This window comes from Hippocampus guttulatus, chromosome 6 (assembly GCF_054856545.1).
Source record: "Hippocampus guttulatus isolate MCC_2025c chromosome 6, RoL_Hgut_1.0, whole genome shotgun sequence".
Taxonomy (NCBI): Eukaryota; Metazoa; Chordata; class Actinopteri; order Syngnathiformes; family Syngnathidae; genus Hippocampus; species Hippocampus guttulatus.
This window is the reverse complement of record NC_141266.1, coordinates 22,280,889-22,345,593: the sequence shown is the minus strand read 5'-3', so window position 1 is coordinate 22,345,593 and position 64,705 is coordinate 22,280,889. Positions and strand designations below refer to the sequence as shown.

Sequence of the window (64,705 nt, the reverse complement as noted above, 5' to 3'; positions counted from 1 at the left end):
CGTCGTCGTCGCTCCCCAACCCCGGCACCTACGAGGAGTGTCACCGCAAATGTAAAGGTAAGCACAAGTCGCGCAGCCTGGATTTGCTCACGTTTTGTGGGAATCCTCATTTTATGCGGTAGCTCGTGATATGGTGGCGTGACACCTTGTGGTGTTTTTTTTTTTTTTTTCTCCCCTGCCCAGAGGTGTTCCCTCTCCAGATGGAAGGTGTGCGCTTAGTAGTGAACAAAGGTTTGAGTAACCACTTCCAGGTCAGCCACACCATCACCCTCAGCACTCTGGGCGACTCGGGCTATCGATTTGGCTCCACGTACGTCGGCAGCAAACAGACGGGACCGACCGAGGTAGGCGAGCAACCGGCGTCGTAGGTCCCGGTATGGAAATTGTTATGTGAGAAAATAGCGTAATTTTTATTTTTTTTAAAAAGTTGTTTCACAGGAAGTCCTTTGGCAAGTCATCATTTTAAGACTCTTGCGACTGTAATTTGACAAGGAGAAGTCATTGTTTCAGTCAATGAAAGTTTCATGGCGTCAGAGTTCTAATTTTAGAAGAAAAAGAAGTGATTGAATGTGTGCAAAGGAGCGTAAGAAACACGTTTTTTTTTTCTCTGCCTTTCAGTCCTTCCCAGTCATGGTGGGCGACATGGACAACACGGGGAGCCTCAACGCCCAAATCATCCACCAGCTCACCTCCGCCGTCCGCTCCAAAATTGCCCTCCAGGTAACTTGTTTGCACACGAGCTGGATAGCGCTCGACGACTGGGCTTCATTTTGCGTATTTTTTTTTTTTTTAAGACCCAGCAGCACAAGTTTGTCAACTGGCAGTGTGACCTGGAGTACCGCGGGGCCGACTTCACCTCCGCCCTGACGCTAGGAAACCCTGATGTCCTCTTAGGCTCTGGTATGCTGGTATGATGCTTTGCCCCCACCCCCGCTGTCTGCTGCTACTAATTTGTATCGTCATTTTTTTCCCCCCTTCAGGCATCGTCGTGGCCCACTATCTCCAGTCCATCACGCCTGCCCTCGCTCTGGGCGGTGAGCTCGTTTACCACCGGAGACCCGGCGAGGAAGGAACGGTCACCTCCCTCCTGGGCAGGTACACAGGTAAAATGATCATTTTTTAAAAAAACTTTATTTAGCCAGGCTAAACGGATTATGAACAAATTTTGCATGAACAACAAAACTACAGTGCTCCCTCACTTATCACGGTTAATGGGGACCGGGACCCGGCAGCGATAAGTGAAACCCTGCAAAGCAGTTTTCGCTTTGTTCCAGCGGCAGGGGTTGTGAAAGCTCGCTATAAATAAAGCTGCATTGTATTCCCTTTTTTGTACCTCCATCTAGTGGATGCATAACGCAACCGCAGCCACTATTGTAGCTTCTATTCTATGCACCATAATGCGGTGTGCCCTAGATATGAAAACCGTTTTAAAATAGGTCGTTCATTGACGGGGTGCCTTATAATCCGATGTGCCTTATCGTGCGGAAGATACGGTATATTCCAAAGACTCTTCCCTGTGGCTCAACTCAACTTGATTTCGAAAATGATTTCAAGTTGTCATTCGACGTCGTTATATTTCCTCACCTAAAAAAAACAAAAAACAAAGCCCAAAAATCGGTGCACATAATGAAGTTGTTTTTGTCAGTGCGATTGATTTTTGTGTCCAGGTGACAACTACGTGGCCACGTTGACTTTGGGAGGAGCAGGATGTCACGCCACGTACTATCATAAAGCCAACGATCAGGTACGTTTTCACAACCGCCACGCTCAGTCAAAGCACAGAGCTCAAAACGCTCGTCTCTTTGTGATCAAAATCCCAAACGCAAAGACATTCAGTCCTCCTTTTTATGTATTCACAACTAATTCATAACAGTAATGTTTGTTTCTTTTTGCCACCATAGTTGCAAGTGGGCGTGGAATTTGAAGCCAGCACGCGGATGAGAGAGACCACGACGTCTTTGGGTTACCAGCTGGACGTGCCCAAAGCCAACCTGCTCTTCAAAGGTAAGCCCGCTGCAGCACCGTTGTGACGCGCTCCCAGAATTGACGGGGGGCTCTCTGCGCTCTCTCGCCCTACAGGCTCCGTGGACAGCAACTGGGTTGTGGGCGCCATGCTGGAGAAGAAGCTGCCGCCTCTGCCGCTCACCATAGCGCTGGGAGCCTTCCTCAACCACCGCAAGAACAAGTTCCAGTGCGGCTTCAGCGTCGTCATCGGCTAGAGGGTGGCCGGAGACGGGACCGGATCCGGTGGTCCGCCTCCCGTCCCCCCACCGGGACCCAGCTCGCGGGCCTCGGCTCGGTCGCAGACAAACAAACACACACGCGGGAACCCGGACTGAGTTTTTCCCAACATTACATTCAGAGACGCTCTTTTACTTCTGTGATTCCTGGGGTGGGGGGGGCACACCACGGACAGACGAGACCACCGAGGACCCGGGACTGGCCGAGCCGCGCCTGCGCGGTGTAGCGCAACTTGTCTTTACTTTTGGAGGAACGCCCACGTGAGGGCAGGGTTGTTGCCTGGAAATCAAACCAAGTCTGTACGTAGACGTAATATATGGTGATCGTGTGTGATGGACGCAAATAAATGTCATGACTTTTTCTAACGATGCCAGAGGCCAGTTCTTCTGAGAGAAGAAAAAAAAGTTATTTTACAAGAATGGAATTTTGATGGGAAAATAGTTGGTCACAGCTATCTCAGCCGTGTTTGGATGGTAGGCGGGGTTACACCCTCACCCTCAACGAAAAAAACGATCATGTATAAGAAGGCGTTTTTAGCCGAAAAAAACGACCATGTATAGTGAGGCGTTTTTAGCCGAAAAAAACGACCATGTATAGTGAGGCGTTTTTAGCCGAAAAAAACGACCATGTATAGTAAGGCGTTTTTAGCCGAAAAAAATGACAGTATAGTAAGGCGTTTTTAGCCGAAAAAAAATGACATAGTATAGTAAGGCGTTTTTAGCCCGAAAAATACAACAACAAAAACAACATAGTATAGTAAGGCATTTTTAGCTGAAAAAACGACATGGTATAGTAAGGCGTTTTTAGCCCGAAAAAAAACGACATTGTATAGTAAGGCGTTTTTAAGCCGAAAAAAATGACATAGTAAGGCGTTTTTAGCCCGAAAAAAAACGACATGGCATAGTAAGGTGTTTTTAGCCCGAAAAAAAAACGACATAGTATAGTAAGCCGCTTTTAAGCCGAAAAAAAACGACATAGTATAGTAAGGCGTTTTTAGACGGAAAAAAAAGACATAGTTTATAAGGCGTTTTTAGCCCGAAAAAAACGACATAGTATAGTAAGGCGTTTTTAGCCTGAAAAAAACGACATAGTAGATATAGTATGGCGTTTTTAGCCGAAAAAAACGACATAGTATGGCATTTTTAGCCCGAAAAAAACGACCATGTATAGTAAGGCGTTTTTAAGCCCAAAAAAACGACATAGTATAGTAAGGCGTTTTTAGGCCGAAAAAACGACATAGTATAGTAAGGCGTTTTTAAGCCGAAAAAAACGACATAGTATATAGTAAGGCGTTTTTTTAGCCCGAAAAATACGACAACAAAAACAACAGTATAGTATGCCGTTTTTAGCTGAAAAAACGACATAGTATAGTAAGGCGTTTTTAGCCGAAAAAAAATGACATAGTATAGTAAGCCGCTTTTAAGCCGAAAAAAACGACATAGTACAGTAAGGCGTTTTTAGGCCGAAAAAAACGACCATGTATATAGTAAGGCGTTTTAAGCCGAAAAAAACGACCATGTATAGTAAGGCGTTTTTAGCCGAAAAAAAACGACATAGTATATAGTAAGGCGTTTTTAGGCCGAAAAAAACGACATAGTATAGTAAGGCGTTTTTAGGCCGAAAAAAACGACAGAATAGTAAGCCGCTTTTAAGCCGAAAAAAAACGACATAGTACAGTAAGGCGTTTTTAGGCCAAAAAAAACGACCATGTATATAGTAAGGCGTTTTAAGCCGAAAAAAACGACCATGTATACTAAGGCGTTTTTAGCCGAAAGAAACGACCATGTATAGTAAGGCGTTTTTAGCCGGAAAAAAAACGACATAGTATATAGTAAGGCGTTTTTAGGCCGAAAAAAACGACATAGTATAGTAAGGCGTTTTTAGGCCGAAAAAAACGACATAGAATAGTAAGCCGCTTTTAAGCCGAAAAAAACGACATAGTACAGTAAGGCGTTTTTAGGCCGAAAAAAACGACCATGTATATAGTAAGGCGTTTTAAGCCGAAAAAAATGACATAGTATAGTAAGGCGTTTTTAGCCCGAAAAATACAACAACAAAAACAACATAGTATAGTAAGGCATTTTTAGCTGAAAAAACGACCATGTATAGTAAGGCGTTTTTAGCCGAAAAAAACGACCATGTATAGTAAGGCGTTTTTAAGCCCAAAAAACGACATAGTATAGTAAGGCGTTTTTAGGCCGAAAAAACGACATAGTATAGTAAGGCGTTTTTAGACGGAAAAAAAAGACATAGTTTATAAGGCGTTTTTAGCCCGAAAAAAACGACATAGTATAGTAAGGCGTTTTTAGCCTGAAAAAAACGACATAGTAGATATAGTATGGCGTTTTTAGCCGAAAAAAACGACATAGTATGGCATTTTTAGCCCGAAAAAAACGACCATGTATAGTAAGGCGTTTTTAAGCCCAAAAAAACGACATAGTATAGTAAGGCGTTTTTAGGCCGAAAAAACGACATAGTATAGTAAGGCGTTTTTAAGCCGAAAAAAACGACATAGTATATAGTAAGGCGTTTTTTTAGCCCGAAAAATACGACAACAAAAACAACAGTATAGTATGCCGTTTTTAGCTGAAAAAACGACATAGTATAGTAAGGCGTTTTTAGCCGAAAAAAAATGACATAGTATAGTAAGCCGCTTTTAAGCCGAAAAAAACGACATAGTACAGTAAGGCGTTTTTAGGCCGAAAAAAACGACCATGTATATAGTAAGGCGTTTTAAGCCGAAAAAAACGACCATGTATAGTAAGGCGTTTTTAGCCGAAAAAAAACGACATAGTATATAGTAAGGCGTTTTTAGGCCGAAAAAAACGACATAGTATAGTAAGGCGTTTTTAGGCCGAAAAAAACGACAGAATAGTAAGCCGCTTTTAAGCCGAAAAAAAACGACATAGTACAGTAAGGCGTTTTTAGGCCAAAAAAAACGACCATGTATATAGTAAGGCGTTTTAAGCCGAAAAAAACGACCATGTATACTAAGGCGTTTTTAGCCGAAAGAAACGACCATGTATAGTAAGGCGTTTTTAGCCGGAAAAAAAACGACATAGTATATAGTAAGGCGTTTTTAGGCCGAAAAAAACGACATAGTATAGTAAGGCGTTTTTAGGCCGAAAAAAACGACATAGAATAGTAAGCCGCTTTTAAGCCGAAAAAAACGACATAGTACAGTAAGGCGTTTTTAGGCCGAAAAAAACGACCATGTATATAGTAAGGCGTTTTAAGCCGAAAAAAATGACATAGTATAGTAAGGCGTTTTTAGCCCGAAAAATACAACAACAAAAACAACATAGTATAGTAAGGCATTTTTAGCTGAAAAAACGACCATGTATAGTAAGGCGTTTTTAGCCGAAAAAAACGACCATGTATAGTAAGGCGTTTTTAAGCCCAAAAAACGACATAGTATAGTAAGGCGTTTTTAGGCCGAAAAAACGACATAGTATAGTAAGGCGTTTTTAAGCCGAAAAAAACGACATAGTATATAGTAAGGCGTTTTTTTAGCCCGAAAAATACGACAACAAAAACAACAGTATAGTATGCCGTTTTTAGCTGAAAAAACGACATAGTATAGTAAGGCTTTTTTAGCCGGAAAAAACGACATAGTATAGTAAGGCGTTTTTAGCCAAAAGAAAACGACATAGTATAGTAAGCTGCTTTTAAGCCGAAAAAAACGACATAGTACAGTAAGGCGCTTTTAGGCCGAAAAAAACGACCATGTATATAGTAAGGCGTTTTAAGCCGAAAAAAACGACCATGTATAGTAAGGCGTTTTTAGCCGAAAAAAAACGACATAGTATATAGTAAGGCGTTTTTAGCCCGAAAAAAACGACATAGAATATATAGTAAGGCTTTTTTAGCCCGAAAAAAATGACTGTACTATGCCATTTTTTTCGGCTAAAAACGACATAGTATACTATGTCGTTTTTTTCGGGCTAAAAACGCCTTACTATACATGGTCGTTTTTTCGTCTACAAACGCCTTACTATACATGGTCGTTTTTTTCGTCTACAAACGCCTTACTATACATGGTCGTTTTTTTCGTCTAAAAATGCCTTACTATACGTGGTCGGTTTTTTCGTCTAAAAACGCCTTACTACACATGGTTGTTTTTTCGGCGGAAAACGCCTTACGATACAAGGTTGTTTTTTTCGGCTAAAAACGGCTTACTATACATGGTCGTTTTTTCGTCTAAAAACGCCTTACTATACATCGTCGTTTTTTTCGGCTAAAAACGCCTTACTATACATGGTCGTTTTTTCGACTAAAAACGCCTTCCTATACATGGTCATTATTGTCGGCTAAAAACGCCTTACTATACATGGTCGTGGGCGGCCCGGTAGCCCAGTGGTTAGCACGTCGGCTTCACAGTGCAGAGGTACCGGGTTCAATTCCAGCTCCGGCCTCCCTGTGTGGAGTTTGCATGTTCTCCCTGGGCCTGCGTGGGTTTTCTCTGGGTGCTCCGGTTTCCTCCCACATTCCAAAAACATGCATGGCAGGCTGATTGGACGCTCTAAATTGTCCCTAGGTGTGAGTGTGGGCGTGAATGGTTGTTCGTCTCTGTGTGCCCTGCGATTGGCTGGCAACTGATTCAGGGTGTCCCCCGCCTACTGCCCGAAGACGGCTGGGATAGGCTCCAGCACCCCCCGCGACCCTAGTGAGGATCAAGCGGTTCGGAAAATGGATGGATGGATGGATATACATGGTCGTTTTTTTCATCTAAAAACGCCTTACTATACATGGTCGTTTTTTTCAGCTAAAAACGCCTTACTATACATGGTCATTGTCGGCTAAAAACGCCTTACTATACATGGTCATTTTTTTTCAGCTAAAAACGCCTTACTATACATGGTCGTTTTTTTCGTGTAAAAACACCTTACTATACATGGTCATTATTGTCGGCTAAAAACGCCTTACTATACATGGTCGTTTTTTTCAGCTAAAAACGCCTTACTATACATGGTCGTTTTTTTCAGCTAAAAACGCCTTACTATACATGGTCGGGTTTTTTTCGGGCTAAAAACGCCTTACTATACTATGTCGTTTTTTCCGACTAAAAGCGCCTTACTATACTATGTCGTTTTTTCAGCTGACAAGAGGCTCGCGCCCGTGGTCGATGGTGTTGACAAGGTCTTAAGAGGTGACCAATTGGAACGTCAAACCTTCGACTGAATTGGCTTCCAACTGTACAAGTACAGTCCCACCGGACAAATACAACTCTCTGGGTACCCTTATCAGGTGCTGTCTCACCATGTTGGTCTTTGTCGTTGTGTTTATGATCCTCTGGACGAGTTGGAACTGGGAAAGTCAATTACTCAGTCTGTCTGTGGCTGCGCAGACACGACGGAGTAGTGACGTGTCGTTCGCGAACGAACCGACTCCTAGAGCCGGCTCTTTGAAGTGAACGACGGGAGACGGCTCCTAATAGGGAGCCGAGAGCTGGGCCAGACCAATTTTGCTTACTGGGATGCTATTGCAATCAATCAATCAATAAACACTTCCGTCTTGAGTGATCATTTTGGAAATGCAAACCCTGGCCAGGATTCCCGAAAATCATGTGTTGCATCTGGTATTTATCCATTTCCACATTATTGCGATATCACTCCACTATATGGTAGTGTAGGGGGCATCATTTGTTCTCATGAATAAATTGGTCTTTGGCGGAAATTTGTTATTTCAGAAGTCTGTATCATCTTGGTATCCACTTTGCGTTGATCAGTCCCCAAGCAGGAGCTCTCAGTTTCAAAAAGTTCGCCTTGGTGTTCCACCATCAATAGAAAACAATGAGCTTGACAATAACAAACAATTTCAACAGTACATCCCTCAAAATGTCTGCATTTATATCAAATCACCACTAGATGGCAATGCCGCCTTCTTAAAGAGCGTCTTGCGAACCGTTGGCCATTCATTTGAGCTGTTCAACCTGAACCTCAGGTGAAAATAGGTCTTTGAAACCCAACCACTAGTTTGAAACGCTAAACCGAGTTTGAAACCCTCTTTTAAAACCCCAGCCCTAGTTTCAAACGCTACGTCAAAACCCTAACCCTGCTACTCCTCTTTAACCCTCACCCGAGTTGAAAACCCAAACCTGAATGTGATTTGTAGTTTGAATCCCTTGGTTGAAGCCCTTATTGAAAACCCTAAGGCAAGTTTGAATCCCTAATTTGAAACCCGAAGTCAAGTTTGAACCTTCACCCTTTTTTGAAACTCTAGTTTGAAAACCCAAATCCTACTTTAAAACCCTAACCCTACTCCGAAACCATAGTTAGAAACCCTAACCCTAGTTTGATACCCTAATTTGAAAACTTAACCCTAGTTTGAAACTCTAGTTTGAAACCCAAACCCTACTTTCAAACCCTAACCCTACTTTGAAACCCTAACCCTAGTTTGAAGCCTTACTTCAAAACCCTAACCCGAGTTTGAAAGCCTACTTTGAAACCCTAACCCTAGTTTGAAACCCTAACCATAGTTTGAAACTCTAACCATAGTTTGAAACCCTATTTTGAAACTGTAGTTTGAAAGCCTAGTTTGAAACTCTAAACCTTGTTTGAAACCCTCAACCTAGTTTGACACCCCACTTTGAAACCCTCATTTGAGTTTGAAAGCCTAGTTTGAAAGACAAGTTTGAAACCCTACCCCTAGTTTCAAACCCTTCTTTGAAACCCCAACCCTAGTTTCAAACCCTAAAACATGTTTGACATCCTCATAGAAGATCCAGAACAAGACTATCTGGCATCATGTGCCGGGCCACCAATGAGCTCTTATCTGCATCCCGTCTCCAAGCGAGAGAGACCCGTCTCGCTTGAAGACGTCTTGGCACATCCGTCCCCTGTCTGTCTGGGCTGCAAAACGCCACCCAGCCCCGGGGGCTGTTTTCTTGTCAAAACATGCAAGTCATGTCAGATTAAATCATTCCAAGACTCTGAGTGGATACACCGACTGGCCACAATATTAGGGACACCGGTTTGATAGACTTCATTCTCCAACATTCAGTGCAGTTTAGTGATGCTTCAAAAGTAGCCAACATGATAGAAATGGGGAAAAAAAACCTTCACATCCTGAAACTGAAAATTTGAAACCCTTATGTCAAATCAACAACAAACATTTATATCCAAAATGTGGATTAAATATTCAGGTCAAATCATCGAAACTGACTTTCGATGATTATGTCTTGTAGATACATTCGTCACCATTTCATATTTTGAACAACAGTGCGTTTCACACAAGATGGGGGGGGGGGGGAGATCAAATAATGCATTCGCGCATGACGAAAAACAAAACAAAAGACAAAACACTGAAGAGCGGAGACGTTTTCAGTCAGTGGACTCTGAGCCTCCACGTTGGAAGCTGACCAAGTCACTGCAGGACAAATGTCGGGTAGCGTGCTTGCATCCGCTTGCAGCAAACACACAGGAATGCACCCCCCGCCCCCACTCACTCACTCAAAACACACACACGCACACACAAACACACACCCGACTCTCGATGATTTTTAATACTATTGTTTGTTCTTATAGTTTGCTGTGTAAAATAAAAAAAAGAAGACTGTTGCGTGACTTTAAAATTTCAAGGCAACAAAATTCGATAACATTTCAAGTTGGACAGTTGAACTAAATATTTGAAGTTTTGCTTCCGGCATTTGGCAAAAAAGAAATATGAGTTTACATCAGGGCTGTCTCTTCTTTTTGAATCCCAACTTCAAGATACCCTCACCTTCAAACACATTTCTGACATTTAATTAGGGTTGGAGTTCTGAGTTTAGGATTAAAGTTAGGGTTCCAAACTTGAGTTTAAAATTGGGATAGCGAATTCGGGAATCAGGTCAAGGTTAGGGTTTGAATTAGGGATTACAAATCGGGCGTTGAAATGAGTGTTCAGATTTGGGAAGTTAGGGTTGTAAATTAGGATTCTGAGGAGTGTCTTGGTCACCGCTCGCAGACGGACTCATTGGTGCGTTTGTGAATTCCAACTTGTCGCGACACGCCGGAGAAAACCAACAATGTTGTACCTGTGGCCGGAAGGGCAGACACAGCTCGCTGTTGTGTCATTGGGACATGTTGGGACAAGGACGGAGCGCAGAGTCAAAATATGACTGCAGGGCCTGCTGGGAACAAAGCATCCTCACAACTCACAGAGACGAGAAAATAACACGAGACGTCGTAGAATACAGCAGATACTCAAATGCATCTGGTTTCATTTGCACATGCATTTAGTCATCAGATTTTACCCATGATATCATTTTTTAAAATTTACATTTATATCACACATTGTGATAAGTGTTACCTTTATTTTTTTTAGCAGTTAAAAAAATATATATATATACTGTATGTATATATACAGTATATACTGTATACATATATGACTTGCCACTTGTCTACAATGAATGCATGAATGCATTGTTTGTATGATCAACAATATCACGATACAGCAACGGATACACGGCAATTTGTTATCGTCTCAGAGTTTCCATATCTTTCTCCGGGTATTGATGTTTTGCACATGATATCAACGATATCATGAACAGTATCACCAAGTATAATTTCTTTCAAAACAACCCAAAAAAATATGCATCAAGTGTCGGTGTATTGGAAGTCTTGAAGAGATGTTTGTTAAAAAGAAGACAACAAACCAGTTTGTTTGATAAAAATGGTGTTTATTTTCCATATTAAGAAAATCGAGAACAGCAACAAAGTTAAAAACAATAAATATTTGTCAATCAATTGAGCTAGGGAATAAATAGAATTTGGATTTTAGCGACATTTCAAGGAGAATCTCTTGAGCTCGAGTTAGTTACTGTTGACTAAGGCCTTGAGGTGTTCCTGGAGGTCCGCAGCAAAATGGTCCAGCTTCTCCTTCAGGTCTTCAGCGTAGGGGGCCACCACGCGGTGCACCTCTCTGCTTCCCTCGTAAAGGTCTTGCTGCACCCTCTGGGCCACGGGGCTGATGTTGTGCTGCAAGGCCGTCAGGTGCTGGTCAACCTGCTGCAGCATTTCCTTGGTGAAGGGATCCAGATTGCGCTCCACATTGCTGATGCTACGCATCAGGCCGCTTATCAGCCCCTTGCTGTGCTGCTGCAGGGTGGCTCTCAGCTTGTGCGCATCGACACCGTCGGCGTAAGCGGTCAGCTCCTGCTTCAACTGATTCACCTTCTCCTTGATCTGGGACTTCACGCTGTCGGATAACAGATCAAACTTCTCGCTGACCGCGCTCAGGTCCTGGCTCAGCACGTTTTTCAGGACGTCGGCCTCGGCGCTGATCTTGGCCATCAGGCCCTGGGCGGCCAAGGGAAGCTTCTCGTTCAGGTTACTGGCGTATCTGCTGGCCACGTCGGCGGTTTCCGCCAAGTGAGCGCTACAAAGGCGGGCCAGATGATCAAATCACAGACTTGAGTCAGCCTCACCAGAGCAATGCGATCACGATACAGCAACGGTGCCAAAATCAATATGCTAGCCCGCATTCGAGGGATTTAATAAAGTGTCACAATATGGAACCCGTGATATCAAGATACGACCATTGTGCCAATGACGTAAATGTCCAATTACATCAACAGTAACACGGCACAAGCAAGGGCGCCAAAGGTCACAGTATGTAACCCGTAATATTGACAGTATCATGATACAGGAATATGGCCTATGGCGCATGTCTAATGATATCAACTGTATCAGGGTGCGGTACGGATGCCACAGACAAGACTTCATTAGATAAAATATTTAATCGAAGAGACCTATGATATCATGATACAGCATTTATGGCAATAGCGTAAGGCATTAATGGTATCATGATACAGCAATGATGCTAAGACCGATGTGTGATATGCATCCAAGTGTTGGCAATCCCGAGCGTCACAACACAAAAATGACTCCAATGCCTATGATAAATGTTGTCTCTCTGAAGTCATGAATGAAAGCATTTTTAAAAAATTGGACAATGTAACAAATACATCAAAAAAAATGTTCATATAACGAACAACTTAAAAATACACTCACTTTCTGTTTTTTTACAATTGGCTATAGTCATCGCTTATTCTGTTTGTACCATTAATGACACAAACTGTTGGATCCTTTCATAAAGTGGATTATTGGAGCAACTTACTTGACTTCAGCTCCAAAGTCCGACTTCATCACCATCTCCAGGGTGTCGTCGGCAAGTTTACTGGCCTCTGCGATGTAGTCCCAGAAAGCATCGGTCAGAGCCTCCATCTGTGGCTTGGGTGCGTCGGCATGGAAGAAGTTGGCATTGCAGCCTATTGGGAGGGGGACCAAAGGGGGTTATTGGGATACTGATTACAGATCACTGGGATCAGATCACTTGGAAAATCACTGCCACACAAAATCACCAGTATCACAATACCACAACTACGAATATCCAATTTGTGGCTACTTATATTTGCATACCTGAAGAAAAAAAAATACATACATACAAGGTTATACAATGAATTAAAAATTAGGATTTTGAGCCATTTTTTCTACAACAAACAATATTTTGCACATGATACCAGTATCACGAAACAGTAACTGTGGATTTGAGTTGCATGCTGATAGTTTTACCAACAGATATAATTTATTTATTTTTTAAAGTGGCTCAAACATTGTGCTTTCAGTTTGGAGGTTGCGACTTACCAGAAACTAGCGCCAAAGCGAACAAAACATAGACCCTCATGACTGCGGGAAACACAATGAGATTTTGGTTGAAGTTCAAAAAATGTCAACACATTTATACTTCTCTTCAATTAGACAGTGTGCTAAATCCTCACCTGCTCTTTTGTGTCTCTTTGGGGACTGTGTTCTGGTTGACTGCATCTGCGGTGCCTATTTATATCGAAGAAGTGTAACACTCAAGAAGGCGAAGTCCAGGAGTCCCTGCCGTGTTGTCACAAACGCATCACGTGACTTCGGCTAGCTAACAATGCGATGTGAAAACGAGTTTAAAGACGGACCTGAGCTAGTTTTTTGTATGCTTTCACGTCGGAGTAGTGACAACTGCTTTCTGAAAAGTAGTGAGGACATCCTGCGGTGAGTGTTCATGCCGCCACTGGCGTCCCGATAACACCGGACAAACATGGGAAGATGGTACTGCTGGACTTTGTAACAAGGCCACGCTAGGTGTGTCTTTTACTGATTACGTCGTCAGGATAAGAGAAAAAAAGGGGGTGGGGACAATCTTGGAAACGAGTATCACACTTTGACACCATGATCCAACCATGCAAAAAAAGCTTCTCAATTTGGCATCGCCCTTCTATCTGTTGTCCCCAACTTGTAATTGGGGCCCCATTTTGGGCAAGTCCTAAATGGTAGCTTCAAAGCAAAATGTCCGACTTCCTATTCAACTTTGAAAGCTTTTTTTGAGCGTCATTCTAGACATGTCCACTCCATTTCATGTTGCTTGTTGAAACTTATATTTTTCTAACTCTCCAGGTGGCGCCACTGAGTGACTTTTGAGCAACGCTGAAGCACTCGTTTTTACTCGCCAGTCCAAATTTAGAGTCGCGCGTCTTCAATGCAAGGCAAGGCGATGCCAAGCATTGCAGCTTCATTTCTGGAGCAGTTCTCATACACAAGGCAATTCAACGTGCTTCTCACACACACACACACACAACACCTACAAGCATTTACAAAAAAAAACAAAACTGTCTTTTGAGTGCTCCCTGACCATCGCCGGCACTGCTCCCTCCCGGTTCAAATCACACCTCACTGACCGCCACCAGTTCATGATCATTAATACATCTCAGTCCAACACAGCCCCATTCCCCAGGGGTGTCCCCCAAGGCTTGGTGCTTGCCCCCCTCCTCTTTCTCCTTTACATGCCTCCCCTTGGTCACATCATACGCTACCATGGTTTCAATTTCCACCGCTATGCCGATGACACGCAACTCTGCATCTCCACCAAATTGACCAAAAAGTATTCGAGTAGGGAATCAAAGACAAAAATGGCGATGATGCTAAAACGCACATCATCGGCAGCGCGACTTTGACTTTGTGGTAAGTCAGGCATTACGGAGACGTCCACATCTAAGACCCCCCCCCCAGTGGCTCCATGTTTGGTTCTGACGTCATTTTAGATTGAAGGCCAACACCTGAAGAGGGCTGACGATGGCACAGTCTACTGACCCTTGGTCAGACTGACTCATGGCGGCTATCATGGGAACTTTGACCCAGAAACTGAAGGTATGCGAGGTGAGCAGGCAGGGCGAACACCAATGGGAGAGTGTGAGGCTTTTTTTTCTTTCCCTTCTTTTTCTTTTTTGTTTTTTGCCGCTATCTAATCAGCTATGCATCAGAAGCTCCAGATAAAAGGTTGGTTTGGAGTTGAAAATCATGAGAAAGAACATGAAATCTAGTGACACGTTCTGAATAGGGTTATGCCCTCAGGATGCGTGCTTTTGCTTAGGACATCAGCGGAGATAGTGAGTGACAGCAAGGCACATGCGGCCTGGACTTTGGGATTATTAGTGTTCGCTTTGCTATAAAAGCGGCGGCGGCACATCGGTTGAGCAGAAGCACTGCAGAGTTTTAACTGGCAGACACTCTCACAGGTAAGAAAGAGCAAACCCTCCGAGGGTCGTCGTCGTCGGCTCCATCATCCTCCCAGCTGGGCATCGCTCACGTAACCGCTGTATTTTGTCACTCTAGATCCAACAACCATGAAGGTCCTCGCTGTCCTGGTCCTGGCGGTTTTTACCGGTGAGTACAGAGTGACCCATTCGCAGAGGACAAAGCATTTGGCTTTCAGAGAAGGATGATCGGGGGGGGGGGGGCTGAGTTGGAATTGGATCAAGGGATGAATTTTCTTTCGAGTGACCTTAAAGTCAAAGTTTTCTCTGGAGGAGGAACGGTTTGGGTGGGCTACGTGATTCTTTTTTTTGGGGGGGGGGGGCAACATTAAAGCTCCACAGTGTGCTTTTCTCAACACAGCTTGTTTGGGCTTGTCTTCCTTTCGAAGAAAACCTCAAAAAAGCCAAAGAAAAAGCCAAACGTATTTCATATCTTCAATTTGGGCCCTGCATTAAGTCAGGCCAACCGTGTTTGCCAAACTCTGAGCTGGAGTTCCGTTTGTAGAATTTCGGTGGCTCGTTGAAGCAAAAAATAAGTGTCGCTTGCTCTCCGTCCACGCTCCAGGCTGCAACGCCAACCTCTTCTACGCTGATGCGCCCAAGCCCCAGCTGGAGGTGATGACTGACGCCTTCTGGGACTACGTCGCCAAGGTCACTCAGACCGCCGACGACACGATCCAGATGATCAAGAAGTCTCAATTGGGACAGGACTTTAGGTACGCCTCAAGGCCCTTCCGCGAACCTCCGAAGCAAACGGTGTGGTTTCACGGCTCTGTGTCCCGCTTTCCTCCAGCGCCCGACTGGCTGACGGCACTGACATGGCCAACCAGTATGCCGTCACCCTGCACGACCAGCTCCCCCCCGCGGCCAAGGAACTGATTGCCAAGGTGAGCGCCGAGGCCGATACGCTGCAGGAGCGCGTGACCCAGGAGCTGAACAGCGTCCGCGAGAAGGTGGAGCCCTACGCCAACAACGTGAAGGTCCAGATCCAGGAAAGAATGGCGCTGATCCAATCAGAGCTCAACCAACTTCTCGCCATGGATGCCGAGACCATGAAGACCGAACTCGTGAGGAGGAGCGAGGAGCTCAAGGCCAACCTGGATCAGACCGTCGCTGATCTTCAGGCCCAGCTGGAGCCCCACACGGGTGACCTGATGCAGAAGGTGGACCAGCACCTGAACACCTTCAAGGAGACCGTGTCCCCGATGGCTGAGAAGCTGCAGACCGAGCTGAACCAGAGAGCCCAGCAGATGAGAGACCTGGCCTCCCCTTACATCACAGAGCTGAGGGATACCCTGAACCCCTACACCCAGGACCTCCAGGCTCGTCTGCTTGCCCTCTACGAGTCCTTCGTGAAAACCAACTAAGTCTGCCGCCGAATCAACAACAAACTATTTTCACAAGTACGCAGCCCTCTCAGGAGGATGCCAAGTCGGTCAACAGAGGGGCAACACGCGCTCGTCGGTATCTGAAAATGTTCATGGGTTACAGTCGTACTCGGTGTTGGTCTGGACCACGCAGTCTTCCATTACTGTCAAAATAAAGCCCTTCTAAAAAAAAAAAGCTGACATGTGACTTACTGCCTTGCCTTGTATTGGGACCATCATTGTTGGGATGCACGTGGGCTCAAAACTTCAACCAAGGAATCTGTTATTTTTGGTTCAGATCCAAATACTAATTCCTCTGGTGTGAATTGTACAGCCAGCCCACCCCTGAATAAACAAGGCTGCCCATCGGTAACATTGTACTGCGCCCCCACAAACTAGGAAGTAGCCTGTAAACAAGCAAGCAGAAACAAAAAGACTAAACTATTACTCGCTGATCTTTTTTTTCTTTCCCCCCAGAACACCACACGATGCAAACATCTCATTTGCTATTCAAACAGAGGACGGCCAAGTTGCAACTTGCCAAAAAAGTACAGCACTCAACCTTATGGACTGAGGGGGCAAAAGTTCAATCGTTACCAAAATGACCTCAAATCACGGAGGTCGCTGAAAGGTTTTCACTCGCGATCGGCGAACAAATCAACTGAATGTGAGTGAAACGCAAACATTTCATAATGAGTCCCAAGCTCCTGGGAAGCTGTTTTCTGGTAAGCTGTCGAAGGCTGGCGTGTTCAGGCCTTGTGCGTGTCAGACTTGCGACACAGCGAAGGGACTGGACGGAACATGTTGGGTTACTGGAAGTTCAAAAAACAAAAAAACATCCTGTTGCAAGTGTTTTTGTGTGCCACCATCCCTGCTGGCGGATTGCGCCCACGCTGCGCTACACAGTGGCAAACAACATTCCACTCTTCTGCTTCCAGCTGTTGCTGTACAAAGTTAACCCTTAACCCTGTCGTTTTCTTCGGGGTATCCGTTGTCCTTTGAAAGTGAACGTTTTCATTCGATATGCGTGGCTCAAACACCTGTTGGGAATTTTGCTCTTTAGCTCCTTGTATAGAACAGTCAGCTGCGTAAGTCGGTACCGAAACAATGAAAAGTTTGGACAAGTGCATAGAACTGAAATGACACCCAAAAGGACAATATGTCGCCATTTGTGTGACCAAAATGCCAAACAGCACACCATGACATCCAACGGTGTTTCCAAAGGGCAACGTACTGTACTTCCTTCTTGTCCCTGGAGCAATATGTTCTGCACCGTCGTGCATGATGTGCTGTTTTGAAAAATGGACCCTCACATTCATAGGGACTACGTGCCCAAAAAAAAAAAAAAAAAGGAAGAAAATGGAAACTGATCAGAGGGATCATTTTTCGCTCTCAGTTCAGCATTTGGTAGCCTGAAAACACAGTGATGAAAATGGTCAATAACACGTCTACAGTTAATTTCGTACAATCTTACATGTCGGAAATTTTGCATGCTAGGATGGTATTTTTTTTTTTTTTAATTCAGTGTCTTCATAAAAAAAAATTTAAAAAAAACTTTTTTGTCTAATTTTCTCATTTGTATTTTTGTTTATTTTGTGCAGTCGGAGCCTGGTGAAGATAACCATTATGTCTTTCAAATTATCCACTGCTCTCGTATCATTGCTCAATATTTTAAAGATTTTTCTTTTTAAAATTATAAAATAATTTTTTCATGTATTTTTTTAAATATATTATCATATCTGGGTATGTTTGATCAAATATTTAGTATTTATTAATTTATAAATCAATAAATAATAATATAAATAATAAACAACAATTTATTTCTATTTGGTCATATAATAGCAAAATGTTTTCTAATATTTATCTATCATGCACGCAGACGAAGAAAGGCAATTTCGAACAAGCCACTTTACAAGCCACACTGCCACCAACTGGTGTGGCATGCACATAACAGTGTGTGACCAGGGGATTGTTTTGACAATTTTGCTCAATTGCGACAGCCATTTTGTGTCGACATCCAGGAAAAAACCGGCTGATGTCTGGCCGCTAATAACCTGGCTGACTCGTCCGAAATGGAACGGCTGGGGGGCAACGTCATCCGACGTTAGCTCAGACGGCCCTTGACACACTCCCCGCCACCCTCCCGACTTTGTTGTTTTTCACTTTGTCAGGCCTTTTACTGTAGTACCTCACTCTCACTTCCTCTTCCTTCCCCCGTTCGGTCTTACAAAAGAGTTTTTGTTTCAATTCCTCTGTGAGAAAAATCACAATAACATGAAACAACGAATCCATGTCAACAATTCAATCGAGGAAACCTCAACACCGCACAGTCGGGAGTGTTTCAAAAGCAACAGCAAATCTCAAGGTGCCGTGTTTACAACCTAGAAAACGTGAGCTTTTTGGGGGTGGGGGCGGGCCGGGCCGGGGGGGGGGGGGGGTGTCACTCGTGAGTAGGTAACAGTTACCCACTCCAGGGTGTCAGGCTGGGTTATCATGTGTTATCATGACTCGGTGCTAATTACCCGAGCGAGCCAACTCCACTAATCTTTATTTCTGTCCAAAAGTATCTCAAAGTCCCAAAGGGCAAAGGACCACGACACGTGTGACGCATGACACACACACACGGTCATCTCTGTGTCACTTTGCAATGAGGACACATGCACATTGGGGCATTTTGCTGTTCCCGGAGAGCATTGTGCCTCCAGCGGCGTCAACTGCACTGTCGAATCAAAGTCGCCCCACCAGAACTGGAAAAAAAAAAAAAAAAAAAAAAGTTTGACAAAGACCTCAGTCTTATTGTGCTAACTTCTTGCATTTGACAAGTGATCAAGCAAAACAATTGCGCGTGCCCTCCCCTGCAGACCCCAAAGTGAGATTGAAGGAGGCAGGGGGGTTTTGTGTGTGTGTGTGTTGGTGCCAGACTGCGAAGGTGCCGGCGGTGGCATTTGCACGAGAAAGCCCAAGGAAAGGGCTGACTTGACATCCTGCTGTCATTTGCTATTTCGCTTCACATGTGGTCACTTGAGGATGCGGGACAAACGTCGTGGAGATGCAACACCTGCTAAGGTGGTAAAATGGGGGGTGAGGGGGGGGGGGGGCAAATGATCCTGGGACCCGTCTGCAGGAAAGCACAATATCTTCATCTAAAAATTAAATCAGCAAGGTTGCAAGTGTGTCAGAGTGGTGAAGAAGAGCATTTCGGGATTCCGTATGCGAAATTTGATTGACAAGGCAAGACGAGACGTTAGAGCGGAACGAGTTAAGCACGAGTATGATGAGATAAAGGGGAAAAAGTGCCCTGATATTTATTACGCAACTTTTTTAAAAAATGCGTACATGTTATGATTTCGTATTGATACTCTAGCAAAAGATGACATGTTCAATGAGAAAATAGAAACAATAAATTCCACCAGGCCAATTCTGACCACATTTCAACAATTAAAATCATTCGAATTCTTCCTTTTGAGAGCTGTAAGCTGTGATCAACAACATTTTTTGGAGGGTGGGGGGGGGGGCATCAGGAAGTTTTCACTTAGCAGTCAATCGACTGTCTGCGTTTCTCTTTTTTGAATTGAAATTCAGCTGCACAAGCGGCATCAATAAGGACCAGCGTCATTTAAAAGTCATGACAAAGGTCACGAGGTATTTTGATGCGACACCGTTTTTGTCCGGGTGATTCATTGTCATCTCATGCGAAGAGAGTCCTGGCTTCAGCATGATGCAAGGAAAAAAACAAAACAAATCTCTTTGGAAGTGTTTTAAGGTCGTCGGCACAAAAAGGCATTTTCTGCCCCCTTGCCTGCCCGACATTATCACACTCCTTTTGTTCTTGACTTGAATTTTTTGTGAACCAAACCAATTTCAGTTCATCTCCAGGGTTGTTGCCAATGCTGCTGGTGAACGGAGGTGCCGTCAAATATAATCAAAACACGGAAATGACATCCAGGCATTCGATTGAATTACGATAACGGCATCCACAGCCGCAAAAGGGGAAAACGCTCTCATTGTCATTTTCGTCACAATGTTCAACCTCGTGGATTGTCACTGATCCTCGCGCCTTCCTCAGGCTATGAAGTGAAAACTTCGTGAATTACCACGATGACATTTCCACTTTTCCTTAAAAACTTCCGATGTATTTATTTCCTCTCCGGTTGCCAAATACAAACGAATGAGTGAAAAAGCACACGATAGTGCACTTGCAAATCAGAAATTAAACTGGCACCGCTCATCATAGCTGAATACATAAAACATTTACTTTAAACTAGGTCGGTTAAAAAAAAAAACTATAATTACAATGATGGGATTTAATTGAATTTAAAGAAGGCGTTAATAAAACTAAGGTACAAGGTGATTTCTTTTTTTTCCTCGCATATTGCACGCGAAAGCTTCAAGCTTGTTCTCCAACGTTGCGCAAACAGTGCGTATGAGGAACGGACGCGCGCACGCGGGTCGAGAACTTCGGACGCGCCGCGGCGTCGTGGAAGAGCGGGAGGGGGACTGGTTTGCTGGGGGGGGGGGTTGTGAACGCGTGAGGAACATCCCCCGCCCACCCCCATGCAAGCACGGCAGTAGCCTATAAAAGGCTGCCAGTCACGCCGGGCTCGACACGGAGGAACCTCGACCGTTTCAGGTGAGACCGGGGGGGAGGGGGGGAAAGTAGGAGAGGGGGAGGGGCGGTGGTAAAAAAAAACAAAAAAAACCCATCAACTCCGGTAAAAATTTGGTATGTTATGGTCTATGACTCATCATAAAGTTGTTTTTTTGGTGCCCCTTTCCAGGTGTTTCTGTCTGCAACTGACCATGAAGACTGTAGCTCTCGTCCTCGCCCTGGCAGTCCTCACTGGTAAGTTTTTTTTTTTTTTTAATGGCCTTTTCATTGACTACATTGCAGTTAGCGATTCCAAACTTTGACCAAGCCAATGCACACGTATTTTGCACGATACAAATTTCCAAACAAGATGTCACAGTAGACTGAAGTAACGGGGATCTTCCCTCAAATCATTGTTCTACCTTTCACTATACGTCGCCCACATGACCAAAGATACATTATTTGGAGTAACTAAAAAGGTTGGATAATTTCCCACGATGCACGATGGTGATGTCTGGTGGCACACTCATGTGCTTTGGAATCACTAATATGTATATTATTGACATGTCCGTGCCAGGCTGCCACGGCCGTGTGGTGCGCCAGGCCGACGCCACCCCGGACCGCTGGGTGGAGACCGTGGACCGCTTTTGGCAGTACGTCTCCGATCTGAACCAGAAGGCCGATGGAGTCCTGCAGACCATCAAGACTTCGCAGCTCAACCGGGAGCTTGAGTAAGTCCCTTGTTGTAGCGCCACTGAGGAAGTGGGCTTCACCGGTAAAGCGTACCCTTAACTCTCTCAATAGTGCATTTTATTCAATGTGAAGTATTGGGAATCTAATATAGTGTTACTAGCTTATTAACTAGTAATTACTGAATAGAAACAATGTGTCGAACAAGTCCAGTTAACCCTGACAATTTGCCGCAAAGAGTGAAACCCCATGAATAATTGAAGTGCCCCCCTCATCCCTCACTCAAACCCCTTCAAAATGGGTTTGTGATTTTGTACAGATAACACAAGATGGCAGCAGAGCACTTAAACTGGACACGCATCAACAGCATGCGTCAAACATGTAAACAAATCACCAAACCATGGTAAATGGCTGTCTTGAGTGGTTAAACTATTCATCACAAAGCAACCACCTCGACATGAGGCTCATTGAGAGCATTCATTAGCATACTGGCTTGAATTACACGCCGGCAAACCACTCTTCCAAAAAAGATGCCAACTGTGCCGGCTTGAAACCACTTATACATCTCAGTAGACTGTTGACTAGAAACATTGAACAAAAACTACATGGTGTGTATTGACTCAAACAGCATAATTTTGCCTTGCAAAAGTCTAATGCTGACGCACAATGCTAAACGCGCGAGATAGACGGGCTAGCAAAACTAGCATTGTTCTTGCCGTACTGCTAACAATTTAAGCAACAGAACTGCAGACAGACTAGATTTAAAAAAATATCATTGACAGAGCTTTGTGTTCCACCATTAAATATATGCGCATTAATATACTGACCTCTGGTGGCCAAGGTGAAGATTAGAAGGAGAGGCGAAATCTTTTTTTTTTTTAAACTTCCATTTCATATTAATTATAGTACTTTGTATAAAGTACAATAATGTAGAGTGGTGGGGGTTGTGTTTTATAAACATATATATATATATATATATATTTACATAGATGCATCTACCTCAATGCACGTAATCCCACTGAATGGATCCAACTCAAATTGTTCTACTTTAAAATCAATCTGTACTCCAATCGCATCGAAAGGAATTGGATTCATCTTGTGAACAGGCCCGTTTTCTCTCGTTTGGCAGCACGCTGATCACGGACACCATGGCTGAGCTGAAGACGTACAAAGACGACATCCAGGCCAAGCTGAGCCCCTACGCCACCGCCTCCACCAGCCAGCTGAGCACCGACATGCAGCTGCTGGCCAGCCGGCTTCAGAAGGACATGCTGGACGCCAAGGAGCGCAGCGGCACCTACCTGGCCGAGCTCAAGACCATGGCGGAGACCAACTCGGGCGACGTGCGAGGCCGTATCAACGCCTACACCAACAAGCTGAGGAAGCGCCTCAGCAAGGACACTGAGGACATCCGCAAGTGAGTTGAAAGCCAGGCTACACACCAAGATGTTTTGGAACATCACCGACCGATTTTTACAACCACCCAAACGTGCTCAAATCTGCGGCCCATTGACGGTATTTTACATTTATCGGCCGGGATCAGGGAAGAATTTGCTGTCGGGTTTCACATCTGACATTGTCACCACCGCTGGTTTCTATGATTGTCGGCCGCCGACTACTTTCACAATTTGGCTGATCTGGGAAGAAAATCACTCTGACATTTAAGAAAAAAAAATAGCTTTCAATAGTTTTGTATTTATAGTTGATTTTATTTTTTTGAAAATACGTCTATTTTGTATCAGTTTTAGTATTAGTTTTAGGTTTTTAAATTAGAGAGACAGTAAATTTGTCAATGGTCACTAAGTAATATATTGTGCAATCAGGTAAAAAAAAAAAGACTCACCTTCTTCTGTACTGAGGTACAGCAACACCAAATAAATACATTGCAAATATTACGATAGTTTTAGTACATTTTATAGACACAAGATGTAGTGAGAGTCACACGGAATTTTTTTTCTTCTTGAATTGGCTTAATTAGATTTAATCTCGTGGCTGCACGCATCTCGGCTCAGATACATTTTTCATGTACCCCACGTCAGATGTTCACAAGTGTAACTCGACATGTCTTCCTTCACAGCATAGTAACCACCTACCTGGGTGAGTTCCAGTCACGCACCTCCCAGAACCTGGACAGCGTGAGGCAGCAGGTGGAGCCCTTCGTCCAGCAGGCCGGCGACGCCGCCTCCCAGAAGATGTCCGACCTCTCCACCGTACTGAGGACCCAGGCCGAAGGTCTGGGCCAGCAGCTGGAGAGCCAGGCCGAGGGCCTCAGAACCCAGCTGGAGGCCGCCGCCGAGGAGATGCGCATCTCCCTGGAGGGCAAGATCGACGAGCTGACCAAGCTCTTCGCCCCGCTCACCGAACAGATCCGCGAGAAGTTCGACACCATCGTGGAGTCGGTCAAGGAGACCGCCTCGGCTTAATGGCTGACACTTGGAAGGGAAGCTGGGAGGCGGTATGACAGACCTGGGAGGGAGAAGAAGGAAGTTGAGAGTTACTGAGTTCCACCGTCACTTTGTTGCGCTCCGGTGTTCTTCACTTCAGTTTGTTTGCTTGTAAATAAACATTCACCGAGTGGGCCTTACTCCGATGCACCAAAATGCTTTTCGTTTCGAGCCTTTCACTTCAAGTAACACCCCCCACCCCCAACTGCAGACTCTCATAGCTGGATGCGATAATAACAATCAGCCACTAGGTAGCGCTGCCTTGCTTCTTGTAGCTTGTAACCCATCAAGCGGTCCCGTTGGACGTCACGCTGCTGCTTTCTGTTGCCAGTTAATAAAGAAGTCAGAAAACACCAAAGTATTGTGTTTGCTTTTTTTTTTCTTCTTCTCCACACCAGACAGGAAAGAGATAAGATACACCTCACAAATTAGAAGACACAATGGGATTTAAAATTAAAAATACCAATAATAATAATAATAGAGGTGTTTACTTGTATTTTTTTGGGCGGGTGTGGGGGTGTATAACAGGTCATCTGAGGATCACCCAATCCGCCCACCCCCACCCACCCTTGTCCAACAATACTGATAAGCAGCAGCTTATATAAGTGACGAGCAACCACGGGAAAAACAAAGGAGGCTCCATTGCTTCAGGTGAGATGAGAATGCCAAAAAACCCCCCAAACAAACAAAAACAAATTACATTTGAATTTTCCATCGCACAACTTTTTTTTTTGTATTGATGTGAGGCAACAGGCTGGCCTGGCCATTAGCACATCTTGCAGTTCTGAGGTACCAAGTTGGAATGTGCGGAGTTTGCCAGATTTGGATTTCTCCCACATTCCCAAAACATGTTCAGTGAATTATCTAAAATTCTCTATTGATGTGAATATGATTGATAAGGGTTGTTTATCTACCAAATATGTGCCCTAGCATTGTCTAGGATGTCTCGGCCAAAGTGAGCTGCAATGAACTAATTTTCTTGCACTTTCCAGGTGGAACTGTCGGCAGCGAGCATGAGGGCTTCAGCATTCATTTTTTCCCTGGCAGTCCTCACTGGTACGTGTTTGTCAGTACAGTACTGTACAGCAGGAAACGAGAGGAACTAAGTGGATGGTGTACATTCGTATTCTCCCCAACTCAGGCTGCAGTGCCCGCGTGGTGCAGCAGGTTGACGCCCCCGTGAGCAAATGGGAGGAGGCCGTGGACCAGTTTTGGCAGCATTTTGTGAAGCTGTGTGACATAGACAAAGGGGATGTGCAGATCCCGGATTTCGGCACAAAGTTTGAGTAGGTCCGACATGCACCATCACGGATGAGAGCTGGGGCGGTCTTCAGAAAAACAAAATCAGTTTGGTGCCAGCGCTTGGCCAGGAAATTATGTTCAAGTGAGGGGAGAAGCTTCATTTAGTTCACCCATAGCCATGTCTAATAGAAAAAAGTGCTGAGCTGCCATCTCGTGGTGTCTATCAGCAATTACAGCCATTTTGGTAAAGTGGAGTTTCGCTATTTGTGGCAGGGTAATGTCCCTATTGCTATTTGTGGAGGTAGTTAATTAGCTAGTGATTACAACGTAATTACAGTAAAATTGACAAATGTCAAATGTACTGATTGTGATGTATTTGATCTCAATGGACTGTAGAAGTGGTTGTTAGTTCATGTCTTTGTCGACCTCTAAACAGGTTAAAAACTTTACAATCTCTTTTGCAAGAGTTACCAGTTGTCTGTGCTCGTGAATGAAAAGCTCAGGGTCACCTTGTCATGCGCGACCTTGTGTCACCTGCTCACAGCACATTGATCACTGCCAGTATGTACCAGCTGACGACATACATAGACAACGTTTCCACGGGCCAGCTGAGCTCCGACCGAGACTTGCAGCGCCTGGTCACCAGACTGAATGGGGACATGCTCAACGCCAAGGAGCATGGCATCCAGTCCATGAGGCAGCAGACCAAGAGCATGGGGCAGCCGGACTTCCATGATTTGCAAAGTGACATCAGAGCCTTCACCACTGTGCTGAGGGACCTCCTAGACAGCGACATCCAAGACATCCGCAAGTATGCCGAATGAGAGGTCGCTCAAAAAGTTTTCAACTTTTAAACGAGCTTCATGTCCAGATACCTGAACGAGCAACAGAACTCCCAAAACCCGGACATGGGGGAGTCCTTAGTCCAGCAAACCGGCAACCCCACCTCCCAGAGGAAGCAGGGGCAGACTCACCATGGAGTCCTGGGCCAGCAGCGGCAGAACCAAGATGAAGTCCTGGGCCAGCAGCGGCAGAGCCAAGATGGAGTCCTGGGCCAGCAGCGGCAGAACCACCATGGAGTCCTGGGCCAGCAGCGGCAGAACCAAGATGGAAGTCAGGGCCAGCAGTGGCAGAACAACCATAGAGTCCTGGATCAGCGGCAGCAGAACCAAGATGAAGTCCTGGGCCAGCAGCGGCAGAACCAAGATGGAGTCCTGGGCCAGCAACGGCAGACCCACCATGGAGTCCTGGGCCAGCAGGGGCAGACCCATGATGTAGTCCCGAGCCAGCAGCGGCAGACCCAAGATGGAGTCCTGGGCCAGATGGGGCAGACTCACCATGGAGTCCCGGGCCAACAGCGACAAAACCAAGATGAAGTCCTGGGCCAGCAGCGGCAGAACCAAGATGGAAGCCTGGGCCAGCAGTGGCAGAACAACCATGGAGCCCTGCGCCAGCAGGGGCAGACCCACCATGGAGTCCTGGGCCAGCAGCGGCAGAACCACCATGGAGTCCTGGGCCAGCAGGGACAGAACCAAGATGGAGTCCTGGGCCAGCAGGGGCAGACTCACCATGGAGTCCTGGGCCAGCAGCGGCAGAACCAAGATGGAGTCCTGGGCCAGCAGCGGCAGAACCACCATGGAGTCCTGGGCCAGCAGCGGCAGAACCAAGATGAAGTCCTGGGCCAGCAGCGGCAGAGCCAAGATGGAGTCCTGGGCCAGCAGCGGCAGAACCACCATGGAGTCCTGGGCCAGCAGCGGCAGAACCAAGATGGAAGCCTGGGCCAGCAGGGGCAGAACCAAGATGAAGTCCTGGGCCAGCAGCGGCAGAGCCAAGATGGAGTCCTGGGCCAGCAGCGGCAGAACCACCATAGAGTCCTGGGCCAGCAGGGGCAGAACCAAGATGAAGTCCTGGGCCAGCAGCGGCAGACTCACCATAGAGTCCTGGGCCAGCAGGGGCAGAACCAAGATGAAGTCCTGGGCCAGCAGCGGCAGACTCACCATGGAGTCCCGGGCCAGCAGTGGCAGAACAACCATGGAGTCCTGCGCCAGCAGGGGCAGACCCACCATGGAGTCCTGGGCCAGCAGCGGCAGAACCACCATGGAGTCCTGGGCCAGCAGCGGCAGAACCAAGATGAAGTCCTGGGCCAGCAGCGGCAGAGCCAAGATGGAGCCCTGGGCCAGCAGCGGCAGAACCACCATGGAGTCCTGGGCCAGCAGCGGCAGAACCACCATGGAGTCCTGGGCCAGCAGCGGCAGAACCACCATGGAGTCCCGGGCCAGCAGCGGCAGAACCAAGATGGAAGCCTGGGCCAGCAGGGGCAGATCCACGATGAAGTCCTGGGCCAGCAGTGGCAGAACCAGGTCAGGCATCTGGACCAGATATCAGATCGGGGCCAGGAGGAAGAGACGCACGGCACGGTGTTGGTCTTGACTGTTCAGTGAGAGGCGGACGGCCACCTTCAACACTGACTGAGTAGGTCTGTCTGACATGCTGCACTGAAATTCAAGTCTGCAGTTTCAATAAACCCCTTATGCAAACCTGCGGCTGGTGTGTTGGGGCACCTCAACGACATTTCCATGGGCAAGGCAGTTTTATTTCTAAAGACACAATGCCTACAAGCATTTTCAAACACAAAAGTGAACAACATTCAGAAGCAAATTTGGGAAATTCTCAATTGTGAGACAAATAAAGTTGTTTTTATCTTATCTTCGACCAGAGAAAACGAAAGTAGCTGACCAAAATGACTAAAAGAATGTACACTGACAACAGTGAAACACATTCACAGAAGATTTGGAAAAACTTTGAAAGTAAAATGAGTACAAGTAGGTTTCTAAAAGAACTCAAACAAAACAAAACAAAGTGCACTAAATTGACGGCATGTCCCCTCAGCATGACTGCTCCATCTGTGCTAGGATAACATTCCTTAAAAAAAAAAAAAAAAAAAAAAAAAAGAATCCCTGGAAATTAACAGGTGTTCAACTGATAGTAACCCCTTCAAAAAAGAACAAAACAAGAAAAAAAATGCAGAGATTTGAGAATTGCATCCCTTCCCTCCTCCTCTGGCAGCATTTGCGTGATCTTGTTATTGCTGAGTCGGACACGCTCTTTCACGCGCCGGGCCTCCTACAGTTCTTGGAGAATGGATCTTACATGCACGCGGGCGAAGTACACAAAGGAGATGGCGATGAATTGGTCGAGGACCAAAAAGGGGCTGCGCTTGGGCCTTTTCATCTGAGCCAGACAAAATGGCCACTTGAAAGGCTCGCCGGTGTGAAAGCAGTTAAAAGTGCAACGATGGCAGACTTCCTTGCATTTGCAAAGCGGTGGGGAGGAGGGGGGGGGGGGGGTTCAAGAATTAACTAAATTCAGACGGCACAATAAGGTTAGTCTGGTTTATTTCCTCTCTTACAAAAAAGGAAAAAAAGGGGAACGTCTGTGGAACAAAAAGTGAGGCAATCCAATCCCTTTGGTGCCATTTTTTTTTTTAACCGAAACAAGGAACATCAGAATGTAGGTGACTGGACTTGCTGGATTTTTTTTTTTGTCTCAGAGGTGAAAATACTACAAAAAAACTTGCATGATAGCCCTCCCCACTCGATCCCTCCAAAACCAAACCAAACAGACACGGTTTCAACAAAAATGAAAAAGAAACAAATGACATTAATCTAGCATTTAAAAAAAATACTGAACACATACCTACACAGACACATATTTGTGTGTGTACACAAACTTGCAGAAAGGGTCCATTATTACGACACCTGATACCATTTAACCAGCCTGTCCTAGCGACTTCAAAAAGTGTCGTGGGAAATGGTTTTAAAAATACTGGCAGCGAATGAGTTAAAAAAAAAAAAAGGATGTTCATGAAAGAACGAGGGCTCCTAATTTGAAAAATATCAACAAAAAGCAGGTGGTGGGTGAAGAATATCATCCGAATGGTGAATGTGTACTCTATTCCCACGCGGTCAAACTTTGGACCTCCATGTGTGATGCCATCAGAACACTGAACGTACAACTGTAATCACAAATCAAATGCATGATTCGACTTTGGGTCCAAAGGAGCAGCCAAGAAGCTCCTTTAAACGGCGTATTATGCAATCGGCAGTGACTTGGATCTTCACATCTCACTGACCAATGAACACCACTCTGACCCACACCTAAACGGATCTCTTATGGTGCAATCCAGCCACAAAACTTATATAGATATATATATTTATGTTTAGTATGTTGCAATAGCACAAGATAATGCAGCGATGGTACCAAATCAATTTCTTGATTGAAATGCCATCGATCCCTTTCAAAGTGTGAGGAATGATCAAAATAAACACCACTATTGGAATATTCCACAGGCAAATCAGAAACTGGTGTCATGATTGGGTCTAGAACACCGGTGGGCAAACTACGGCCCGCGGGCCAGATCCGGCCCGTTGGCCTTTTTAATCCGGCCCGCCGAAGGTTGGTCGACAATTAAGTTTCGATGTGAATGATTGCATTCATTTCATTTGGACTTGTAATGACAGACATTTCACCGCCAGGTGGCGCACTGACTTGAAGTTGCAGAACACAGGCTGACCTGGCCCTTCTGTCAAATTTTAAAAGTCAATGCGGCCCCCGAGCCAAAAAGTTTGCCCACCCCTGGTCTCGAAGAACCGTCCTGAAAGGCTCAGATGTTTATCAAGCTTTTTTCAGTTAACACAGTTGGTCTCGACATCTAAAGATGCAAACTCAACCGTGCAAAGCAAAGGCCAGACAAAGACGCCGCTGGCTTCTCTGGGCGAGAGCTCACGCAGTTTTTGATGCCGCGTTTGACTCGCTCGGGGTGGAAAATCAAATCCAATCAAACCCACGACATTTGGGCTAAAAGTCTAAGGAGAAGCAAGCAAACGGAGTGAATGAACTCAGCTTTCTGCTTGACGTCAACAAAAAGGGGGGCGGCTACTTCTGAAGGTTGCCATGTGTTTGCTGAGTCCAGAGTGCGCCATCCGCCGTGGGCACTCAGACCACTCGGCGCTGCCAATATAGGGGTGTTCACACGGCACACATTTGCTCCGGCGCTGCACCGATGTATTTTGTTGCAATATATTTTGCACCGCAGCAAATTGTGTGGAGCGTTCACACGTACAAAGCCGCTGAGCGTGTCTGCACCGGCACAGCGTCGGTGCAGCCCCACTTGCGTTCACAAGGCAGTTTCTGCAGTGGGGCAAAATGACAGAAAACAAATGAGCTGTCGTGTTGGTTCTTTTTAAAACGTATACACAACTCAAGCAACTACTGGACAGGCACGTCCTTCTCCTTCTCGGTCTCCGTGCCTTCTGCTCGAGAGTGACCGCCCCCGAAAACGTAAATCAACGATGACTTCAATGACACTCAGAAAAGCAAACACGTAATGCGCCAAACAGAAAATCAAGAGAGGAAATCACAAAATAAATTATATGGGGAGCGGGGGGTTGTGAACACACAACAAATGGACAAACTATACAAACAACTCCGAGACAGTCCAGTCTTCTACAAAAGGAAAGAGGTTACCAGCAACGTCTTGTGTCGTTATTAAACAAACACATGACGGAAGTCCGACAGAGCGCGAAAGCAACGCATTCTCGCCGTACGTAAACTCTTCACAAGCATTTGCTCTGGAGCAAATTTAACCCAGTTGCGTTCACACGTGCAAATTTACACCGGTGCTGCTTCGCTAACGAGCATTTGCTCTGGAGCAAATTTTTAAACCACCTCCCTGAGGTGGTCAAATTTGGTCCGGTGTAAGCTGTTTTCCGGGGCTACGCCGGAGCTAATTTGCACGTGTGAACGCTCTACTGGGGCAGCCCCGTCGTAGCACTGGACCAAATCTTGCCGTGTGAACACCCCTTTAGCTTCAAACATGGCTTGTGGAATAGAACGGGTCCTCGAATGAATAAGCTGTTTTTCCTTTGAGTGCCCGGGCCATGTCCACCCACGCCGATCAATACTGGGCTACCCGAAGCTGCGAGCCGCCGCTGACACAACACGGACAAATCTTTAACCCTCCGTGTTAGCGAGGGCGGGAAAACAATCGCAATCGCGCATCTTGGCCGGGTTTAATTAGTCACAATTCAAATCGGTCTCTCACGGTTCCGGACGAACCGGGTACAAATCTCAGCTCCTGTCATTGTGCATTCAGTTTGTTGGCTTTGGCACCCCCACGTTCATTCCGCGAAGACTAATTTGAGTGTGGTTATGTTCTCGAAGGCTGGTTTACGACCAAGGTCTTTCGGGATCGGTTCCCGTTACTGAGTTTGTGTATCGAAACAAGGTTTAGGACAAAATTCTGGGTCGGCAGGAGCAGATCCACGCCGACAATCTGGACCAGCAGGTGCCGACCTGGGACAATGTTCAGGAGCGGTATCAGCTAACTTTGGGGGGAGGCGGGTAGGATTTTTCACTCTGGGTTTCAAATTTTCATAACGTCCAGTGAATCGCTGTCAATTTGCAATTTACCATGAGCAGATTCATCCGAATCCGACAACCGTCCCCTACTCACATCATATTTTTGTTCTTTAATACCTTAATTAAGATGCCGCTCAAATGCCGAGTTCTTTCAAAAGGTGGCATGTTAATGGAGGAGTAGCCACCATTGGCCATCCGGCTTCTTGACGGCCCGACAGCAGCGTGACGAAAGATTCCACTGGAGGTCCGACGGGCAGGTGAGGATTGTTGTGGCATTGATTTGGGGGGCTGCACGGTAAACAAGTTGAGCTGGAGAAAAGTCTTATTTTGTTATCGGCAGTGCTGCAAGTTAAGAACTGATCAGATTGGTCACGGCTAGCCGCTCAACGTAAGCGTCCAATGAAAGGAGTTGTTTGCCATACCCTATACAGTATGTACTTTAAAAAAAAAAAAAAAAGGAGCTAAGCATCAGTGAGTCAGACATGTAAGAAAATGGCAAGTAGAAAATGAATTATTGATATTTTTACATGACAGAATGTTAGCACTTGTTTTTTTGTTTTTTGTTTTTTTATGCTCCAAAGATCAAATCATCTGAAATCCATCATTTCGGTCGCCTGAGACGTTTTGAATGACAAAATGCTTTGGGATCATATATACAGTACTTTGGGGTATCTTTGGTGAAAATGCTTTTGTTTGTTTTTTTAGTGACGCCTGATGTTTCTCATACTTTGCTCAATCCGCCTTCAAAATATTAGAAACATCTGAAGAAAAATCTGACGCAATTTGCAAACTGACGCCAATATTTTTTTTTCTTTCGACCTTGCCATATAACTGAGCATTGTTGTTTTAATTTGAAAAGAGACCCCCCCCCCCCCCCATGTTTTGGAATCTCAGCTCCTGATATTGCAGCGGCGACACGCTCGATAAAGATAAAAGGTGGGGGGGGGGGGTACCACGTGGGCTTTTTGAGTCCAGCGTGCGTCACATTAGTGCAAGCTAGCAGGCATATATAAAGAGAGATGCACACACACACACACACACACACACACAAACACAGCAGTTTCCTCCACAACAAGACCAACAACAGGTAGGAGAAAGTTTCAAGTGTGCTGCTTCTTTTTTTTTTGTGGGGGTTTTTTTTTTGGTCGTTTAAATTTTGATTTGAGGGGGGGGGTGTTTTGTTTTGTGTTGTTTTGCCCACTTTTAAGAACTTTACATTAAATTTTTTAAAACTGTGAATCTTAAATCATTTTCCAAAAGGGTGTACAATTTTTAAGGAATCCTCACCTCTCCTTCCACTCAGACAATGAAACTTTACCTCGCAGTCGCCGTGCTCCTGCTGGCTCTAATCGCCTACGCAGGTCAGTATTGAGTTCAGTGCGATGTCTCAATGTGACTTTTTTTGTTTTTTTTTCTCCCAAAATGATTATGATTGTTTGTTTACAGCCAACTAAATAATTTTTTTTTCCCAACATCATTCATTCATGCACCAACGCAGATGCTCAAGGGGAGAGCTTTGAAGACCAGTTGAGCAGGTACGGAGGGCAGGTGGCCCAAATGTTTAGAAACATGGCGGACAACACCAAGGAGTCCTTCGACAACATTAGCAACAGCCAATGGGCCAACGACGTCAAGTACGCTCTCAATGAGAAAACACACACACACTGCTTGAAAATGCTCATTTGTGCATTTCTGCTCAAACAGGAAATGGTTTAAGGAAAGCTTTGGCTCTAAGTAGGACCTTCGCTTCCAGTGTGCAACCCTCGCCCGAAGCTCGACATCATCGTATTCTGCTCTTCTAGAAAAAAAAAAAAAAAAAAAAAAGCTCATATTACTCTTGGTCTGCTCTAAGTGTACGTTGTTTATGGGCACACACCTTACATTGATGACATTTAAAAGGCTTTGTTGAAATATGCACATTCAGTGTTGCCATTTGAAATGTGGACTAAGTGGTCAAATGTGTCTTGACTATGTGAAATAAATGAACAATTCCGGTGTTTCCGCTCCATCATTGCAGTATTTGGGCCCAAAATAAAACGATGAGTTGTACAGTGTGCATCTTTGACATCAAGACGTCGCTACGTTGCTCATGAAATGTCACATTAGTCTTCTCAATTGGTGCTTTTCTAGCCCCGCCCCAAAAATAAATCAATAAAATGAACATAAAACGCATGCGACGGAAGTCTATCAACAGAAATGTAGAACAAAGAAAACGCTCATGAATACGTACGCGACCGGTCCCGTAATCGGTTGACTTGCACGAACCACTTGGTGATCCAAAACAAACAATCTGAACCAATTTATTGAACACATTGTGTTCATGTGTGACAAATTCAATTCAAAGGGTCAAATGGATGAACACCCGCTGGCCACACGAGATGATTTCACCAAAAGAATCCTTTTTGTCCCCATAAGACACTTGCCATTATTTTAGGAAGGTGATGAATTATAAATGCCCCCCCCCCCCCAACCCTCGGCAGTTTGCAAATGTTAGCTTTCTTAGCTTGGCTAAGATGGCTAGCACTGCAGATCCAAGGAGGGCTCATCAGCAATTGTGCTTAGACTGTTTGAAGAACTTTTCGCACATAAATAAAATTACTTAATTTTTTTAAACATTTTTTATAAATGATAAAGTGAGGGAAAAGATACGGGGTGGGGGGGGGTGCATTTGTAACATGGTCAAAAGCTGCGCCTTTAGCAGTTTGCATCATGAAAGTCATGAAGGAGGTTAATGGGGGTGTTGAAGCGGACGACGAAGAAGCGCGTCCGCTTGTCTCAACAGCCCACAGGAGCAAAGGTAAAGTGCCAACATGGCGGCATTCCCCCCGCCAGCGGTTTCACAAGAGCTGGACTAAAGTTTACGCCGGTTAATGATCCACAGGGGCTGCGTTGCTTCACCGAAGGCCGCGACCCGCGAGAGACGGCCCGGCGGCGGAGGTCAGCAGACACATCGGTGGACGGTCAAGTCATTTCCACCCCCCGCTGAAAAAAACGAACCAAAAAAAACATTCAACTTGTTTAAAGGAACACTATGTCACTGTTGTTTTGATTTTTTTTATTACCAAAAGTAACAGCCCCAAAATCAACTCTGTCATTGCTGTATCAACCACTGATTACTTTAGCGGTCATGAACTGGTCAAGCCGACAGTCATAAAAGTAGGGTGCACAAATTTGAGCATTTTTCATCACCTGCAATCCAAGACAGGAAAGTCGGCGTGATGGGACGGCTCTGAAACATGATCCTGAACGATTATCCTGCGGGTGTGGGGTGTTTTACGAGCAATGAGAAAGTGGCCACCGTTTACAATCTGTGAAACCGGTTCAATATTTACCATCTGAATATTTGGTGTGTCTCGTTTATCCCTCAGTGCAAATTGATTATTATATATTTTGGTTTGAAATACGTAATTTTCCATTTTGGGGGGCGGGGGGGGGGGGGGGGGGGTGAGCTCTTGACCGAACATTTGTTTGGGATTTTATGCATCACTACGTCGCCAGGCTTATAATCGCTGAGTGTTTGTCATTTGTCAGATTTTCTGTTGTTTTAACTTTTGTTTGTTCACCTTTTCAGATCAGAGCAGGTTTGTTTGTTTTTCTTTATTTTAAACAATGCTTTGTTTTAGTTGAGTTTTTAAAATTGGTTTTAGTCAATTTAATATAGGGAGTATTTGTCAAGTGACAACGCCCCGTTACCCCCCCCAAAAAAAAATGTTGCCCTTTTTTTGTTGAGTAACTGAATCTTCATTCATTCATGATTTGCATTTCTGCACGGTATAATGTTTTTGTTGTATGCAATTCATCGACGAATCGACAAAGTAATCAACGGATGAATCGATTCCTAAAATCATCGTGAGTGGCAGCCACACTTCAGTTGAATACTTTGAGCACAATCCACGAACACGTAACCGCCTTGGCAGTGGCAGTGATTTTCCTTTTGCTTCTTCACACGAAAATGATGACCCACGTGCAACTTTGCTCGAGATACTTTTTTTTTTTTTTGTCCTCCTCAGAACAAACAAAATCTTCACCCCTGCCTGCGTTTGGACAGCTGTCGGATGTGGACAGAGATCAGATTGATTTTTTTCTTTTTTTTTTTTTCTTGCCATGGACTCTGCCCAGAGAAACGGCGCTCCGGGGGCTTTATCACATGGACGCTCGTCTCGAAAAGCCCTAATCGGTCCCGTTAGATCAGATCGGAGACTTTGACTGGTCGACAAACACATCAGCGTCGGCCAAAACGGGCTCCGATATTCGATCCAAAGGGCGCTCGCCGGGACGCCGGGCAGACGCCGGTGACGAGCGAACAGAGAGGCGTTTCGGGGTTCATTCGTAGGCAACCTTCACGCTCGTCATTTGGGGCCCGGCCGGGCTGGAAGTGACCACATGAGGCCAGCCAGAGTCCTCAAACGATCAGATGACACTTGCGAAGGCAAACACTAAAAAGCCAATTATTTAACTGCCACATGGAACGCAAACAAAAGTCAGGCCACGGGGACCAATGTACGACCTGTTGCCTTATATAAATAAAATGACTCAATAACACTCGTTTCATTCAACTCGCTTGTGTGCCGGAGCAGCTGAATTTTAAAAAACAACAACAACAACAACAAAAAAAAAGGTACACCGTTTCGAATTTTCACCACCGGTTGTTTTTTGGAGGCGGTTCAACTCTGAGAGCAGAAGCGAAAATCAGACAATTCGAATCAAGTTTGTATTTGTTTGTCGGCAGATGAGATTTCTCGTCATCGCTCTCATTCTACTCATTCAAGGTAAGTTTTTCCGGCCCGAGTCATTTCTTTTCTTTGGGCTGACACGCTTCCTCCTCCTACTCGGCAGCGAGCGCGCCACTCTGGGCCCAGACGCCGGCGCCGGACCCGGACCCATCCGACTCTCCAGGAATCCTACAAAGACTACTTGACAACGCTCGGTATCGACACTGCACGCACACTTTGAAACACTGAAACACAAACACACAGGAAAGAGTGCACAAACACACACCCACACACAAACAAACAAAGGAGTGCACAAACACGCACACCAAATAACAGGGCACAAAAATAAACTAACACAAGCAAATACATACACACAAAAGAAACACAGTCACACAAAGACACACACGCACAAATGAACACACTCAGAAGAAAGAACACACACACGAATTGAGACGCGCAAAAGCAAACTCACAATCTCAATTGGAGAGACACACGCATGCTAACGGTTGAAAAATGACACACACTGACACACGTGAAGGAACAAACGCAACACAGGCACACACAACCACAAAGAGAACACACACACACACGAACCAACACAAGCGCAAACCAACAAACAGAACTATGGACGCATCCAAAGTGCACAGACAATTGCACCTAAATGGACACTAAAATCCAAATGAAACACACACACACACACACATCTCCCTTAAGCTTCTAACCCACTGCGAGTGAACAATTGCGAGTGTTGACGAAGTTAAAAAAAAAAAAAAGGGGTGTTCACGTCAGAGTACATCAAGGTTTGTCCAAGGGCGCAAATGTTCGCCAAGAGTTTGTGTGTGTGTGTGTGTGTGTGTTTTCTCTTGTCGCAAGGAAATTTTGAGCAAGTTCAAGAAAAGTACAGGCGAACATCTGGTGACCTTTTGGCAAACATTTGCGCCCTTGGACGAACCCTGACAAACTCTGTCAGGAAGGGAACATCTGCTGCCTTTGAAGGGGCTCACCATTGTTCGCTCTTCAGCGGTGGGGGGGGGGGGGTTGAGGGACGTAGGGGGCGTTTGGGTGCTCCTGAATATCAAGGTTGCCATTGTGCGGCCCTGACGGCTCAAGCGCCATACTTGTGCACATGCCCCCCCCCATCCCCCCCCGCACAGTGCAGCCAAAGACAACGTCGACAGAACGACGGACATTGCGGTGGCATTCGCGAGGGAATACTACGACGAACACATCCAGCCGGTCGTGGACGACTACAGGCAATGGGCGGCTGGCGTCAAGACGTCGGCGAGGGAGAAGATCCTCAACTTCTTCCCCTCCTTTGCCGCCAATACGACTGACCTGGGAGCCAATTAACAACACGCTTGTCGACCGCCTTTTTGGACACGCACAAAACTGTACACGTACATGCGGGTCTCATTAAAGCAACCAAATGTACAAACGGTGTCCTGAAATAAACTGAAAGAGTCTGTGAATGCGGTACGCGAGAACATGAAACTCATCGTACATACAACATTTCAACAATTTGGGGAGGCAAGTCAGTCCAGATACACGTCGGCACAAAATTGGCCACTTCAATATCTGCTTGATTACGAAACATTTTGATCGTTCCGTTCCGCGCAGTGAGAACAACTATGGTGGCCCGCAAAGGTCAAAAACATAACATAAAGCTGAAAGAGTGGCTTTGTAGCAATTCTTCTCTACATTTACACGTATTCTTTTCTTTTTTCACCGTAGTCTACTACTCACGCAGCAGACAGGTTATAATTACAGGAAGTATTCAGGAGCCCAGAGCAGGTCTAAGTTGTGGCGCAGGTGGTGCGATAAGGTGAACTTGATCGAGGCACAGGCAGACAGATGCTGCGCTCTACTGATACGTGTTCATGAATATGGCAACGGTGTGCATCGAACCCTTGAAAACATTGTAGTAGTCAATTAATGGATGAATTTAAACACATGATCAATTGGGAAGGCGGTTTCCAAGGGCCCACCTCATAGCTGTGATCTGTGATTGCCCTGGGCAACTTCAGAATGTTTGTAAGTCGAGAACTGCTTGCAGTTCCTTCTAAATGTACTTTTCCCACATCAATCCTCCCAGCGAGTCTATTTCTGCTTCTGCAATGTCATGGACTGTGCTGCGCCGGACATCGAAGGGAACGAGAGGAGCCGCTTTCATTGGTTCGGAGTAACTCGCATGCGTTCACTCCCACAACGGCGCAGTCGTTGGCCTGTGAAGGCTTTGGGGACGCCTCGGGAAAGAAGGACCAAGCCGCTGGGGCGGATGGAAGTCTAGGCTTCCTTGCGAAAGCTGTTAACCCCCATGACACGATCTGAAAAGCGGGATTAAAATGGAAGGATGGATGGCTAACCAAGTAAATGTAAAGAAGTCGATTTTGTGCATTACTCCACATCTCTGTAATATGCACCCATCCATTCTTTGCACTACCAATCTTGCCCAGGGTAAGCCTCTGGAAATATTGGTGTGAAAAACGTTTTGCGACCATAAATACAAAACAAACTCATGGAAAACGGTCAAAACGATGCTAACTGAGTGTGCCTACTTGTGCCGCGTGACTAAATGACTCTTTTGCTACAGCGCAAACTACGAGTCGTTCATGCCATTCAGAACTATCGTAAACCGAGGACCGGACCGCCTAACAAACAAGTTTAGTTGCACACAACAATGCTCGGTGGCAATACACAGGAAAGCATAGTTGCAGACGGACTTGCCCCCCCACCCCCACATGCAGTGTTTGTTTTACCTTTACTACTACTAATAGAGTTCCATGAACCTTTGCGGAGGCGAAGTGACGGTGGGCTAAAGAAGACCACGTTAAAAATTTGGTGATCATACTGCTAGACCGAATAATCGTTCTCAGTGCACGAATCTCAATGGTCATCATCTCCGTCTTATTTTGCTGATGATCCAAAATTAAAATTCTTGCTGGGTTCAAGAATCACCTGATGCATCTCCAAAAGGGACAAAGGGTCACTGTGCAAACCTGACACGGACTCTGCGAAAGGTCAACGAGGTGGCGTCTAGACCGGCGCTGCTGCCTTGCTCGCTCGCTTATGACAGCAAAGGCAAGATAATCTAATCGACAGGGGAGTTTTACAAGCATACTGTAGATGAAGACATACGTGCGGCGCTATCAGATGGGTCTCCGGGTGCATCATAAACATACGCGACAGCAGATGCATGACATCCAGGCCCATTTCGCAAGACGCAATTGGGTTTTCAAGCATAGACCATGTACACTGGACTTTGTTTAGGTGATGTGTGCGTGCGTGCGTGCCCTGGTGTGTGTGTGTCTGTGTGTGTGTCCTGATCAGATGACGTGTGCTTGCAGTCCCCCCCTATATCATCTGGTCCAGATGTGAGCTCCCAGTTGCAGACAACTCACTTCCAGAGCAGACTGTCACTTCTGGGATCCAGACGCAATCAATTGCAGGTAAAAAAAACAAAACCAAAAAAAAAAAAAAAAACAAGCCTTCCATTTTCGGGTATGTTTTCCAAACGCGAGCAATACATGAAGGTGTTTTGGGTGTCCGTATTTTAAAATGTCAAATATGTCCAGTTTTGATTCACGCAGTGTTTTCTTCTCCTTACAGACATGAACACTAAATTCGCCATCGCCCTGATCCTGGCTCTGCAGGGTAAGAAAAGACGTGTAAAGTCGTAAACTACTCGAAGTCGTTATTTCATACTAAGTGTAAAAATGTGCAAGACGGGAGCGGCTGTGTTCATTTGGATTGGCAAAATTGTGCTCTTTAGTACAACAAAAACAGTCCAATGACCTCACGTGCAAACCTCATCTTTTCTGCACAAACTCAAATTTGATTTTTTTCTTTTTTTTAAATCCTGAAAAGCAACTCACAAAATATGGGGGATGCATGTTTTATAATGACGAGTCTGTGTTTGCTTTGAGATTTTCTCTAACCATAAGCCTGATTGAACCTGCTGTTTTTCCCCATGGCAGTCTCCATGAGCCTTTGCGACCTTCCCCAGCCAGATCAGGAGCTTGTGGATAAATACAACAGCCTGAAGGGCACCTTCTATGAGCGTCTGGTGAATGCTTACAGCAAGGTTTATGCCGCCGCCGTCCCCATGATTAGCGAAGTGGGACAAACCCCTCAAGGCCAGGAGGCCAAAGAGTTAATGGAGAGTCTGCAGGACAAGCCCGAGCTCCAGGCCATCGTCAAGGTTGGCAGGTGAGCGTTTGCAAAAGCCAGAGTGCAAAGCCTTTGATTTTTTTTTTTTGTTAGCGGCAGGTGGCACTCATGGGCCTTGTCTTTCTGTGTAGCGGCTTAGTTGAAGAGTTCAGCCCCCTGGTGGACAAGGCCCGCAAATCCGTCCTGGGCGTGTACGGACACTACATGCGCCCATACATTGGCCAGTACCTGGACAGCGCCATCAAAAACATCAGAGTTCACCTGGATACGTTCATGCCTGCCCAGTAAAAAAAAACAAAAAAAACCGAGGTGCGCTTTTTTCAGAGGCCTGATGGAGACCGCGCAGCGCTTCAAACCCGGGGGGAGCACCGAGCATCGTCTGTTTTTTTTTTGTTTTTTTTTTAAAACAGTATCAAAAAACTCGCCAACGTCATCCACACCAAATGTACTCAGCGTATGCACCATGTTTGTGTTTGGTACACCAAAAGTAGTCCTCGTACGAGTGTGTGTTTATGTCTGTGAGTGTGTGCAATAAAATGAACACGAAAAAAAAAAATCCTGGTCGCAAGGTGTTTGTTTAAGATGAATCTTGATTTCATTTTCTACAGCATAAATACATGAGTTGGATCTTTTTTGTTTTTAACAGCCACAGTTATCAGCCATTAGTGTTAACTTCATGGCATCCAGCTTCTCATTCTCCCTACTAAAATCCATGTTGACATTTCCCGGAACATTTTTAAGCACCATCATTTCATTCAATCGTATTTTTAGTGATACAAATATTATTAAAGACATTACAAAACAATGAAGTACCCTGTCCATAAGCTCTTATTGTGCTATGTTTTCCCCCTTAAAATAAAAGACGATGAGTACAGCAGAGTAACAAACAAACATACTCACTGAGGCACTGGCGGAGCAAGAGGGTGGGCCTGGGGGGGCACTGCCCCTCCCCCTGGAATATGCTTGGACACTCAGGGCAGGCCGGGTAATTGATTATTGGGTATTTTACGCCAGTCAAGAAGGGACAATAGGCTAATAGCGCCTCCTCCCACCCGCTCCCAAGGAAAAAAGACGAGCTCCACCACAGCACTGAGATGTTAATTGATTCATTCTAATGCACTTCCCCGCAAACACTGGGCTCAGTCTGACAGGATTTGGAACAGTAGCATGTTGTGCAAGACACACGCGTACGCGGTTGCCACTCAGTGTGTGTGTTTCATGACTGTTTATACAACATTGGATTTGCCTTGCGGAAGTTGATCTCATAACTCGGCGCATCCAAGATTGCACCTGCCAAAGGGGCTAAATTGCTGCGCAGTTCATTTTGCGCGTTCTCAGAGGAATACATGCAAATAGATGGATATAGAGGCAAATTGCGTTGTGACTGATTTTGCGTTTTTGAATACGGAAAGATCAGGCGCACACGAAGCAGTCGATGGGTAAAAGGGATCTTTTTTGCCTGTGTATATATTTTTTTAAATGCCAGAAACAACAACAAAAAAATTATTGTGACATATCGTTTATTCAGTAACGCAATTTTGGAGCCTCTGGATGATCAAAGGCAGTCGTTGCCAAACGTTTTACATCAACGACCACCGCGAAAATATCAGAGCTGTCCAAGTACACTGTAGTGAACTTATGTTCTAAAGCCACAGGGGGAACTTATTCAGACAGGAAAAAGAGTGCAAGGACAGAAGAAAACATTGCTGCAGTGAGGGACTCAATAGAACGCAGCCCTAGGACACATCTTGGGAAAGCCATAAATTGACTAAAAATTGACAGAAATAGCTGAAACTCTGGTGAATGGTCTTCCATAAACTGAATAATGTGTGGTTGTAATTTGAAATAAATAGCTTTTTAATCAAACTCACAATTGAAATGTTCATGGGTACGCATCTTTTTGGGTCACCCTGACCAACATAGAATAGTACTGTAGTAGTAAAAAAAAATGTTTAAAAAAAAAAAGGATACGTATTTGGTGCAATGGAAACAATATGAAGAGTTTGAGCATCAAAACTGTGCTTATATTTCGGAAAACTCCTGAAAAGATTCAAACGTAAAACGTATTGCACACAGAAACCTAAATGTTTAAAAGTCCGTAAACAATTCTTGGAGATGACATGCAGATGTACTGAACTCAAAAGTTAAATGCAACCAAACTGTACTTAATCAGTGATTCTTTTGTGTGCTGTCCCAAGTTTTAAAATTATTGGAACAACATATTTGTTGTTTCTCTCTCAAAAAAAACAACAAAAAAAACCCCTCATATCTTGCCTCCCCAACTAGACCCTCACCCCCCTCCCCATCTTGTAATTTTCTATGCATTCTATGAAAAAGATAGGACAGTAGTCTATTGTTACTTCTCGGCTTGCATCACTTACACTCAACACAATGTTATCAAATATCCACTTTCAACATAATAAAATAAAATAAAAATCACAGCAAATCGACCAATGATAGATGGTTAACTTAATATTGAAACTTTGCAGATAGTTGACACACACTGTGGGTGAATATAGACCAGGATTGGGCAACTGGCGGCGGCCCACGCACTTTGAGTTCTTTGACAAACTCCCCCCTTTTCTGCTCACACAAAGCCCCCAAATTCTTCAGAAAACACTGATTTTAAAAAAAATCATTACACGAGAATGGGTGAAAATGTAGAAAAAAATGGATGGGGGTGGGGGCAGAAAATACCCAAAAGTCAATTATCTGGCCTGGCACTCAGAGGATTCAAGCATATTTCAAGCTCCGTCACTGACTGGGGGGTGCTATCCCCTCAGCAGTAATCTGTGTAGCCCTAATTAAACCCCTCCAGCATTTTATTTGCTATTTTAAAATACACTTAGAAGTGATATGTTCTCATCCTCCATATGTGTCAAGCTGCCGTTTAGTCCCAGTAGAGGAAAATAATAATAATCCCGGAGCCATTCCTGCTCAAGAGACAAACCAGAAAGATTGTAGCTGACCTCCACCTTTCCTAACCGACAGGAGCCCGGGTGACGTGTTCGAGTCGCAGCCTCTGGGCTAGAGTCCAACTTGACGCGACACGTCGAGACACGTAGTCAGTGCATCGCGGCTTTAATGACAAAAACATTTCAGGAGCAGGCCGACCAGCGCAGCCCAAGTTGGCACGAAATATTTCACAAGTGCGATGCCAGCAACATCGCCTGTTTGCTCAAACTGCGTTCTGATGACGTAACGCAACTGCCCTTCCCAACAAAACTAAACTCAACAAAAACAAACCCTTGCTGCTTTTACTGCTTCTCCTCATCACCGTCCTACACGTATTGGCACGAGATAGCGTGTTTCAATCAACGCAGTACGGACTAACAAACTCTCGGGGGAGGAGGGGGGGGGGGGTGACAACAACGCAGGTTTATCTCCCCCAGCGTGCACTTTGACTCCTGGAGCGACAAATCAACACATCGCCGCCGCTATATAAACGGACGAGGCCGGCCGAGGATCCAACCCGATTTTCCTCATCGCACTTCCGGAGGGGAATACAGTGAGTATTCTGACATTTATTTTAGTAAATCGTGTATGGGTGCCTGTGGGGGTAAGATGACATCATCTCCTCGACCTGAAAGAAAAAAGCGAAACCGGTTGCTTGAGCGCAAAGGGAACACAAGATGGACAATGTCGCACCCTAGTGGACGGGATGGTTAAATGTTGATTCTGTTGTTTGCAGCTCCATCATCATGAACAAGCTGTTGGTTGTCACTGTGCTGTTTGCGCTCCTTGCTGTCAGTAAGTGGACACTCTTTAGCCATAAGATGAAGGGGGAAAAAAAATTCAACTCTATTTGCTCCAGATGGATGCTAAACTTGAAATCTGACGGTGCAGCAAGTTCCCTAAAAAGATTAGAATGGGAAAACAGGAAGGAGGAAGGGCCCCCAGGCAACTTTTCAAGGCAATGTTTTGTGAATGTCATTTATAATCATCACACTAATAAAAACCATGACGACCATGTCAACCCTCAAAATCCCAGAGGAAAGGAAGCGTTAACTATTTTGGGGATAAAGCCATAAAGTTAAGATGGAAAAAAAAAGTTGACAAAAACGTTTTCATGTTATAAGGAGAATGGTACAATATTTTTTTTATCCCCCAAGGGGGGAAAAAGTTACAATCTTTACAAGAACTACTTGTCGGGATGTAAAAAGTCAGAACCAGAATTTTTTCCAAGATGAAGTTGGAAAATGACATATTCAATTCAAAGTTTAACAAGGCAAGAAAGTCAATCTAAAAAATAAAACTTTATGCTCTTGATATATGCCTTTTAATCTGGAAGCATTTTTATTCTCAAAATAAAAATGCTCCACATCGTGGGGACAACTTGTTCTTTTGGACGACGTATCGCAAAAGAAAAAAAAAGCAGAAAAAGCAAAACAATCAATAAAAACCGAACTGACACCGTGAATGATGTTTTGCGCGACTGACACCACAACTACATGGCCATCAGACTTGCGAGGTTCCACTGCACACTTGATGCATTGAGAACAGCCCCCGCCCCCCCCCGACCCCTCCCACGATGTGAACTCTCTCCAAGGCCCTTGTCCTTGCCTCACGCAGGCGCCGAAGGCTTCCGAATGCCGAGGCAGGCCAAGGATGAGCGGGGCCCGCTCACCACGTTCTGCAACACAATCAAGTCTTACTACAACGAGGCGGTCGACACCATCACCGACTACGTGGAGACCGTCAAGGGCCTGAAGCTGGAGGAGAAAGCCAAGTAAGATGTCGCGATGGGCTCCGAATGCTCCGAGGGGAGGGGGAAGGAACTCACGAAACAAAATTGTCTCTGCAGGAATTTTTACACGGAAACCACCACCATTTTGAGCACCTACAACAGCATCGTACAGGACCAGCTCTATTATCTGTTTACGGGTCAGCAGTAGGACGCGAAGAAATGGCCCGAACCAAAACCACAACAGCAACTACTGGAATGGAAATGGACTAAAATGGCGTGAAGAAAGTAAACAGCCGGGACAACAGCAGCAACAATAAATATTCCGTAGCGTGGCTCAAAACGAGATAACTAAGTGAACCTTCACCCCATTGCGGCCCGCCACACAAAACCAACTTCATTTGACATGTCTTGAAATATTAAAAGTATTTATACAAAAAAAAAAAATGTCACGTTTGATGGCTTATTCTGATGCGTGAGAACCAAATGGCGCAGGTGGAAAGTCACTATTGAAGTGTGATCCTACCTTGAATCAACCAAACCTCACATTTTTACATTACAAAAAAAAAAAAAAAAAAAAGCCGTGTCAAATTAACAGTGTTTCATCGGCAAAACGGCAGCAGTTACAATTGTTTTGAAAAGTGCGAAAAGCAGAGAATGAAACTGGCCGACTGATCAGTGGGCATCCTACTTTTTACACAAGACGGCGTCATTGACGGAAAATCATAATTTTCAAATTTTTGGAGTGGCCAACAGCCCTTGATCTCAAAATAGACCCGGCTCTGCATTTAACAGCAGCCAAATCGCAAATGACCCCCGGGCTGTAGTTTGGACACCAGGGCACTCAAACATACAACTGACTTGGATTTATTAACGTTGTGCTAATCAGTGAAGCCCCCCACCAATTGTGATCGATCACCCACAGGCTCGGACTTGCTCGCTGCTCGAGGACGGCCTGTGTGCAGTGAAGCGTCCCCTCGCGCTTCCTGTAAAACTGCACGTGACAGACCAAACCAGTAACTGAACCATAATAGACATTTGTGCACGTTCGGCACTTTTGATTTGAAATCATGTCCCGTTTTTGTCCGACAAAGGACGAAAATGTACTTAGAAAAAAAAAATCCAAGTCATCAATCTAGAAAATAATTGACAAATGAATCGATTGTCAAAATAATCGTTAGTAAGCAGCTCTAAAAATTAAACGTGCAGTAAATCTATGCGAACGGGATTGGAATCGACATTAGCCGGTGTCACTCATGGATGATCGGTCACAAAATGGGCAGCATTAAACTCTGATCGGAAGACCGTTACTGCTTATAGTCACTAGGGGGCACTACTAATGGCTCTGATAGGCCGTGACATGGACCGTATGAAGCGCAGCATTAAGTTGTAGTTCGCTGTTCATTTCTTTCATCGGCAACTGTCAGAATTCACCAGGATTTGCTATGTGCAGTTTCAAATCAGATGGGGGGGGGGGGGGGGCAACGTTTCCAAGCGGGCTCGCTGCGGGTTGAAGACACAGCAGGACTTTTGTTGGCGTGAATCCACTTCCGGTGTCGATTGACGTAGATAAACCTTCTCTTGTGCAACCACGTACATGTTGTTCCCCCGAATGTCCTATTTTAGTTGGCAACAAAGAAGGTTTGAGCGAGAGAACTCTTAACGCAGCGTAGGGAGGAGCAAATATTTTGCCCTTGAAAGGCCGACCTGAGTTGTTGTGCCATCACGGATCCTTTATAAAAAGAAGGCGTTGGGTAATGGTCAAATATTAACTTTATCAACTTAATCAGGCACACTTATTTCCTCAATGTGTTCTTATGTAACCAAAGCTCTGTTGGTGATGCCGGTTATTTGTGTTAATGGCGGGCAAAGTTCTCTTCAATCCAGCCCGCCAAGCATTAACGGTATCAGCAGTTCCGTAATATTTGGAGCATTTTTTGGGGCCTTTTTTTTTTTTATAACATCTTTTGTTATTTTTATTGATTCATCCCGTTAATTGATTTGTTGAAAATAAAAAAAACAACATGACTACAGTGAACAATTGAGACCATTTTATTAATCTATTCATGATTCAATTTGAACCCGGCCATTTCATTGTTAAAATAAAACAATTTTACAAACCCGTTCCAAATTTTTCCCAAGTCTCCTCTTTGTATGAATTGGCCCCTCAAGGTGTTGCCCCTCCCCCCCCCCCGAGCACAAAAGTATGCCCACCCTTGCGTTGGAATGATGCCGCCATGGCGAAAATGAACAAACTTGATGACTCTTGGATGTGCTGACGAATGTTCCTTTGTTCTTCAAGAAAGAGGAGAACATGACGGGAAACAAGGTGTGACCGTCCTAGTTCACTACGCCCTTTACAAAGGTCACGTCCGTCTGGGAAGTTATGGGGGGGGGGGGGGGGGGGGGTAAGGAAAAAAAAAAAGATCCTCTCGCTCTTTATATAAGGGGCCAAGTTGCGTGGCGTGACAAAGAGAACTCGTCAAACAACCGCAACATGGAGCGTCTCCTCCTGCTTCTCGTTTTGGGCCTCACAGGTAGACGATTGCTGACGTAAACGCCTCGTTGGCCTTTGATGATGAGAGCATAAAAATGACTTTTCAACAGGAGCGTCCTTGCTGGAGGACAACAAGCTGTGCCCGCCTCACTCCAGACCCTGGCAGGTGTCCCTCCAAAGCCGAAGGACGGGATGCAGCGGCGCCCTCGTAGACAAATGGTGGCTGGTGACGTCTGCCGCCTGCGCGCCCACGTAAGCCAGCCCAAAACGATAACGGCAAATCATCAACCTCGATCCGTGCAACTTTTTAAGTTCCTGAAAATTAGAGGCAGCGCTACTGTCGTATCTGTGACGAAGAAAGTGCCTGTGCGTGCCTTTAAAAGGCAGGACTGGCCTGTTGAGTGACAAGGAAGTCAGCAAATGAGAACGTGAAGTCGGCTGGCTGTTGACTTAGTAAGCCGCTCCGAGTGTTTTGGTGACGGCATCATCTGAGGCCAAACGCAGGTCATCGCAGAATGTCTCTCGTGTTAGCATTTATTCAGTAAAGCGATTTGAAAGAACACAAGTGGCCGCGTCTCTCCTCCCAATATCCTGGCCACCTGTTGCGGGATTAGAATTCGTTCTAACAAGCGGTGGGAGGCTACATGAAATTCGCTAACTTTAGCGTAGACGCGCAATTGTGTCATTTTGCAGGCACACTTTGAGGTTCTTTTAGTCGGGGTGAAATGATCCCAAATTTCGAAAATTCGGTCTTTTATGTACGACTTCCCTCCTGGCTCATGTTGATGCACGACTCCGTAGAAATATCCACGGGGAAAATAAATGACCGGAAAATTCCGCGATGTGGCGAATAAGATGCAACGTAAACTACAATAAAATGATTATTTGATTCAGTTAAGCGACGTAAAGTAAAACGCAATATTGACATGGACGATTTCAAGTCCGTTTTCACAGGGGCTAACGTAGCTGGCGAACGGATAGAAGTCAAACGGCCGAAAATGTCCCTTTTCAACCTTTCCAGAGGGACCGCTATCAACGCGTCGTTGGGGGAACACGACGTGACGGCGGAGGAGGGCGCCGAGCAGCACATTCCTGTGGCGGAAGTCATCCGCCACAGCCCGTACCGGTCGCCCCTCCACAGCCTGGCCATGGTGCGCCTGGCCCAGCCGGCCCGCCTGACCCAACATGTGCAGCCCATCGGCCTGCCGGGTCGCTGCCCTCGGCCCGGAGAGAGCTGCGGCGTCAGCGGCTGGGGCTCCACCGTCCCCAACCAATGTAAGCGCACGCTTGAGCTTTTGGTATTTTTGCAGAGGGTTGCCTCGGGCTCGCGTTGCAAACGTCTCGGCTCACCCGTTTCGGGTTTGGTCACGTGATGCTCTCGATGCGATTGCTTAATTGTTGTCTCACGAATGCAATTTTAATCAGGACACTGGGTCTAGACGAGCGGGAGCACATTATATCGCAAAAAACATTTTTTTTTTTTTTTTTTTTTTGCCTCGAGTTCCCCTTTAAGGCATTTGCAGGGGGAAAATCTCGGTGTAAAAGTAGCTTCGGGTATCACGAGCCCCAAGGCCAACCTCAAGGAAACGTTTCCTCTCGAATATATGCTTCAGATTGAAGGAGAAACAAAACAGAGACACAGACTCTTTGTTGTTTTGGAAACAGACGAGGATCCGAAGCAACTGAAGTGTTTGACGGTGCCTGTTGTGGAAGATCAAATTTGCATGAACACTTTCCCCGACTACATCTTCTGGAGCTTGGGGATGGTGTGCGCTGGCGGAGCCGACGCCACCGGCTGCTTGGTGAGCCCAAATGACCTTTGCCTTGTTTACTTGGCCGCTTTTGCTTCTACTCCACTTTTTCAGTAAACCAATATTCTTCTTCTTTTTTTTTTCCTGCAACGTCATCCCCTGCCACCCGCGCAGTATGACAAAGGCGCGGTGCTGGTGTGCGGCGGCCAGCTGCAGGGCGTGCAGTGGTTCAGTCACGGCTGTCAGAACGCCGAGCACCCCAGCGTCTACACCAAGCTGTGCAAGTACAACGAGTGGATGCGCAGAGTGATGGACAGCCACACGCCGACGACCACCACCGCACGGGCCACGACCTTCAAGAGGCCTTGAGGGGGGCGGGTGGGGGGGGGGGTGTCAGGAAATGCAGGGAAAACACAAAACTTACTTCTCGTTCACTTCAACAGCTGCCTTGTGGCTCATGTGAGCAAACAGTCATTCATGAACAATTTTAAGACAGTTAACACCCAGACTATACCTGAAGCTGTAATTCCAAAACACTTTCATTTCAAACCGGTCCAAAACGTTCCCTTCAATCACAAATGACTCGTGCACGTCACCACTTTGAACACGTCAAAAATGAATCCTTTCCTAACAGCCAGTCTATTCCATTTTTTGACACAGTGGTGCCTTGAGATCCAAGTGCCCTGACCTGAGAATTTTTCGAAGCACAAGCAGTCACTTGACCATTTGGGGTTGAATCTTGAGAAACAAGTAGGCTTCCAAATCACACCAGCAGATGGCGGCAGCACACTTCACAACATCTGGACACGAAATCGAGTTAAGTTTCCTTGCAAGTGGGTGAGTTATTCAGCGATTTGATTATTTTATTTTTAATTTTTTGGGGGGAGAATTGTTTTGTCGTTTGCAAATGGTGAGTTGGTCTCTGTTTCAAGGGCCGCCTTGTGGCTCATGTGAACAATCCATTATCGATTGACTAACCCCCCCCCCCCCCCCAAGTCTGCAAAAATAAATGAAAATACCTAATTTTGGGTGATAATCGGGGCTGAACATATTTCACTTTTTAAATAACAAAAGTGTTGATGGTATTGTCCATGTAAAACAAATAATAAAAACACAACATCAACTTGAATGTAATTGCATCGAACCTTGACAACTAAATGTTTTTCCTCTTTATACTTGTTAACCAACCGACTATTTACAGATACACTAATTCACAGTTTGGAGTCAAATAAATACGCTTTTTTGGAGGGGCGGGGGGGGGGCAAGAAGGCTAAGTGATTAAACCCCTTTTTTAAGTTATTGAACACTCGATTTTATCAACAGCGTAACTGAAATAGGCCTAAACAAATGCAAAGTCATCCAAAACTTTAAGAACAGTCAAGAAGTACGTCAATTGCAAAGGATCCTTAGGACACACCGTACTCGTCACGGATCACATCCCGTTTTCACGAGGGGGGGAGAAAAAAAAATGGTGCGCTGCGTGACTACAAGGCGCCGCTAGAGGGCAGGCGAAAGCAGTTTTTCAATTCTCTCAAAACAAGCGCGCCTGACGCTCCTGCTGCTTGCCAGCAGGTGACGCCAAACTTCCAATTCTTCGCGATCTTTAGTGCACGGTGCGCTGTGAGTGAGATCAGAGCCGTGTGCGCTGACAGAAATACATCGGTGCCATCAAGACATGGATATCGGATGGCGATCTCGAGTACAAAGGCGCACGCGCACGAAGAGTGCGTGGCAGCTGTGTCCATAATCCGCCAAGACTGTGGAAGGAGGAGGCCACCGGGCCATCTGTTGTCAGCAGCGCTCCCTTTTGCTGCTCCTCCTCCACGGCTGGGGGTCGGGAAGGGGGTCGGGGGAGCCAAAACCAACTGAGCAGTGCCGAAGTTGTAGACGCCACTTCGGGAAGACTGCTGTGATGTTAATTGATGTGTTGTCACGAGCGCCGCCTGGGTTTGATTGCTCTCTCAGGCACGCTCAATCCTTCTGATTGGCACTAATTTGATGGATTGTAATGGCTGCTGCTGCTGGTTTTGTGGTGTGGAGGTGCGTTGGGTGATTTTCCCTGCTCGGGAAAACAGTTCAAACCAGTTTGATAGTAACAGTCGCAAATGCGTACGGACTTCATGATTGTGACATGAAACGAAGCATTCGCCGATCAGCGGGCTCACACTTTTGCTAGACGTAAGTTGAGGAGTAACTGGTTTGTAAAACGTGCCCCCCCCCTCCCCCAAGTCATCCGCCACAAAAACATGACAAAGAGAAGCAAAACGGCTCCAAACGATGACCAAAATGTTGATTATTTGCGAATTGATTCATTGATGCCTCTCTAATGACCACAACTAACTTGATTGCGAAGGGAAATGCTTGACGATTGGCCGACGACCGGTCCAGGGCGCTCGCTTGACCATAATAGCGATAGAAAATTGAAGGTCGTATGAGAACAAGTTGGAAGTCAACCAACGCCAGAGAATGGACTGTGCTCCACTTTGAAAGTTTGACCGCATGTGACGAGGATTTACGTCACAGGTGCCCGGGGGCCAAATGTGGCCCACCACATCATTTTAGGTGGCCCGTGAAAGCAAATCAAAGATGACAACTTCCACGATGCTTGCTAAAATCTGGACCAAAAGTTAAAATTTTCATATGTAATAAATCAGTGACATATTGAAACGCATTTTCTTGTTCCTAAACTCCTCATTACAGGTGCTTAAACAATAATTGAATAAAACGTTATTCTTGACTTCTTTATATATTTTCAGTCATAACGGCCCTTCTAGGGAAACGGTAATTATTAATGTGTCTCGCGACAAAAATGAGTTCGACACCCCTGATTTACGTCATGAACACGTCGCCGGCACCAAGTCTCACCGTCAGTCAGAAGCATGGCGCGCAAAGCCAACGAGAGGCCCGAAAAAGTTTTTGTTTTCCTCTACAGTCATCCATCCTGGCAGGATTTATGCTTTGGGTCCCCCCTTGCTGCGTTATCTCCAAATAAGGAAGTGATTTATTTGGGGTAGGATAAAGGGTACCTTTGTAGTGCGGAGGAGTTGGTACTTTAATTCCCTCGATTTGGCGTGTCAGATGATGACCCTCTCGAGCTCCCACTCACACTTGAACGGAGCGCCGGAATCACAAGTCGCAAAGATAAGACGGCCTCGGTGGCCTCGAGGATTTGGGAGGACCGATAGAATTCGGGAGACAAGTCCGACTCCCACTCAATGCAATCTTTCTTTCTGTCGCTCAGACTCGCATTATAGGAAAAAAAAAAAAAAGAAAAAAAAGATGTATTCGTTTCGTGTTACATGACGTCGATTTTGAATATCTGACGATGTGATCCAGCAGATCAGACCTGTGTAAAGTCTGCGTTGTGATCTTTAAAATGTCCACATTGTGAGTTTAATAAAAAAAGGAAAAATAAAAGTGCACTTGCAAAGATTTTCTCATCTGTTCTTGCTCCAGCTTTAGCATTCATATTTGTCACCTGTTCCATAAACCGATTAATGGCGGCCGTTCAGTGTTTCATCCCCTTAACGTGGAACGTTTTCTTTCTGGCACTTGACGGGCTTTCCGGCAGGCGAAGCCAAGAGGACTTCCCGCGTGCTTTCATCACCGACTTGCACATCACGCCGGCGTTCGCCCTCGACACCTGAAATGGCGAACGCGCAATCAAAACGCCATTCATCAACGGCAGCGCTTTCCATCACGGCTGACGAGGGCTCGTTCGGGAGGCGGCCTTTGTGAGCGCACGTTATGCCATCGCCGGGCTAACGGCCGTGCGAGATCAACCGGGGCCACGCCAATCACGCAGAGTCTCTCCAACGTCGTTCCGCCGAGACCGCCGGCTCATCAGGATGAGATAATTTGCCTGAGGGGCTTTTACGACACTCTGCCTAATAACTAGAAAAGCGCGCCGAGAGGCCCCAGAGTCCGGGGGAAGGATAATGCGCAAGCTTATGGGGTAATGAGTACAGGGGTGACAGGTGCATCCTTAGAGGAGATTGTATTCAATTTCAAATTAGGAGGCGGCGGGACACGGGAGAGCAAGGAAAGACTGGATGGATGTTCTGCGCTCATGTTCGAGCAACACCACTGGCAGCGTGTTGTGTTGAAATCACTCATCATCCAACACCGCTGGTGTATCGTAAACCCCCCCCCCCCCCCAACCGATGCTCATTACAAATCGTTTACTGGGAGCCAAACTAATTTGACTGCAAGTGATTCGAGCCTCCAAGTAACTGTAGGTTCTATTTCTTTTCATAAGTTGCATAGAAAATTGAAAGACTGGGGGGGGGGGGGCAGGGGGACAAGATATGCGAGTGGTTTCATAAGAGAAACAACATAAAAATACAGATCAATCTATTATTATGATTATTATAATCACGGCCTCCATTGACGATGTCGCTCAACACGCAGTTGCTCACGTTTTAGCCAAGTCTCACATTTTCATTCGCTGACTTCCATGTCCTTCAACACGCTCGGCCCGCCTTTTAGAAGCACGCACACTGAACATCACAGATACGACGGGGTAGATGTGAGAATGCGATCCCAAGTGGACAAAGATGTTTGTGTGTTATTATTATTATTATTATTTTTGTTCTTGGGGATTTTAATGGCTGCAGACTAAATAACCCCCCCCCCCTCCCCACCAGTATGTTACATGTGCCATCAGGGGCAATAAAGCAATCAAACTCTGCTATGGCAATGTCAAAAATGCAAAGATATGATCAGAAATCGATATGCTATAGAACCTCTTCTCAGGACTGCAGACCTCAATGTTGTCCAACATACCAAACCAAACTACAGAGAGAGAGTTCTCAAGAGACCACACATTCGATGAGGCAACTGACGTCATCGCATCATACGTTTATTTTTTTGTGGCTATGGTGGTCCCCACAAAAAAAATGCTTAAGTATTTTCCAAATGATCAGCCTTGCATAAAAAAAAAAAAAAAATTGCTGAAAACAACGAAAAAAAAAAGCATTCGATTCAGGAAAGGAACGTGAAGGTCAACTCATTCAAAATAGATGAAATAAAGAAATTAAAACGGCTTCCAAGGACAGGGTGGAGAGGCTTTTTGACTACGGCAAGTCCAGGGATGCTTGCTTGGTAGGACATCAAAAACCTGGCCGGGCTGCGCTCCAGCTCCTTTATTCTCTATGGTAATCAGTTATTGATAATTCCGAAACCACGAGGGCTTCTCACCCCAAATCAAACGTGAGATTAGAAAAGGAGATCAAAAGTCCTCACGGCTTCCTGAAGTAAGGCGCAAGTGACGTTCCGGCCGGGTGACAAATCGAACGCTTTTATCATGGCGACGTCTATAAATAGACAAAGACAAAGTGCAGTCTGGCCCGTGGGAAAGCGCATGTTCTAAATCAAACGTCAGCTTTGCAGGAGATTAAACAGATTGTTGTTTGATTCCTGACTTCTCACTCTCTTTTTTTTTTTTTTTGTTGAAGACAAGCATGTCACACGGTAGCTCGTTTGCCATCGGTGCTTAAATTCTTAACTCAGAAAGACCTCAAAGGGATTAAGAATGCGCCGAGCCAATCGATATCATGCTGCAAGTGGTGCAATTGATCATGATTGTCAGTTTGTGAAGCGTCAGTACAAGCTGTCCGTCTCGAGATGTTATCCCACTTTTCCTCTTACGGGTCCCAACGAATGACTGAACAGCAGATTAAAAAAACTAAACAAACAAAAAAAACAACTTACCTCTGCCAAGGCCAGCACGAAACAATCAAATGAGATTCAGCCAGCTGTAACGGTCCAAGGATGCCCGTTTCCAGGTTGTATACCGTGCCAGTCCAGTCCTGTAGGGAGTGATGATGCTCATTACAAATCGTTTACCGGGAGCCAAACTAATTTAAGAGGACATGTCTTCGTTGCTCATCAAATAATAGTTGCCACATTGCTCAATAAACCTCATAAATAATGCTGAGCATAAAACTGGGTAGAAAAATATCTACTAACTTGTGGCTGAGCATATGGTCATTTATTGGGTAGATCAGGTCTCCTGCAAAAGGATTGCGCTCCTGTATGTATCATGCACCATTCAAGTAGACAACTGGGTTCCAAATTTGAAGTCAACTCAACATGAGATGGTTGTTTGAATTTCACTTTGAATCTCATGTTTTGGCTCACGTGGATATAATACAATCTCAAGTATCGCGCAGTTACACACGCACTTTGAAGGAGGTGGGTGAGGGGACGAACACACACACACGCACCACAATTATCTAGGAATGTTAGCCCCTCGAACCCCAACGGCTCGCCCCGCCCCCGGGCACTGTAAATCACACTGGAGGTCAAGATGAGTGAACTGGAAATTTTTTATGACTCTGAAAGGATTTCAATGAGGCCTAAGGTCATAGTCTTGGCCAACGCATACATACCATAAAGCATGTATGTGTGCGGACATCTTGGAGTCGTGCTTAAGACCACACTATTCAAGACCGGGACAAGACCAAGACTTTTGGGAGTCAAGAAAGAGACAAGACTAAGATCGACACAACCCAAGACCGTGACAAGACAAAGACCATAAAAAAATAATCTAGTTTAAGAATCATGACAAGTTAAAGAGCATTCGCACTTTAATCGAAATTCCCTTTTAAAATACGTTTGCAAGCCAAAAAGAGAGTGTGTACACCTCTTTCAAAGGACAAAATACAAAAATCTGCAATATTTATTTTTCTGCTAAATTCTTGCGAAATACTAAATTATTGTATTTGCACACGAAGCTCGAATCAGCTCATCTTTATGTTAAAAAAAAGAGCCCATTTATTTGATTCGACGCAAGCCAAATTAATTTGGAATCTAAAATCTCTTTCCAGAAATATTCAGTGGAAACTGACAAATATGTTACGGGTGAGCTACATAAACAACCATTCACCTTCACAACTACGGACAATAGACTGGAGTTTTCAATGAACCAACATGGATGTTATGATAGCTACCAGGCCATAATACGTGCTTTAAAAAAAAGTCCATCATAACCTTAACCTTGACTGTGGAATGCTCACTTATCATGGCTGTTTTTCGGCACCACGATAATAACTCAAGAAATTGCGTTCGGGGTTTTTTCCCCCAAGGCTATAAACAATGGGAAACTACCATCCAAGTAACTCTGGACATTTTATAAATAAGTGCATTATTTATTGTGTCACTAAAGTTAAGGGCGTTCTAAAGAAAACTGTGTGATTGAAAATCTACGTGTAATTCTTGGAGAAAAACCTTGATTGCTTACCACACTGAAAATGAGGGGATGGCGATGATACATCGTTGAACGTTGAGGGTGTGTTTTGTAATATACAGTGAGCCAAATCAAAAGGTCAGTAGGCTTCTGAGAACACAACAGCTTGTTCAAAAAGAACAAAATGTTGCTCTTTGCAAATGGAAAGCGAAACATTCCAGCGAACAGCTAACATGTTACTCACCAATCTGATATTCAACGGGGGGGGGGGGGCTAAGAAGAAACTCATACGCACAAAAAAAAAATCTTGAGGACTGAGCCATTCAGAGACGTGAGAAGGGGTGCTCAAATTGCAATTTCACACTAGATTTCGTCTGGAGCCGCACACTGTGAGTTATTATTGATCGAGTGAAGTTATAATCAGGAGAGTCATTTCTTTTTATATTAGGCTATTTTATGGCGGTTATAGTTGATTTAAATATTGATTATATGATGTAGCTGTAGTCCCACCTGAATGGTGTGCTCCACTTAGTCGGCAGAAACCACAGCTGGGATGCTTCAGTCAATTTAGGACGTGATGACGTTTCACTGTTCAAATAAAAGCGTAAATAGCATTACATTTTTATCTTGTTAATATTTCCGATTTTATTTTAAAGTTATATTATTCCTAAAGGGTGTGGCTGCTGATATATTGACTCAACCGTCAGCTTTCATATGGACTATATTCAGAAATTAGTGATATAAAGGGTTGTTCAGTAAAATAAGGTATCATTGAAAATATTTGGTATGTGTCTTAAAGTGGAACTAAAAAAAAAAGCAGGAATATGTTCTATGTGCCCTCATTGGTCGAAACAGAATGGTGAATCATCAGATTAAGATAAGATAAGATATCCTTTATTTGTCCCGCAATGGGGAAATTACAATCAGAATTCAGAAAGGAAAAACGCTGGGTAGGGAGGGGGAAAAAAAAAACACGCTCGAACTATCCTCTTCCGAGGATAATTTAAGTCCAGGATAAAAAAAAAGACCCTAGCACAGAAATAAGCATATGACAGTTACAACAAGTCACAAGACATAACATGTAATAAGGGGGAGGATGAATGGGAAGTGGGGGGGGGGGGGTTGAGAGGGGTAACCGTGACGCGGCCGAAATGACCAGCTGCACGGATTCACACGAGCGCTCTGCATGTCGAACCACGTCATCCACCCATCTCAGGGGTCTGCCATTTTTTGGCCCGACAGGCCTTTACTGTCGACTGAAATTGACATCAAACTGCCCTCGGTTCGCATTGCCAATGTCGCATGACTCAACCCGCAAAACAAGTGAGCTGTCACGTGTAATTCTCACCGGCTCATACCTGCAGTGAGAAATCACGCTCGTCAGGTCACTCGACTCTCAAGGGACCAACTGAGTGCAAACACTACATTTGGCCGCCGATCGGATAAATAGGAGTGTTCAATACACTTGACCCGCGCATACCCCTGGTTTGGAATCCACGGAGTCGCATATTTGCAGATTAATGGTCCCCCAGCCCCCTCTTTTCTCCCCGTTTTTCATGGAAAACGTACTGAATGTTTAGCATCTTATTTGAAGATTTCTTTGGGTTGGATTTTATTTTTGGAACAATTCATTTCAATGGGCACTACAGTAATTCTATTTGGATTTTCGGTATTGGCAGACCGGCTTGATCCCTATCCGAGCAGGGCTTGATGGTTATCCTGATTCACCATGCTGCCGGCAGGAAACAAGACACACAACAATATGCACATGCACACACACACAGGATATGAAAGTATAGCACGGAGGCAGATAAAGACATTAATAAAAGAAGCGCTTCGTCATTCTTCTCTCCTTTATTTCCTCAAAGCTCACATTTGTTTCAATCGGAGCATACAATCCAGATTTATGACATCATAACAAGATGCTCTTCCTTTTTTCCCCACTGCGACCAAGGTCCATTTTTCCTTGCCGCATTTTTTTTTCATCCATCCATCCATTATCGTCTTGACTTTGCTTGCTGCCTGCCGTTAATCTCGCCTCTTTTCTGTGTGAACTTTGTGAAGATGAACTGAGCTCGTCCGCATTGACATGGAAGCCCGCCGGTTCTGGTGGTTGTCATTCCTCACCAAAATGGACAGTAACAAGGTGAAAAGGCATTCAAGTACTCACAGAGGGTTTATGAGGAAGTGAAGGGCACTGGATTCATTCTTCTTACTTGTTGAACGCATCATTCCAGAGAGATGATGGGTGGAGCTGGAAGACTCACAGACGCAGCATTTTATCTCAAAGCCACAAAATTACACTTCAGGGCAGCATTTCCTAATCCTTACTGAGCCAAGGTTTTTAAAGACAAAAAAAACCCCTCATTATTTTTGGACCAATTAAGTGATATTGAATAGTTTTACATGGTGCATATCACAATCTCTCACTGAAAAGAGTTGTTGGATCTGTTCATGTGGCACATGCAACGGACACATCAGCAAGCACAAAGCCTTCCCAAAGCCACACTCACAACTTCACCAAACATGCAAGTGTGTGCCACTTTTCAGAAGAGTGCAGAAGTTATCCCTGATCACACTGTAAAGCAAATGCTAACACTGCAGCTCTGCTTACCTCTGGACTGCGTAGTCGCTTGAAAGTGGCCGCTCTTCGCGCAGCCAGGCTGCAATGTCATGCGTGGAGAAATTCATTGTGGAGGTGGAAATTCAAATAAGAACAGTTTTGAAGTTTAGGTTTTGAATCTCAGCTCCAGCTCGTCTCCCGATTAATTTTCCATTTGCGCTTTTAAAATGGGAGTTTTTAGGGCAAGAGACGCCCTAAAAACGTGTGTGAACGGTCACAGGAATGTTGACGGGGTCGACTGGGGAGAACCTCTCCATACTTGTGCGAATATGTTGACAATTCCGCCAACCACCGCTAATTTCAATTTGATCAACAGTTACGAGTGTGATGAGTTATCCTGGTTCCTGCTAGTGATCGGCGTGCAGCTGTCTGACGATGATTGATGCCTCCATTGAAATAGTTCAAAAGTAATTGTCTTTCTTGTCATAACAAATCAAGAGTGGAGAGTTTTTTTTTTTTTTTACAGAGTACAGGACAGTCCACATGTAAAAAGTTATGCGCCTGCAATGTAGCACCACGTTTTGCCACAACATGCCAACCAGCCCTGGGGCCGAGTCGAGGAGATGATGCGTGATAAAAAAAGGCGAGGCAGAGAAGGCCCCCAACTAAACTCCATCTATTGTTGCTGTTCCCACAGAGCGGACAGCATATATGCATGCGAGCAATGTTGTGCTTGTATGCATTTTTGCGCCAATTGTGTTCAAGTCATGACCATATGACCTATGCTAAATTCCGTTAATCTGTCTATAATGTTTCGCATTACATGTTAGCATTAAGCTAGCGAAAAAAATATATATATTGTATATATTTATATACAGGTATATATATTTTTCTGTTGTGTGTGACAGTATTTCCGTTAAATTAAACTGGGACTGACAAATAAACAGTGTTTTCAAAGATTAAATTACACATTTGGGAAAAGTAAAATTAGATTGCACTGGACAAGGTTTAGAAAATCGATCGCAAAATGTGATCAATGACAAGGAACGTGTTTTTTGTATGGTTTTGAAAGAACACAGAAAACAAGTGGGTGTTTTTTTTCCATTATAAATTCTAAACCAGCTGGAACAAAATACAAAAAAACGGATATACAGTACATCAACACACCACATGAGCGTACCACAAAATATACAGTTTACAGTCAAGAGAAGTACGGAGAATCTCATTCAAATAATATTCCTTAAAGAGAAAACAAAAACAAAATTACAACTCAGTAGTCCCAAACTTGACAAAAAAAAGGAAGCAACAAGCACATCATTGGAATATAAAACAGTGAATAAAACGGGAACAAACACTCGGGAGTTCAAGCCTGCCGTGACAGCTTTGCTAACAGTCAAGATCAGTAGACACACACTGAAATCCAAAATCAGATGATGGATTGAAGTGAACCTTTTTTTTTTGTATTTTTAATTCAAGGCCGTTAGTTCCAGTGTACAACAAAAGTCAAAGGTCACGACAAGCTGCTATCAGAGAGCACAGATCATCAGTACCCTATCCCCTCCAGAAAAAAAAAATCTGATCAGCTTCCCCGATTTGCTGCTGTGACATTTTCTGATGTGTAAAAAATAAAATAAAATCCATCCAGCAGTAAACCCCCAGAAAAAAAAACCACATTTGACTCCCTTCCCTTCATAACTGCTGGCCCCTCAAATGACGAGTGATTGTTCCAGATTCTCCCCACCCCTCATCCCTGCAATTTCAGTTGGCCTTCTGAATGGTTTAATCCTGATTTAAAAAAAAAGAAAAATGGCTGCAGCTCACACCTACGGTAATCGGTTTTAGAATTAAAAATTTGATAAAAAAGAGACAGTCAAAGGGAAAAAAACGGACAAACTAAATGTAGATTTTTTTTTAAAAGATATGTTGCAAATGGCTTGACTGTCCTCTGACCTCACAAAAAAAAGGCAAGCAACCAATTAATAAAATCCTCAGGGGGGCCAAATAAACCATTTTGAAGGCTTTCCCAAAATTCTCTCAATGCTACCCTTATTTTTTTTCTCAGTATTAAAAAAAAAAATTCAGTCTTGTTAGCCAAATTATTAAGAAGCCATGCCCATTTTTTCCCAACATTTTTTTTTTGCTTCTGGCAGCCATTTTAGCCATTTGCAGGAGTCTCCCAAGACAAACCCACCGGCACTAAAACACCAATATTTTGTTTTTGTTCAACTTTTGGGTGTACCTTGGGATCAAAGATTATATTCGTGTGGTTACTAACGTCTAGCTTGATTCTAAAATTTCACACAAAATACCTCTTGAAGTCCACACGTTGTTCAGCAGAATGGTCCGTTGTCCCAAAACAAACAAACAAACAAAAAAAGGTGTCGGTGTTTTAGGCCGGATTCACACTGCATGGTTGAAGTAACAATTGGGCTACTTATGAAAACAGTATACATTAGTGTGATGTTGTCAAACGGTGCTGCAGCAGAGCAGAAATGTAACACGGTGTGCTCGATTCAGAAGCAGACAGTCATGATTACAGAGGTGGGAAAAGACGGAGCGTCCCCTAATTTCACACATGCGCTGCACGATTTGTTTGAGGTGCAGGCTCCGAGGCACAATAGTAGACGCCGTGTGATGATGGCGTTCGAATTTTTAAATACTTTTGATGCCACAGCATTCCACTACTCTGCCAGGGAATCTCCCAAAGTTGTGATTCGTTCACGAAAGCGTCATTTAGTGATGCCACACATGCAGCGCGAATTGGAGAGGTGATGGGGGGGGGCAGTTTGGGCCTCTGCCCCCCCCCCCTTAAAAGCGTAGCGAATACAAATCGGTGCCTTTTTTTTTCTTCATAACTGTCAAGCTTCTTCCCTTGGTCCCTCTGCCACTCTTCGTTCATCACTGCGGGAAGGAAGAAAGAGAGCCGCGTGAACGTCAAAAGCAACACAGTCGTCTCCAAACTGACAGCGCGACGGCATCGAGGCCGACGTGGGGGATGTTATTTCATTTAGACTGACTTTAATGGGGGGGTTGGAGTGGGGGGAGACAGGCCGCCACACGTCCTCAACACAAAACGCTAAAGGGAGCGTGCCAGTAGGCTGCCAATCACCAACGAGCCGCTGTCACGAGTTTGACAAGATGTCTGACATGCGCGACGGCATTTCGGATGCGAGCTGTCGTGCCCGCCGAGCTGCAGCAACGACGTTTTCAATCTGAGCAATTTTCCAGACTCATTTGGTATTTGCGGATGGTTCCTTCCGTTTTTTACCGCAACTCGCCATACAGCAGAGAGCAAAAGTCCATGGCCTGATTAAATGAAGCTCCTCCCCTCACTTCAACAAAGGCCGTTGGAATCAAGATTTTAAAATGAGATATGGCTTTGGCCTGAGCACAAACGCAGTGAAGAAGTGAGTCTAGGTCACCACAATAACCAAAAACAACAACAAAAAAGTGATTCGGTAAATTACCGTATGAGCTTCTGAGGATGTTAGCCCGTGTCTGGTAACTCACCTGTTCTGCAGGCGGTCTCTTGTGAAGGAGACCGGCTTCTTCGTTGGCCTTGTCCGTCTTCATTTCCACAACAATGTCATTGTTTACTTCTGCGTCCGCCCTGAAGGAGAAAAACAAACAAATTATAAACCACCACCCCCCAAAAAACATGAACCTTTGATCATTTGAGGCCAACAACAAAATCATATAATGAGTTCCTTAGCCCTAGAGCGCCACCTACACTTGTGGAGTTTCACTTACATCCAAGTCACTTTAATGACTATAAGCAGAGATGTTAAAAAAAAAAACTAAACAAAAACATTTCATAAGTGCCAAAGACTAGTCGAAGCTAATGAAGTCAAGCTAACAACTAGCACGGGTGCTCACAAAACAAGAGGTACTGAAGCATGCCACCCCCAAACAAAGTGTCTTGAGATACAAGTTGAATTTGTTCCACGACCGTGCTCTTCAGTCAAAACACAATTTCAAAGCATTTGTATGAATAAATAAAGCGTTTGTGCACCTTGATAAATTCTTGCGCTCGATTAGGCCACTGGGGGGGGGGGGGTCATTCAGACACAAAGACGACTTTCACACCTACTATAAGGAAACTGCAATAGCCTTCTTTTTTTTTGGAAAATGATAAAGAATATATGCTTGTGAGTATTGTTTTTGTCTGTCTGTCTGTGGATTGAAGGCTTATAACATCGCAACTATTGATGCGAGTAGTTAGCCCATGGATGGTGTTTTGCATTGTTGGTTAGCATTAAGCTAAGCAGACTGAAAGCTATGTAGTTTTAAATGCCTGTACATGCGTAAACACTTTCTCTAAACGGTGAAGGAAGATAATTTATCGCAGCAGATATTTTGTGGCTGGATCTCTGATGAGAAGCAGGAGCGCAACTACTCACACTTCCTTCTTGTCTTTCTTGGCGCAGGGCAGCTTACTCTTCTTGTTGAGGAAGTAGATGAGAGCCACCAACAGCAGGAGCAGCAGCACGCACACCACCACGGCTATCACCACCCCGCTGGAACCGCCCTGCTGCTGATCAGCTACAGCGTCGCAATAACGGGGTGGGTGAGGATGGGGAGGTGGGGGGGGGGGAAGTGGGTCGGGAAGATGGAGGTGGAAAGTGATCGTAGTGGAGGAAGAATTTCGAGGGTATGGGAGGGTTTTATTGATTTGATTTGAAGTGGGGGAATCATGATGATTGGGGCGTAGGAGGAGCAGGAGGAGGAAATTTTGTAGCAGATAGATGAGGATGGGAAGGGGGTTGGGGCGGGGGGGGGGGGGGGGGTGTCCAAATAGGTCCGGATGGGAGAGGTGGATGGGGGAGGAAGAGTAAGGGGGGGAAGTGGGATGTGGAGTTAGTCTTAAATGCAGAAAAATGAAATGTGATGGGACCCAAAATAACGGGACCTGCATATTCACACCAATGAAGCTGCTGACCAGCCACGACACGATGACCACATCACAACACCCCCCCACCCCTCCCCCGGCCCCACCCACATTTTTTATTACTAGACTCGTGGGGACAGGACGTTACGATACTATTCTACGATCACATTTTGGGCTGCCAAAATCTTGTCGTAAACAACCTTTCGTATTAATCGCTAGCTAGTGAAAAACAGGAAGTCCAGGAGCGTGCCTTCCTGGGCCACTTATTCTGAAATGTTGGACCAGTTGAAAATTAAAGAACATGTTTCTCCAAAATGTGAAAATTAAATTACAAACAAAATGCTTGTTGTTTCTCACCTACATGAGTCACCGATGCGTGAAATGCTCGCATTGTAGCACCAACTAAGGATTTTTTTTGCCTTAAGTATCGGTGGCTGGTATCGGCAGCCTTAATGAGAACTTGATACATCGAAATTGATTTTCGCAATTCACAGAAGTGCTCTTTCCACATCACCAACAAATAGCAGGGATTTTCCCATGCTTTTAATTGGACAATGCGTTTTTGCCCGCATCCAAGAAGTGTCATCTAAAAGCAAATGAGGTCATCGTGCGGCGTTTCTAATCTGAAAGCTGTAAAACTAAACGTCCGACAGTGACGTCTGTCCCCACGACGGCAGTAATACAAGCATGCGTACACAAGCAG

General features: G+C 45.0%; 10 protein-coding genes and 1 long non-coding RNA gene across 14 annotated transcripts in view; 9 read left to right on the top strand and 2 right to left on the bottom strand.

The window, feature by feature from the left end:
- tomm40 (translocase of outer mitochondrial membrane 40 homolog (yeast)) overlaps positions 1-2,610 on the top strand; it is a 3,731-nt gene extending 1,121 nt beyond the window's left edge. The window contains exons 2-9 of the mRNA XM_086114528.1: positions 1-57; positions 184-344; positions 619-720; positions 795-900; positions 981-1,103; positions 1,668-1,744; positions 1,902-2,004; positions 2,080-2,610. The exon at positions 1-57 is cut by the window's left edge and continues 178 nt beyond it. Of these exons, the coding sequence (XP_085970654.1) occupies positions 1-57; positions 184-344; positions 619-720; positions 795-900; positions 981-1,103; positions 1,668-1,744; positions 1,902-2,004; positions 2,080-2,219 (869 nt within the window). The 3' untranslated portion in view covers positions 2,220-2,610. The remainder of the gene's footprint in view (positions 58-183; positions 345-618; positions 721-794; positions 901-980; positions 1,104-1,667; positions 1,745-1,901; positions 2,005-2,079) is intronic.
- An 8,272-nt stretch (positions 2,611-10,882) lies between these two features.
- LOC147204191 (uncharacterized) lies at positions 10,883-13,364 on the bottom strand. The gene is made up of 4 exons (XM_086113820.1): positions 13,004-13,364; positions 12,870-12,911; positions 12,343-12,493; positions 10,883-11,601 (listed from the first exon to the last, which is right to left on the bottom strand). The coding sequence occupies exons 1-4, from the start codon at positions 13,047-13,049 to the stop codon at positions 11,037-11,039; spliced, it is 804 nt and encodes a 267-aa protein (XP_085969946.1). The 5' UTR covers positions 13,050-13,364; the 3' UTR covers positions 10,883-11,036.
- Positions 13,365-14,503: 1,139 nt separating this feature from the next.
- On the top strand, positions 14,504-16,180 carry apoa4b.2 (apolipoprotein A-IV b, tandem duplicate 2). The gene is made up of 4 exons (XM_086113821.1): positions 14,504-14,782; positions 14,880-14,930; positions 15,366-15,516; positions 15,594-16,180. The coding sequence occupies exons 2-4, from the start codon at positions 14,891-14,893 to the stop codon at positions 16,165-16,167; spliced, it is 765 nt and encodes a 254-aa protein (XP_085969947.1). The 5' UTR covers positions 14,504-14,782; positions 14,880-14,890; the 3' UTR covers positions 16,168-16,180.
- A 4,519-nt stretch (positions 16,181-20,699) lies between these two features.
- LOC147204189 (uncharacterized) lies at positions 20,700-24,247 on the top strand. 2 transcript variants are annotated; one of them, XM_086113547.1, is made up of 5 exons: positions 20,700-20,797; positions 20,946-21,010; positions 21,333-21,486; positions 22,575-22,862; positions 23,523-24,247. In XM_086113547.1, the coding sequence occupies exons 2-5, from the start codon at positions 20,968-20,970 to the stop codon at positions 23,866-23,868; spliced, it is 831 nt and encodes a 276-aa protein (XP_085969673.1). In that variant the 5' UTR covers positions 20,700-20,797; positions 20,946-20,967; the 3' UTR covers positions 23,869-24,247. The 2 variants fall into 2 exon arrangements, with proteins under 2 accessions (XP_085969673.1, XP_085969671.1); XM_086113545.1 differs by lacking the exon at positions 20,700-20,797 and having other exon boundaries at positions 20,890-21,010.
- Positions 24,248-24,457: 210 nt separating this feature from the next.
- Positions 24,458-27,668, top strand: LOC147204188 (uncharacterized). Its single transcript, XM_086114045.1, has 5 exons — positions 24,458-24,540; positions 24,882-24,945; positions 25,031-25,175; positions 25,676-25,942; positions 26,003-27,668. The coding sequence occupies exons 2-5, from the start codon at positions 24,903-24,905 to the stop codon at positions 27,570-27,572; spliced, it is 2,025 nt and encodes a 674-aa protein (XP_085970171.1). The 5' UTR covers positions 24,458-24,540; positions 24,882-24,902; the 3' UTR covers positions 27,573-27,668.
- A 4,820-nt stretch (positions 27,669-32,488) lies between these two features.
- LOC147204187 (uncharacterized) lies at positions 32,489-33,548 on the top strand. The gene is made up of 4 exons (XR_015101057.1): positions 32,489-32,638; positions 32,855-32,912; positions 33,050-33,185; positions 33,256-33,548. It is a non-coding gene; the product is annotated as an uncharacterized LOC147204187 (long non-coding RNA).
- Positions 33,549-35,029: 1,481 nt separating this feature from the next.
- On the top strand, positions 35,030-37,698 carry apoc4 (apolipoprotein C-IV). The gene is made up of 4 exons (XM_086114585.1): positions 35,030-36,169; positions 36,281-36,320; positions 36,388-36,478; positions 37,418-37,698. Exons 2-4 carry the CDS (start codon positions 36,281-36,283, stop codon positions 37,611-37,613), a joined length of 327 nt encoding a protein of 108 aa, XP_085970711.1. The 5' UTR covers positions 35,030-36,169; the 3' UTR covers positions 37,614-37,698.
- Positions 37,699-39,588: 1,890 nt separating this feature from the next.
- On the top strand, positions 39,589-40,986 carry apoa2 (apolipoprotein A-II). Its single transcript, XM_086114143.1, has 4 exons — positions 39,589-39,709; positions 39,870-39,914; positions 40,238-40,469; positions 40,562-40,986. Exons 2-4 carry the CDS (start codon positions 39,872-39,874, stop codon positions 40,716-40,718), a joined length of 432 nt encoding a protein of 143 aa, XP_085970269.1. The 5' UTR covers positions 39,589-39,709; positions 39,870-39,871; the 3' UTR covers positions 40,719-40,986.
- Positions 40,987-43,789: 2,803 nt separating this feature from the next.
- Positions 43,790-45,457, top strand: apoc2 (apolipoprotein C-II). The gene is made up of 4 exons (XM_086114566.1): positions 43,790-43,938; positions 44,122-44,180; positions 45,003-45,159; positions 45,235-45,457. The coding sequence occupies exons 2-4, from the start codon at positions 44,132-44,134 to the stop codon at positions 45,323-45,325; spliced, it is 297 nt and encodes a 98-aa protein (XP_085970692.1). The 5' UTR covers positions 43,790-43,938; positions 44,122-44,131; the 3' UTR covers positions 45,326-45,457.
- Positions 45,458-47,600: 2,143 nt separating this feature from the next.
- Positions 47,601-50,491, top strand: LOC147204183 (trypsinogen-like protein 3). The gene is made up of 5 exons (XM_086113779.1): positions 47,601-47,651; positions 47,722-47,863; positions 48,633-48,886; positions 49,277-49,413; positions 49,537-50,491. Exons 1-5 carry the CDS (start codon positions 47,612-47,614, stop codon positions 49,729-49,731), a joined length of 768 nt encoding a protein of 255 aa, XP_085969905.1. The 5' UTR covers positions 47,601-47,611; the 3' UTR covers positions 49,732-50,491.
- A 9,714-nt stretch (positions 50,492-60,205) lies between these two features.
- bcam (basal cell adhesion molecule (Lutheran blood group)) overlaps positions 60,206-64,705 on the bottom strand; it is a 46,469-nt gene continuing 41,969 nt past the window's right edge. For all 3 annotated transcript variants that reach the window (XM_086113652.1, XM_086113653.1, XM_086113654.1), the window contains 3 exons: positions 63,515-63,656; positions 62,625-62,724; positions 60,206-62,015 (listed from right to left, as the gene is read on the bottom strand). In XM_086113652.1, coding sequence (XP_085969778.1) covers positions 62,013-62,015; positions 62,625-62,724; positions 63,515-63,656 — 245 coding nt within the window. In that variant the 3' untranslated portion in view covers positions 60,206-62,012. The remainder of the gene's footprint in view (positions 62,016-62,624; positions 62,725-63,514; positions 63,657-64,705) is intronic.

Coding starts and splice junctions, on each gene's coding strand:
- LOC147204189 (XM_086113545.1), top strand. CDS start 20,893: ATGTTATGGTCTATGACTCATCATAAAGTTGTTTTTTTGGTGCCCCTT. Junction 21,011..21,332: donor CGCCCTGGCAGTCCTCACTG/GTAAGTTTTTTT, acceptor TGTCCGTGCCAG/GCTGCCACGGCCGTGTGGTG. Junction 21,487..22,574: donor CAGCTCAACCGGGAGCTTGA/GTAAGTCCCTTG, acceptor CTCGTTTGGCAG/CACGCTGATCACGGACACCA.
- LOC147204183 (XM_086113779.1), top strand. CDS start 47,612: ATGGAGCGTCTCCTCCTGCTTCTCGTTTTGGGCCTCACAG. Junction 47,652..47,721: donor TCTCGTTTTGGGCCTCACAG/GTAGACGATTGC, acceptor ACTTTTCAACAG/GAGCGTCCTTGCTGGAGGAC. Junction 48,887..49,276: donor CTCCACCGTCCCCAACCAAT/GTAAGCGCACGC, acceptor TTTTGGAAACAG/ACGAGGATCCGAAGCAACTG.
- LOC147204191 (XM_086113820.1), bottom strand. CDS start 13,049: ATGCAGTCAACCAGAACACAGTCCCCAAAGAGACACAAAAGAGCAG. Junction 12,912..13,003: donor AAAGAGACACAAAAGAGCAG/GTGAGGATTTAG, acceptor TGTTTCCCGCAG/TCATGAGGGTCTATGTTTTG. Junction 12,494..12,869: donor CGCTTTGGCGCTAGTTTCTG/GTAAGTCGCAAC, acceptor CCCTCCCAATAG/GCTGCAATGCCAACTTCTTC.
- LOC147204188 (XM_086114045.1), top strand. CDS start 24,903: ATGAGGGCTTCAGCATTCATTTTTTCCCTGGCAGTCCTCACTG. Junction 24,946..25,030: donor TTCCCTGGCAGTCCTCACTG/GTACGTGTTTGT, acceptor TCCCCAACTCAG/GCTGCAGTGCCCGCGTGGTG. Junction 25,943..26,002: donor GACATCCAAGACATCCGCAA/GTATGCCGAATG, acceptor CTTCATGTCCAG/ATACCTGAACGAGCAACAGA.
- apoc4 (XM_086114585.1), top strand. CDS start 36,281: ATGAGATTTCTCGTCATCGCTCTCATTCTACTCATTCAAG. Junction 36,321..36,387: donor TCTCATTCTACTCATTCAAG/GTAAGTTTTTCC, acceptor CCTACTCGGCAG/CGAGCGCGCCACTCTGGGCC. Junction 36,479..37,417: donor AGACTACTTGACAACGCTCG/GTATCGACACTG, acceptor CCCCCCGCACAG/TGCAGCCAAAGACAACGTCG.
- apoc2 (XM_086114566.1), top strand. CDS start 44,132: ATGAACAAGCTGTTGGTTGTCACTGTGCTGTTTGCGCTCCTTGCTGTC. Junction 44,181..45,002: donor GTTTGCGCTCCTTGCTGTCA/GTAAGTGGACAC, acceptor TGCCTCACGCAG/GCGCCGAAGGCTTCCGAATG. Junction 45,160..45,234: donor AAGCTGGAGGAGAAAGCCAA/GTAAGATGTCGC, acceptor TTGTCTCTGCAG/GAATTTTTACACGGAAACCA.
- apoa2 (XM_086114143.1), top strand. CDS start 39,872: ATGAACACTAAATTCGCCATCGCCCTGATCCTGGCTCTGCAGG. Junction 39,915..40,237: donor CCTGATCCTGGCTCTGCAGG/GTAAGAAAAGAC, acceptor TCCCCATGGCAG/TCTCCATGAGCCTTTGCGAC. Junction 40,470..40,561: donor GCCATCGTCAAGGTTGGCAG/GTGAGCGTTTGC, acceptor CTTTCTGTGTAG/CGGCTTAGTTGAAGAGTTCA.
- apoa4b.2 (XM_086113821.1), top strand. CDS start 14,891: ATGAAGGTCCTCGCTGTCCTGGTCCTGGCGGTTTTTACCG. Junction 14,931..15,365: donor GGTCCTGGCGGTTTTTACCG/GTGAGTACAGAG, acceptor TCCACGCTCCAG/GCTGCAACGCCAACCTCTTC. Junction 15,517..15,593: donor CAATTGGGACAGGACTTTAG/GTACGCCTCAAG, acceptor GCTTTCCTCCAG/CGCCCGACTGGCTGACGGCA.